The 72,089-nt window shown below is 45.5% G+C and overlaps 3 protein-coding genes and 1 pseudogene across 4 annotated transcripts; 1 reads left to right on the forward strand and 3 right to left on the reverse strand.

Moving 5' to 3' along the window:
• Window positions 1-23,503: 23,503 nt before the first annotated feature.
• On the reverse strand, window positions 23,504-28,714 carry LOC109774272 (uncharacterized; annotated as a pseudogene).
• A 1,186-nt stretch (window positions 28,715-29,900) lies between these two features.
• On the reverse strand, window positions 29,901-33,007 carry LOC109774266 (uncharacterized). The gene is made up of 10 exons (XM_045232067.2): window positions 32,490-33,007; window positions 32,362-32,382; window positions 32,225-32,286; window positions 31,982-32,036; window positions 31,862-31,901; window positions 31,429-31,757; window positions 31,210-31,344; window positions 30,891-31,039; window positions 30,677-30,745; window positions 29,901-30,248 (listed from the first exon to the last, which is right to left on the reverse strand). The coding sequence occupies exons 1-10, from the start codon at window positions 32,925-32,927 to the stop codon at window positions 30,194-30,196; spliced, it is 1,353 nt and encodes a 450-aa protein (XP_045088002.2). The 5' UTR covers window positions 32,928-33,007; the 3' UTR covers window positions 29,901-30,193.
• A 652-nt stretch (window positions 33,008-33,659) lies between these two features.
• On the reverse strand, window positions 33,660-39,078 carry LOC109774267 (disease resistance protein Pik-2). 2 transcript variants are annotated; one of them, XM_045232064.2, is made up of 3 exons: window positions 37,827-39,078; window positions 36,864-37,496; window positions 33,660-36,254 (listed from the first exon to the last, which is right to left on the reverse strand). In XM_045232064.2, the coding sequence occupies exons 1-3, from the start codon at window positions 38,892-38,894 to the stop codon at window positions 34,428-34,430; spliced, it is 3,528 nt and encodes a 1,175-aa protein (XP_045087999.1). In that variant the 5' UTR covers window positions 38,895-39,078; the 3' UTR covers window positions 33,660-34,427. The 2 variants fall into 2 exon arrangements, with proteins under 2 accessions (XP_045087999.1, XP_020188576.1); XM_020332987.4 differs by having other exon boundaries at window positions 33,661-36,254; window positions 36,864-37,505; window positions 37,827-39,077.
• Window positions 39,079-47,923: 8,845 nt separating this feature from the next.
• On the forward strand, window positions 47,924-50,600 carry LOC109774273 (uncharacterized). Its single transcript, XM_020332992.1, has 2 exons — window positions 47,924-49,586; window positions 50,524-50,600. The coding sequence occupies exons 1-2, from the start codon at window positions 47,924-47,926 to the stop codon at window positions 50,598-50,600; spliced, it is 1,740 nt and encodes a 579-aa protein (XP_020188581.1).
• Window positions 50,601-72,089: the final 21,489 nt, after the last annotated feature.

Raw genomic sequence — 72,089 nt, forward strand, 5'->3', positions numbered from 1 at the left:
CATGTCCCGCGTCGTGTAAAAAACTCATGATTTTAGTGCGCTCCGAGTATTTAATAATATTCACGCCGCATCGTGACCGCAGAACGTCTACTACCGTGTCATCGCCGTTCGTGGAGGGGGGGGCACACCCCGGAGACACGTGCCGCCTCTTCGGACATGCCACCACACCACCCCGCATGTATGGGGGCACGGTGCGACGCTCGGGTGGCATTGCTACCCCCCCAGGGCCCCCGTCCCGCCTAACCCTGTACCGTTTGACCACGGGATCTAGCCCTTTGACTTTGCACGGACGGGTTTTGAGCAGTGGACCTATCCATCCGGTTTTGTTAGGTCAGCCCATAGGAACACTTTGGAGCAACATCCGGGCCAGACCCACAGCAAGATCAACTCCGTGTAGACCCGACGCGTCCATTTCCCCCATCCAGGTGCCGGCGGCGGCGCCGTCCGTGAGGGGGGGCACACCCCGGAGACGCGTGCCGGGCGTTTGCACCCGCCACAACACTTCCAGACTTGTGAGAGGCCGCCTACGCAAGATTTGGCGGCAAGCTAGCCCCCGGAGGCCGCGGCCACAGCCGTAGACACACGAAGAGCAATCCGCATAGAGAGAATTGTTCAGATACTACTCCATCACGAACAATTATGAAAAATTACCATCAGTTGTACAGCACATGTGCCCGCGTCGTGTCAAAAACTCATGATTTTATCGCGCTCCGAGTATTTAATAATATTCATGCCGCATCGTTACCGCAGAATGTCTACTACCGTGTCATCGCCGTTCGTGAGGGGGGCACCCCCCGGAGACGCGTGCCGCCTCGTCGGACATGCCACCACACCACCCCGCATGTATGAGGGCCCGGTGCGACGCTCGGGTGGCATTGCTACCCCCCCCCCCCCAGGCCCCCCGTCCTGCCAAACCCTGTAGCGTTTGACCACGGAATCTAGCCCTTTGACTTTGCACGGAAGGGCTTTGAGGAGTGGACCTATCCACCCGGTTGTGTTAGGTAAGCCCATAGGAACACTTTGGAGCAACATCCGGGGCTGACCCACAGCAAGATCCACTCCGTGTAGACCCGACGCGTCCATTTCCCCCACCCAGGTGCCGGCGGCGGCGCCGTCCGTGAGGGGGGGCACACCCCGGAGACGCGTGCCGGGAGTTTGCACCCGCCACAACACTTCCAGACTTGTGAGAGGCCGCCTACGCAAGATTTGGCGGCATGCTAGCCCCCGGAGGCCGCCGGCCACAGTCGTAGACACGCGAAGAGCAATCCGCGTAGAGGGAATTGTTCAGATACTACTCCATCACGAACAATTAAGAAAAATTACCATCAGTCCTACAACACATGTGCCCGCGTCGTGTAAAAAACTCATGATTTTAGCGTGCTCCGAGTATTTAATAATATTCACGCTGCATCGTGACCACAGAACGTCTACTACCGTGTCATCGCCGTTCGTGAGGGGGGGTACACCCCGGAGACACGTGCCGCCTCTTCGGACATGCCACCACACCACCCTGCATGTATGGGGGCCCGGTGCGACGCTTGGGTGGCATTGCTACCCCCCAGGGCCCCCGTCCCGCCTAACCCTGTAGCATTTGACCACGGGATCTAGCCCTTTGACTTTGCACGGACGGGTTTTGAGCAGTGGACCTATCCACCCGGTTTTGTTAGGTCAGCCCATAGGAACACTTTGGAGCAACATCCGGGCCAGACCCACGGCAAGATCCACTCCGTGTAGACACGACGCGTCCATTTCCCCCCTGCAGGTGCCGGCGGCGGCGCCGTCCGTGAGGGGGGGCACAACCCGGAGACGCATGCCGGGCGTTTGCACCCGCCACAACACTTCCAGACTTGTGAGAGGCCACCTACGCAAGATTTGGCGGCATGCTAGCCCCCGGAGGCCGCCGGCCACAGTCGTAGACATGCGAAGAGCAATCCGCATAGAGGGAATTGTTCAGATACTACTCCATCACGAAAAATTATGAAAAATTACCATCAGTCGTACAACACATGTGCCCGCGTCGTGTAAAAAACTCATGATTTTATCGCGCTCCGAGTATTTAATAATATTCACGCCGCATCGTTACCGCAGAACATCTACTACCATGTCATCGCCGCTCATGAGGGGGGGCACCCCTCGGAGACGTGTGCCGCCTTTTCGGACATGCCACCACACCACCCCGCATGTATGAGGGCCCGGTGCGACGCTCGGGTGGCATTGCTACCCCCCCAGGCCCCCCGTCCCGCCAAACCCTGTAGCGTTTGACCACGGAATCTAGCCCTTTGACTTTGCACGGACGGGCTTTGAGGAGTGGACCTATCCACCCGGTTGTGTTAGGTAAGCCCATAGGAACACTTTGGAGCAACATCCGGGCCAGACCCATAGCAAGATCCCCTCCGTGTAGACCCAACGCGTCCGTTTCCCCCCTCCAGGTGCCGGCGGCGGCGCCGTCCGTGAGGGGGGCACACCCCGGAGACGCGTGCCGAGCGTTTGCACCCGCCACAACACTTCCAGACTTGTGAGAGGCCGCCTACGCAAGATTTGGCGGCATGCTAGCCCCCGGAGGCCGCCGGCCACAGTCGTAGACACGCGAAGAGCAATCCGCATAGAGGGAATTGTTCGGATACTACTCCATCACGAACAATTAGGAAAAATTACCATCAGTCGTACAGCACATGTGCCCGCGTCGTGTAAAAAACTCATGATTTTAGCGCACTCCGAGTATTTAATAATATTCACGCCGCATCGTTACCGCAGAACGTCTACTACCGTGTCATCGCCGTTCGTGAGGGGAGGCACCCCCCGAAGACGCGTGCCGCCTCTTCGGACATGCCACCACACCACCCCACATGTATGAGGGCCCGGTGCGACGCTCGGGTGGCATTGCTACCCCCCAGGCCCCCCGTCCCGCCAAACCCTGTAGCATTTGACCACGGAATCTAGCCCTTTGACTTTGCACGAACGGGCTTTGAGTAGTGGACCTATCCACCCGGTTGTGTTAGGTAAGCCCATAGGAACACTTTGGAGCAACATCCGGGCCACACCCACAACAAGATCCCCTCCGTGTAGACCCGACGCGTCCGTTTCCCCCCTCTAGGTGCCGGCGGCGGCGCCGTCCGTGAGGGGGGGCACACCCCAGAGACGCATGACGGGCGTTTGCACCCGCCACAACACTTCCAGACTTGTGAGAGGCCGCCTACGCAAGATTTGGCGGCATGGTAGCCCCCGGAGGCCGCCGGCCACAGTCGTAGACATGCGAAGAGCAATCCGCATAGAGGGAATTGTTCAGATACTACTCCATCACGAACATTTATGAAAAATTACCATCAGTCCTACAGCACACGTGCCCGCGTCGTGTAAAAAACTCATGATTTTAGCGCACTCCGAGTATTTAATAATATTCACGCCGCATCGTTACCGCAGAACGTCTACTACCGTGTCATCGCCGTTCGTGAGGGGAGGCACCCCCCGAAGACGCGTGCCGCCTCTTCGGACATGCCACCACACCACCCCACATGTATGAGGGCCCGGTGCGACGCTCGGGTGGCATTGCTACCCCCCCAGGGCCCCCGTCCCGCCAAACCCTGTAGCGTTTGACCACGGAATCTAGCCCTTTGACTTTGCACGAACGGGCGTTGAGTAGTGGACCTATCCACCCGTTGTGTTAGGTAAGCCCATAGGAACACTTTGGAGCAACATCCGGGCCACACCCACAGCAAGATCCCCTCCGTGTAGACCCGACGCGTCCGTTTCCCCCCTCCAGGTGCCGGCGGCGGCGCCGTCCGTGAGGGGGGCACACCCCGGAGACGCATGCTGGGCGTTTGCACCCGCCACAACACTTCCAGACTTGTGAGAGGCCGCCTACGCAAGATTTGGCGGCATGCTAGCCCTCGGAGGCCGCCGGCCACAGTCGTAGACATGCGAAGAGCAATCCGCATAGAGGGAATTGTTCAGATACTACTCCATCACGAACATTTATGAAAAATTACCATCAGTCCTACAGCACATGTGCCCGCGTCGTGTAAAAAACTCATGATTTTATCGCGCTCCGAGTATTTAGTAATATTCACGCCGCATCGTTACCGCAGAATGTCTACTACCGTGTCATCGCCGTTCGTGAGGGGGGGGCACACCCCGGAGACGCGTGCGCCTCTTCGGACATGCCACCACAGCACCCCGCATGTATGGGGGCCCGGTGCGACGCTCGGGTGGCATTGCTACCCCCCAGGCCCCCCGTCCCGCCTAACCCTGTAGCGTTTGACCACGGGATCTAGCCCTTTGACTTTGCACGGACGGGCTTTGAGCAGTGGACCTATCCACCCGGTTGTGGTAGGTCAGCCCATAGGAACACTTTGGAGCAACATCCGGGCCAGACCCACAGCAAGATCCCCTCCGTGTAGACCCGACGCGTCCGTTTCCCCCCTCCAGGTGCCGGGTACCGGGTCCCGTACAGACGGTAAACTAAGAATCTAAAAATGTAATAATTGAATTGATTAAAAATTCCGGTATTCATCATTGAAAATGTACAATTGCTGTGAACCTTTTAGTGCTCGGGCACCGGGCCGACTGCCCAGGCACGCCCGGTGCCCGAGCACTGAAAAGTTCACAGCAATTGTCCATTTTCTTCATATAACTCTAATGAATACCGTAGCTTATAACGTATGGATTAGTGAACTATTTAAACAGGTCAAATTGCTTTTCCCTCGGCGAGGTGGGACTATTTTTTCAAAAAAAGTAGTTGCCATCTATGCCGACGGCTGCCGACGGCATAGCCGTCGGCATAGGCCTCCTATCTATGCCGACGGCCTGGCCGTCGGCATAGAGCCACCCTTATCCACTCGATGGCCCTCTCGCTGTCAGGTGGGACCACTCCTATGCCGACGGCCTGGCCGTCGGCATAGGGCCACCTTATCCTCGACACCCCGGCCCTCCTCCTCCACTCGTTTCTCTCCTCGCACCCCGATCCAACTCCCTCTCCTCGACACCCAACCGCCGCCGCCACCCTCTCCGCGCCGTCGACGCCCCCCTAGCCGCTCGCCCCGCCACCGGCCGCCGCCATCTCCACCCACCCGCGCCGCGCCGCCGTCATCTCCGCCCTACCCGCCCCGTTTCCACCCCCCCTCCCACCACCGCTGTTGTCTCCACCCACCCGCGCCGCGCTGCCATCGTCCCCCCCCGCCGGAGTCCCCGGCCTGATCTCCGGCCGCTGCTCCACCCCCTCTGCCGAAGCCCTCCCTAAGGGGCCCCCTGCCCCGACGCCCCCTTCTCCTGGCCCGGCTCCGACCGACCTCCTCCGCCACCGCACCGACAATCGTTCGCCCGGCGCCGACCACCGTCTGCCAGGCCCCGCCCTTGCCTCGTCCCGGCCCCCTCCGACGTCGCCACCTCCCCCGCCCCTGCTGTCCTCCAGCCACTTCGGTGCTGCTTCCCCTCGGTAAGCTCCCCCCCCCCGTCACTCGCCGGAGTTGTAGCTGATGCCGCTGTTGTGTTAGCTAGATAGACAAAATTAGTGTAGTGCAATTATTTTGTATGTTTAGTGCAATTTTAGTAGATAGATAGAGAAATGTTAAAATTTGGATAGTTGAATGAAATGGATAGATAAGTAGATAAATTTCTAGGTACATCAATGTATAGATAGGTAGGTACATTTTAGTTTTGACCAAAAAAATTAATCAATGCGGTAAAAATTTAATTTGAAGTATCATGATCATCTAAGTTTTTTACTTTATGTTTTGAATAATGTAGAATATATGCATTCTGTCCTACAATTTGAGATGTTGTTGAAATGCTACATGAGATGCGAAGTTCCAAAAAATTTACTCGTTGCAATTTAAAGGGTTTGTGGCGTCGCATCTCTCGATATGATATGTAGATAGATGTTTTGTGAAGTAGATAGATAGACAGATGTTAAAATTCGGATCATGGTTAGTGGTTAGTTCATCATTATGATATTGCAAAAAAAATTGAACACAAAATTTTGATTGACTCAGATGTGATGATCTAAGTTGTTCTTTCGGTGGATTTTGAAGGCTTTGTGGTGTCGCATTTCATCGGAGTGACCGTTGTCCGACGTGTTGGTCCCCCTGGGCATCCCTCTGCTGTTCGACTACTTCCTCTACAGCCGAGGGTGAGCTACAAGTCCATCTCCTCCCTTTTTTCATATCACTAGATTTCATTCTCAAGTCACCTGGCGTAACCTAGGTCTCCCGTCCGAAAGGGTTGCATCGATAAATATGCATTCAATTGCATATTTATCACCGCAACTCTTTCGGATTGTCCAGCATTTTCCACGGACAGCCCGAGGATGTGTAGATTGATTATGTTCTCCATGTTCTACCCTGTTCCGAGACAGGATTTCGGCGGCGCCTCCCCATTGTTCTCCAGAGCACATTCTCTCGGCTATTTGCCAAGACGTGTATCTGGAGAATAGCGGGGAGGTGCTGCCGAAATTTTGTCTCGGAACGGGGTAGAATGGAGAACGTACTCAATCTACACATCCTCGGGTGGGATTAGGACCCATCTTTACCTATTAGAGATGCAGGTGGATTCAACGCGGTAGAAACTGAAAATTTAATATGATTAATTTAAGTGAATCCTTAATTATGTTGTGTGGCTTGCAAAAAAGCAGAGGATGGCAGATAATCAGTGGATGTACAGTGGTTTTATCCATCGAATCGAGTAACATCAGAGTGGATCGCGAAAACCGATGTGTATTTAAAGGAGATATTCCGTCGTCCAATGAGAATTATCCCACCATGCCCCTGTGCGAGATGTGCCAGACGTCACCGTAGAAATCAGACAGACATGAGTGAGCACCTTCGCACGCACGGATATATGCCAAACTTTGACATGCCGCCGATAAACATAGCCGAGCAGAACCATGGTAGAGAGGAGGTGATGCGACAACGCATCGATGGATATGAGGACGACGGGGTCAGGGACATGCTAGATGATGTCATTGTTGCAGAAACGGGAAATGCGACACCTTCAGAGAATGAACCGGAGGAGCCGGAGGCAACCGCAAAGGCCCTCTTGGAGGTCTTGGCCTCGTCGAAGAAACCTCGTTATGCGGGTGCGAAAATATCTCAGCTGGATGCCATCTCGCAACTGATTGCAGTCAAGGCTGAGTACGGCTGTAGCCAGAAATGCTTCGAAGCATTCTTCGGAGTATGGGCTAACAGCCTCCCTGAGGGTCATGAACTGCCGAAAAGCATGTACGATACAAAGAAAATCATGAAGGCACTCTCTATGGATTATGAGAAAATAGATGTTTGCCCGAAGAATTGCCTTTTGTTTAGGCACGAGTATGCGGATGACAAGGACTGTAGGCAGTGCGGTTCGTCTCGGTACATTGAGGTGGTCGGTGAGGATGGTGAGAAAAAGCAGCTAACCATCCCCATTAAGGTTCTTCGGTATCTTGATTTTATAAAAAGACTGCAGCGCCTTTTCATCACGAAGGAGTCTGCCAAAATGATGAAGTGGCACAAGGAAGGTATAAGGTACAATCCAAAAAAAATCGTACATCCATCGGAAGGGGAAGCATGGAAGTCGTTCGATGAAGAATACCCCGAGGAAGCAGCCGAGGCTGGGAATGTCAGAATAGCCATATCAGGTGATGGGTTGAATCCATATGGTATGTCGTCCAATCCATACAGCTGCTGGCCCGTGTTTGTAATTCCGCTCAATCTTCCTCCCGGTGCCCTAATGCAACGCAAGACCATGTTCTTGTCGCTCATCATTCCGGGGCCTGATTATCCGGGGAAGCAATTGGGTGTGTTTATGCAGCCGCTGGTGGATGCTTTGCACCATTCTTGGTACTTTCCGACGTTGACATACGACCGGGATCTGCAGAGAAATTTCTTCATGAAAGTTTGGTTGCACTATTGCATGCATGACTTTCCCGGCTATGCTCTATTCTGCGGATGGTGTACAAGTGGGAAGATGCCATGCCCAGTGTGCATGCAGGCTCTGCGAATGATTTGGCTGAGTAAGGGTGGCAAGTATGTAGCCTTTGACCTGCATCGACAGTTCCTCCCTCCAGACCATCCAGACAGGGAAGACAAGAAGAACTTCACGAAAGGCTGGGTTGTTCATGAAGTAACCGAGATTCCAACATTTTCGGGGGCAGATGTTCTTGCTCAGCTAAAAGCTCTCCAGCCTAAAGTCAAAGGCAAAGCCAAAGCCAAAGGCTTCCAGGGATATGGTGAGACGCACAACTGGACTCACATTACCCCCTTCTCACAGCTTCCCTATTTCAAGGACCTCAAACTTCCTTACAATATCGATGTGATGCACACCGAAAAGAATGTGGCAGAGTCCCTTTTCCACACGATCCTCAATATTCCTGATAAGACGAAGGATAACGTTAAAGCTAGAGCCGATCAACAGAGAATTTGTGATAGACCACGTCTGAACATGAAGCCTCCCACAGGCGGTCGAAAAAACTGGTTCAAGCCAGATGCTGACTTTGTCCTTAAACCGCCAGAAAAAAGGAAGTACTTATCTGGCTGAAACACATTTTGAAGTTCACCGATGGTTATGCATCGAATATAAGTAAGGGAGTCAATCTTTCAACGGGCAAAGTGACCGGCCTGAAGAGTCATGACTACCATGTATGGATTGAGCGGATAATGCCGGTGATGGTTCGAGGCTATGTCCCCGAGCATGTCTGGCGAGTGCTTGCCGAGCTAAGCCATTTCTTCTGCACGCTCTGTGCTAAAGAAGTAAGTAAAGACGTGATTGAAAAATTGCATAAGAAGGCACCGGAGTTGATAGTCAAGCTAGAGAAGATCTTTCCGCCAGGCTTCTTTACACCGATGACACATCTCATTCTGCACCTCGCGAACGAGGTATTGTTGGGGGGGGCCTGTGCGGAATCGCTGGCAGTACGGCCCTGAGAGACAGAACAAGCATCTCCGACAGAAATGTGGAAACAAAGCTAAGATTGAAGCTTCCATAGCTGAGGCAGTTATCCTATAGGAGGTGTCAGACCTCAGGACATCATACTATCCAGACCACGTTCCCCATCTGCATAACAAGGTGCCTCAATACAATATGAAAGAGCCGAAGTATCAACCCAAGCTCCATCTATTCAACGCGCAAGGTGGGAGGGCTGGGGCCTCGAAACCTTATAACATGCCACGACAAGAGTGGGAGGACCTCATGTTCTATATCTTGCACAACGTCAGGGAAGTTGAGGAAGTGTGGATGAGGTAATACCACTACACCATTCCTTTATGTCTTCCACATCATCATGTTTTATGTTCACTTAGTCCCGGTCTAACACCGGTTTTCTTTTTTTTAGTGATTTCGTTCAAGAGGAATGGACGGGAATGAATCCTCCTACTGAGGCGGAGGCACTTACTCTTCTCCGTCATGGAAACCCTGGACGTAAAAATTTTGTTGCTTGGTTCATGGAGAAAGTAATTTTCCACACTCCCCTATTAAATACCTAGTTCAACATTTATTAGTTAACTAATGCACGCAACAATTTCAATTATACTTGTAGGGAAAAGATCCGAACATATCTATGGATGATGAATTGAGATGGGTTTCCATGGGTTTTGACCCTGCCGTCATGACATGTAAAAAGTATGATGTGAATGGGTATCGCTTCCATACAGAGGAGCACCAGAACAGCCAGCCTGATCCCAAAACTATAAATACCGGAGTGTACACCCCCGGTCAAAATTCAGTAGACTACTACGGAAGGGTACAAAATATATACGAGATTAAATTCCACCAGGGGCGCGAGACCCTATGTCTGGCTGTGTTCGAATGTCGATGGTTCGATCCGCGGGAGGGGGTAAAACATACGCCTTCCATTGGTTTGGTCGAAGTTAAACCATCAACCGTCTATGCCGGAGCAGATCTCTTCATTGCGGCTACCCAAGCTACACAAGTATATTATCTGCCTTACCCATGCCAGAAAGAGTACCTAAAGGGTTGGGAAGTTGTGTTCAAGGTGTCGCCACATGGTAAGCTACCGAACCCGAATGAAGACGATTGCTACAACATTAACCCCATGACATACGAGAGAGTGCTCTATCAAGAGCGCCCTGATGATGATGATGATATGGTTAGAAACGATGACGCTAGACCATTGGGTGATGATGATGTGGATCCAAACGACGACGAAGCACGGAATGATGGTGAGACCATTGTCAATGAAAATGACATACTTATGCTAGAAAAGTTAAACGAAGACGCTGACGATGAGGAAGAGCCTCCACCTCCGTCAGACAACGAAGATGATATGATTGATAGTGATGATGAGACGGACCGAGAAAGAGGTTACAACAGTGACGATTCATATGGTTTCTAGCAGATGTACGTGTCAAGTCTTTTTTTCTATAGTTTAGGAATATGCCTTTTATGCATTTTTATTAATGTGTTTATTATCATGCCTTTTCCTTCATTTCATTAATTTACTAATTGCTTATTCTCTTTTCAATGCAGGTTCGTGGAACATGGGCAAGGGGAAGGCCGACGGCGTGGGTTTCCTACGCAAGGTCGTTGGCCTGCCTAGTCGGAGTGGTCGAGCACGTAATCCTCCCCCCGGCTACTTGACGATGACTCCTCACAGGGAGGTCGAGGGAGAGGTGCCCCTAGAGGAGGAGGGGACGGGGGGAGAGCCCCTAGAGGGCGAGGTGGTGGGGGGAGAGCCACTACAGGGGGTCGCGGCCAGAAAGAGCGCACCCTCACCGACTTAGGGGTGTTGTCTTCGAGGCCATCCTCTAGTGAGGTACCCTCCTCTAGTGAGGTACCCTCCTCTGGTGAGGAGGAGGAGGACGAGGCAGGCGAGGAGGAGGAGGTTCGGGATGGGGCCGAGGAGGAGGTGGAGGAGGAGGACGAGGATGAGGAGGAGGTTGGGGAGGGGGAGGCAGGCGAGGAGGAGGGTGGTAGCGGGGATGATGGTGCTGGCGGGGAGGGGGTTGACAACAAGGGGTGGCTGCGTGGTAACGCAAAGCTACCAAAGCAGGTTCCTGCTACTGAGGAGCAGAAGTGGCTCATTGAGCCCACGGGGAAAGAGTAAGTGCCACTTTATAATAATTTCATTATTTTGCTTGTCACATGCTCATTCCGGTTGTTATTTATTTTGCTTGTCACATGCTAATAGTTCATTCTTTTGCAGCAACTGGATATATTCTAAAGGGATCCGTATTCCCAACGGCCTCATCACCGTCTTGCTGAAGTTACACTGGCCGGGGTTGTACTGTCCGGATCCAGTCAGGCACCCGAACCATCGGGTCTTGGCCACGAGCTGGGAGCACTGGGAAGCGGCCCTCCAAGCGGACCATGGGACCCATGCCAAGGCCGTGATCACCACTTTCTGGGTGAGTTCTCTTCAGAAGCACAAGTCCATTCTAGTTTCATGAATGTTTTAACTCATGGCTTCTTCCATTCTTATTTCGTGCATGATTGTAGAAATTCTATCGAGTTCTCCCGGAGCACAGGGCCAAAGCGGACCAGATCGTGCTGCGCCAATGCAAGAAGAAGGCCTGCCAGATGCAGTACGAGGTGCGCTATGTGGCCATCTCGACATACCATCACGACTATCTTGGTATGAAGATGACCAAGGAAGACGCACGGAGGATGGGCATTACCTTGGAGAGGGACGAGTTCTTGAAGTTAAGTATAAAAGATTTTTCATTATGCTTTCATTACCTTGTGGTACATTTCACCGTTTCGTTTTGACATGCCATTATGCTTTCATTATGTAGGTGTTACCAAATTGGTGTTATGGAAAAGACGAGTCCTGGGCGGCATTGGTGGATCTTTGGTGTGATGAGGCTGGAGCCTGGGCGGCTATGAGAGTCAAAAACAAGGCTAACCGAGGGAAGAAGGGAGTACATGCTCAGGGAAACCGAAACCAGTATCTCCACAAGGCAGTTAATGTATGACTAACCCCATTAAACATTCATCTTCTTCTATTTACCATTACTTTCTTATGTATGACTAACCTCTGTTTGGTGGTGCAGGAGGAGAAACTAAAGCGGCCGCTCTCACACATGTAGGCGTGGGACATCGCCCATACGCGGAAGGACCCCAAGCCTGGCGAGCCCAAGTACTACGGCAAGAAGACAGCGCATAGGAAGAAGGCCTACTCCGATGGATATCTGGCGTTACATCCTCACACACCTGACCCCATTGCGGCGGATCTGGACGAAAGGGTGGTGGTGGGCATGGGGCCGAAGGAGCACGGTCGGGAGGCGGTTCTCGATGCTGTGATCACTCCTACTATCTCCTACACACAGCTCCGTCGGATCGACCCGGCCCTGAGCCAGCGCACGAGCACGCCCATGAGCAGTGCACCGTCACTGTCCCTCTTTCAGGAGCAGCAAACTGTAAGTATTTTCCCTTTTATCTTCATTGCTCCCTTTATTTTCCGCATTTAGTAGTTTTATGAGTTTCATCATGTCATACTGTAGGCCTACATGGAGCACACACGCCAGGAGACCATGGCGTGGCACGACCGCCTTCATGCATACCATCAGCAGAGGGATTGCCAGATGCAGCACGCTTTTCAGGAAATGGCGGCCGGTAGGTGTCCTCAATGGCCACCAGCAGAGGGTCCTCCAGCACAACCAACGTTGCTGACCTTTGAGGAGTTTGTGGCACAGAACGCTGGCCCCTCGCCGGTTAGTTCATCCCCAATCTATTCACTCAAAGCATATCATGCCTTTCAACACAGTCATATATCCCGTTAATATGTCTTTTCAATATCCAGGGAACCGGTGGATCAACCGTTGGCGGTGGTCTTCGCAGCACTCCCGAGTCACGGAGCCCGACCACTCCGATCCATGAGGCGGAGGCGGAGGTGGAGGCGGTCTTGGCGGTAGCGCTGCCGCTAGCACTGACGACCCGGGCTTCAGCGGTCTTGGCGGTGACGACCTCCGCGGTGCTCGACGTCCTGGCGCTTAAGCCTTTTGGTTACTTGTGTGCTTATGCTTATGTATCTTTAGATGACTTGTGTGTGGTGATGATGATAAACTTGTGGTCTTTGAGGATCCTTTAGATGACTTGCGTGCTTCTTTATATGCTTATGCTTATCTTTATGTTGATTATGATGATGCTTATGCATATATTGTTGTGATGGTGACGGATGATACTTAGATGTGTTCTATATGTCTATTTCCATCATATATATCTGCTATATATCTGCTGATATGTGATGTATATCTGAATTGAATTGATTTGAAAACAAACAGAAAAAAGAAAAAAAAATCAAATACAAACTATGCCGACGGCATAGGGCTGGCCTAAGCGCCCAGTTGGTGACGCGTGGCATCTATGCCGTCGGCATAGATTTAAACTAAGCCGACGGCTAGGCCATCGGCATAGATGCCACGTGTCAGCAACTGGGAGCTCCTCGGGCAAGTCTATGCCGACGGCCTGGCCGTCGGCATAGATTTAAACTAAGCCGACGGCCAGGCCGTCGGCATAGCCTTGCCCCAGGAGAGCCCAGTTGCTGCCATGTGGCAGGCCTATGCCGACGGCCTGGCCGTCGGCTTAGTTTAAATCTATGCCAACGGCTAGGCCGTCGGCATAGGCTTGCCACGTGGCGAGCAGGCGTTGGTCAGCACTTGACGGCGGCCGCCGTTAGGAGGTAACGTTGCGTCGGGATAGGGCCTATGCCGACGGCCTTTCTATGCCGACGGCCTCCCGGGCTACGCCGACGGATATGTTGCCGACGGCCGTATGCCGACGGACCGTCGGCATAGGCCTGTCCCGACGGCCAATCAGGGCTATGCCGACGGCCAGGGCCGTCGGCATAGGGTGCGATTCCGGTAGTGTGCTCGTCGCTGGTTCATGTGGGCGATGCTCCTTGCCTCAAAGGACGAGAGTGACAGAGTCAAGTTCCATGCTGCCGCGGAGGATGAATGCAGCCACCAAGTTGCGCATGTTGCGTACCAATTGGGCTGACGAGTTCACCACAGTCACCTTCTACTAGCATCTTAGTTCTTCATATTAGATGTAGCATAACGGCGTCGTCGAGAGGTGGAACCAAAGAGTGCTCAACATGGCGTGTTGTGTGCTCAAGGCCAAGCAAGCCCTGAACACGCGTTTTGAGGGGAGGTGGTGCTCACGGTAGTCTTCATCCTCAATTGCTCCTTCATGCAGATTTTGAGTGTTTTGAGTATCATCCGGAGACAGTTCCACATGGCATCTCTTATCGGCATCTTTTGAGGTTGATTGGAGCCATTAAAAGGCTCTATACCTGAATAAAGGAAAGATGACCCGGATTTATGGGCACATAAACACTGTGGACAAACTTGCACCATAATTGAATCGATGAACTAACCCGCATCTTCAATTGCGCAATTTGGGTTACGTATTCTGCTAAGTTGGGGTGCCTCAACCCCTGAAAGCTGTGTGAGTGGCCCTGCACTGTTGCATTAACAGTAACTTTCATACAGAAACTGATTAAGTGTACCTTGTGCAATATCTCCTATGATGGTGGATATTGATTGCATTTTATGACCAAGAGGCATTGCAACAAATCTAATTCGTGCTGCAGTTTGTCGCTTATGATACGCATCATTTCTATGCAACTAATTGGACTCATTGTCGTAGTTGGGTGACACCGGATTATCCTGTAGCTCGTGTGTGTGACACAATGTTTTTGTGATCAAGATGAATAAATCAAACATTTTTTTCTCAAATGCCCACTAGCCAAGTTATTGTGGCGTACAATACATGTTTCTTTTAATGTCTGTCCTCCTAACAACATCTCCAGTTTATTTGGGACATGGTTAAATCGGGTAGAGCCTAAGACAGCAGCACATATTTAAGTCGGAGTGTGTGCATTACTTGGGGCTATTTGGAACTGTCGGAATGACGTTATATTTAACCGAAACAACATCACATACTTTTTGCAGGTCATCGTCTGGGTGTCTAGATGAATATGTATGTGGTCCTTACTCAGCCATACGGAAGTCATAGAGCATATGGACTATGCATGGGTTCAATCGTTGGGAGAGAGTATCATGGGAACGTACAACCGGTTTGGATGGCGGTCCAATAATTGGATAGGTGTTTAGTCATCTGATCTTATTTTCACAGGTTGTGGCATTTTATTCCTTTTGTTTAAGTTTGCTTGTGAATATGTGTTAAACTTCGTACTTTGTTGCTACTTTGTTTAATAAAGTGGATGTATGCATCAAGTCATCACTTGATACGGAGGTCGGGGTAATCCTCCTTTTCGAAAAATATAAAATCACTAGGGTTGTGAGTAGTACACAATGGATGGAGCATCACGGATTCGTTATGTTAGAATTATGGCCGTGTACAGGGGTGGGTTTGAGTTTAGATTTTGTGCTCTTGGCCGTATGACTCCGGTTGCTGTGCGCTGGATATTTGTGTCATCTCTGATTGCAAGTAGAGTGTTCTGTCTATCTTTTGTGTTCATAATGCTTTGTTTCTTCGTACATAGAGTGCTCTGGTTGCATGTGTAGTAGTATACGATCGAGGGAGCATCATGGGTGTAGAAAGCAATATGCATTCGTATGTGCTGTGTCATTTTGGATTGCACAATCTCTACACAGGGAACATCTTCCATTCGGTATAGGGATGAGTTGTTGTCCTACCAAAAGATCAATATGTGTGCTCTTTTTCAAATGCACTAGCGACATGCACGCTCTGCTTTTTCAACACAATTGATCTAATTTTGTACTGCTTAGTACTATAAATAACATTGTCATTTTTGCACTCGGTCCTTTTTCAAATAGATGGACTGGCTCACTTGGATGCTTGCCGGAATGATCGTTTTCATCCTCGGATCCATGCTAGTGGCAGAGCTTGTCACTGACGTCACACCTGTGTGACCACGCTCAATCGAATTATACCGGTGCCGCGTTCGTTGCTGTCGGTGACCCCACCTCCCTCTGCCCCATTTATGTGACAGTGCGAGTAAGCTTTTATTATGTTCTATTCCAATGTGTAATAAACTGTTAATAAGACAACAACTCAATCCTCTTGCAGATTGAAGTTCAAGCCATTGTGGAAGAGAGAGGGAGTGGGAGTTGGCGCTGGACTGGCCACTGTAATGCCCGCGTTTGCCGCCTTCCTCAACTCCGGCGTTTGGGTGTGCTACATTGCGGCGGTGGAAGGCAAGAACATTTCACAATTCTATACAATTTGTTAAATTTAACAATTTTATACAATTTGTTAAATGTCTTAAATTTATACAAAACATTTATACTTCTTCATGTTAACATGTACAGTCTTAAACAATTATATAATTTTACTACTTTTTCATTTCCTTAGTTATAAATGTAATGTTTAAATTATGCTATATTTTAAAATTACTTGAAAACCAACATTTTGTAACAAATGATACACTAATTATTTTCCACGTGTAGAAATATTTCTTTGTTATGTGTGTGTGTCACAATGCACATTTTAATTTGCTTAAATATCATAGTAGAGATTTGAAACATGAGCTCAAAAAATATCGGGGTATCAGTTGTAGTTCATGATTGGCTAAGCATGTTTATCAAAACTTCTCGACAATAAGTGAAACCCTGGACATTGATTTCATGTATTTTTGTCAAATATGTCTTGCAAGTTACAACGGTTCAGTAATAAGTTGTGAAAATTAGCAAGCCAAAATAATATAGATTAATTATGTAATAATCATTGATAAACATAAATTTTTTATGTATTCTACTACGTCTGCATACATACAATTATTTCATGTGCCTAATAAACATAGGTATATCCTCTTTTCCTATTTAGTACAGATGACCAGGAAAGAGCCATGAATAATACTACTCCTTTTGCTTTTGACTCTTCGAACAGAGAAGATGCCACTGTCATTGATTCTCTCTCGAAGAATAATTAAATTGATACTTTTTTTGAATAGTGTCTTTTTATTGTTGTTCTTATCCTCCGGTCTATTGTTTGGCTCATATGTGAACCAAGAACCAACTCCACAAGCACATTAGAATCCTAGAAGAGTAAATCATGGAATAATCGCTTTGGTTCCTGGTCTCTGAGCTATTTTACGATACCCATAAATTAATATAAGCCATCTATTTTTCTCCCAATTGAACGCCCACTAGCTATGATCTAAATCTTTAGTTCCATGGAGTACCCCTGATCTAATGGGCTAAATAGTAATTGCATTAATCATTTATGATTATTTCACATGGGGGTATTCTGGTATTTAGTTATTCATTTTCCCAAATGAAACCGGACTAATAATTGATCATGTACTTAATCAGTCAACCAAACAATATTAATCAGACAACAACAAGACCAAAGGCATTTTTTAGATAAATAAACAAAGGCAGATTAATCCAACATAGAAATACATCTTCCACATAACGTACATACATGTCATAATATGACCCAGATATCCCCATGGACATGCGAGAGTTGGCATAAAAAAAAGAAAAAGAGAAGAGCCTACTAATTTTCCTGATCTCTCCCTTCGCCAGGCTCGCTCACCCGCTCGCTCACTCGTTCACCTCAGCAACCGTTAGATCAGCCGTAATCAGCGTGGCCCAGCCGCATCCTCACCATTGCAACAAAGGTAGTGTTGCAGAACCTTTTGCAACAGAGCTCATGTTGAAGAAACATTATTTGCAACACATGTTGTGTTGCAATTTTTTTATTCTTCACCTTTTTCCAACATAGATGATTTTGCGGAAGGACTTCCGCAACAAGGATTTTTTGCAATGAAGATGATGTCGCGGCAGTACCACCAATGTTGCCCCACCCGTTTACAACAAGTGTCTTGTTGCAAACCTTCGTTGCAACAGAAGCCGAGCCGGAAAACCATCTCCAGCTTGTGTCGTGCCAGTCAATGTCCGCATCAGCTCATCATTGTCTTGCAGCAGGGACAAAGCCATCGCCTTGTAGCACCGACACATCTCCAGCTGCGAAAACCAATGAGACCGCACGGGCATCATTTATCCAGAATGTAGGAGCACTTCCTCTTCTTCACGCTTGGGGTGGGGAGGGGGGAGGAGGAACACGACATCACCTGGGGAAGGAGAATCCATGGAGATCCGGCAGCGATGCAACCAAGAATCAAAAGATGGTGATTTACGAGTGACGGAGCCGGGAATAGAAAGAAGCAATGGGAAATTTGGGTGTGAGTCATGGCCATCCTTTTTGTGTGGATAAGGATAGGCTCGGACGTGTGTCTGGTGTAAGTTGCAACGTGCGTGGGCCACAACCACGTGTCGTCCGTCGGAGGTGGTGGCCAAAACATGTGAGACCGGTCAAGTGAAGGGAATCATTTCGCATCGATTTTCGCTCGTTATTTTCTTTGTCCAGTCCACTATCCACATAAAAAACAGACGGTTTTAGTTTTGTTCGAATTATTTCAGGAAGCTCAATGATTTTTTAAAATGTTTGTGAATTTTAAAAAGATTTGAAAATTTTAAACAAATTAAATGAAATATAAAAAAACGTGACTTCAAAAATTATTTGTGTATTCAGAAAATTGTTTGCAAAGACATTTTTCTCACATATTAATAAATTTTTCACGAATTCAAAAAAATGTCCACGACTATTTAAGATGTTCGCATACTAAGGAAAATATGTGAAATAAGATGTTTACTGGTTTTGGGAACCTTCTTGAACCGGTTTTTATTTTTCCTTTCTATTTTCCTTTTTTCCCGTTTATCTCTTTTCCTGTCCTTTTTCTTCTTTTGTTTTCTTTTCTTTTCATTTTTCTTTCATTTTTCCTTTCAAGTTTATTTATTTTTTCAACAAATTTTCTGGAATTTATAAAATGTTCATATTTCAAAAAAAATGTTTTTTTGTAGATTTTATTCCTGTTTTCCAAAAAAATTCAGAATTGTAAAAAGTTTTGTAATACTTAAAATTGGTTCACATATTTTGGAAAATGTTGGAAAATTCAAAAAATATTAAAATTTCTGAAAATGTTTTTTTTCCATTTTCTTCACAATTCCAGAAAATGTTCACGCATTCCATAATATGTTCCTGTTTAAAAAAAAGAAACTATTCAAATGTTCATGTTTCCAAAATTTGTTATTAAATTCAAAAATATTAGGGAAATTACATTAAATATTCGTGCTTTGGAAAAGTTTTTTCATTTTTTAGAAACATGTTTGCATTTTTTTAAATGTTCCTGTTTACAAAATGTGTTCAGAAGTTCAAAAATATTTCATGTTTTAATATTTTGTTTTGCAAATTCACAAAAACTAATTAGGAGAATTTAACTAAAATATACTTGTCTTCAAAAATATTCATAATTTCAGAAAATTTGACAGTTTTTCAATTTTGTTCCTTCTTTTTAAAAATTGTTCAAATAATTTTTGGGTAATTTCAAAAAAAGTTTAATTTTTCTTCACAAATTCAAAAAATGTTAAGGAATTTTCAAAAAAATTCTGGCTTTCCTACTTTCTTCACAACTTCAGAAAATGTCATGTTTCCAAACTTTGTTTGCAAATTCAAAATATGTTTGGGCAATTTCGAAATTGTTCATGCTTTGAAAAAATTATGCCACCTCGGGAGCTATTTTTTTTTGCAGGTCATGTTAGATAAAACGAGAAAAAACGAGACACGGGAGCACTTCAGTACCGCGCTCGTGGGCCGGCTCAGCTTGCTCGCCCTTGAGCGAGTCCGAAGCCAGGACTCGCTCAAGGCGAGACATGTTCCCGATGGCACTGGTGAGGCATGTAGTTGGTGCCTGATCAGATCACTCACCTATTGTATTGATGAATGAGATGGAAGCCTCAAATAGGATAACTGCTATCAGCAATCGTTCAAGTTATATTCAAATTATGCCTGCTCGCAAAACAAGGTATACTAGTCCAGATTGTGAGAACAGCATGTGTGTATGGACGCAGAAAATACCCGTGGAGGCATGCTGAACAATATTGTCGTGAAGGCAAAGACACGAAGCTCCAGAAATCTAACCCATCGATTGATCTACACCTCCAGATGAATTAATTTGTTGTTCTACACCTAGTTTTACCAGAAGAGCATAGGCGTTAGTTATGTTCTTGCCTGAATAAACATTGTTAGTCGATGAATAATTAGAAATACTGGTTCTTTTGGAAAGTAATGAAGCTGCAAGGAATTAAGATAAGTATAATATACATTTAGCAAAAGAATCTTCTAAAATAGTTCTGCTAGTACCTTAATTGGTAGGCTGGCACGTCTTGTGTGCTGATCTATGATGAGGTTTATGTCAGGGGAAGGAGGAACAATGGATGAATGAATGGTGGTAGTGGAGAGAAATTGTACAGGCTTTGGCTTTGGCCAAAGCAAAGCATCCATAGCTAGCTGGTTCTTTGATTGAGGCTGGAGCTACTTAAAAGAATAAAGATTGAGGTATCTGCTTCTTTACCCTTCTCTTTTTCTTTGAATAAAGCAGCCTGGATTGAGGTTGGATTCACACATATTTTCTTCTCTTCTCTTCTCCTTTTTCATGGAAAACATAAAACAATACTACCGCAAACAGCCGTTCATAGAGGAAGTATACCCAGCTCCTGGGTTGTTCAGCCGTACATAGAGGAATGCAAGCGTCAAAGTTGGTACAAAATAAAAAGGCACGGCCTAAATTCACCTGAAATACAGTTAATTGGTCAAACAACGAAATTGCAAGGCAGACTATGCTACCAAATCTCTGCAGAAACCGGAACAAAATTTTGAAACAATACACCTGGGTTGTTCAGCTGATTTCCACCGGTTCTACATTACTGAATCGCTGTAAAAACGGGGGACAAAATTTTCATATAATGAACCTGGGTTCAGCAGGTTTTCACCAGCTCTATGAATCTTGGTCTTGGTATAGTTCGATAATACCATCAATTGGTTGTATAAGTAACAAGTGTACATCAGAGTCAGAGCCTGCTAATGGAAGACTGCAAAAAAAGTGCCAAAAATTTCAAACTCTTATGTTAATGCAAGCTTGGTTGGTTGGAACTTGAACTGAACTCTAAGACTAATAAAACATAAAAGTTCTTATGGAGATGCTAAACCAACAAAGGTCACAAAGGAAATGAAAATATATACACATTCAGAGTCTACAAAGAACAGCTCCAGCATTAGTATCAGAAGACTAACCTCAACAGTCAAGATATATACTCTTCCTATGCATATCGCTCTAGAATAATACAACCTGAGGGGGCTAGAGCATGTTGCTGGTAGTTACACTTATACCTAGCTACACTCAAGCCACTGGGCCCATCTAAGTGATATGGAAATCAAAGTGGCTCGCCCTTAAAGAAGGATGACAAGCTTCAACCAGCCTTCTAGAATGTGATCAAGATCCGTGCAGTGAGCACTTTGAATGCAAACGTCGTGCTTGGTGCTGTAATACTTGGTTGCACTTTGACCGAGACGGTTTCCCAAAAATCTGAACTCTGTCTCCTCCTCATCATCAGTTCATCGCTATTCTGGTACCTCCGCCGAAGCAGAAAATAATTAAAATAGTCGGAGCTCACGAGTTCTCTCCTTGCCTTCAGATGTGATGTTATACCTTGCTGTAGAGAAGAACCTTGGCCTTCTGATGTTTACCACTGAAGATGCACCATCAAATATCAGGTGCCAAGAGATGTTCTCCAGTAACCAGGCTGGACTACCGAATGCGCCCGAAAAATCACCGCCTCCGGAATCCGCCAAGAGATGTTGACCAGGGATTTATGAGAGAACCCTACCTCATCGACACCCCAGATCCACGCCGCCTTGAAGGATTTACTGGCTCTAGACACCAATTGTATACAACTGACTGTTGCTCCCTCAAAAAAAGACACACACACTCGAATTTCAGAGATTCAGAGCAAGATTGGCTTGATTTGCTAGGGTTTATATAGCCAACAGGATCCCCTACAAGTTTAATTGCTGAGTAGATTAGTTCCAGTTTCAGGTATTTTGTGCAGACTGCTCCAGTGTGCCGCTGCATCTTTTTGAAGAAACTAGTGAGTTGCATGTGCTTTGCACGTGAGTTGTGAGATATCGTTGCAACTGACACTTGCATATTACATCATTGAAAAGGAAAACCTTAGCTGCATTGTGTTCTAATACACTAATATAACACATTATATGTATGGACCTTAAGGTTAAAGATAGTGTTGTGACATTTGGATGAAATTCTCTGAAAAGATATATGGAATGTAAGAAATGGTTCATCAGGAGTCTTTCACCATGAGTAAAATTCACAAATAATCCCATAAGTGGATACACTTTATTCAAGCGAGAACTCTAATGGAGCAAGAGCATACATGGAAGATTCTAGACTAAATCATAAATGGATACACTTTTATTTAAGCGAGAACTCTAATGGAGCAAGAGCATACATGAAAGATTCTAGACTAAAGCATAAATGGATACACTTTTATTCAGGCGAGAAACTCTAACGGAGCAAGATCATGCATGGAAGGTTCTAAAATAAATGAGAAGTGTGTAAAGATAGTATATGTGACAAGTACAAGGGTGTACTAAGTTTTTAACTATTGGAAACTTCTACATAGTACACACGGCAGAATCTGATGTAATTGATAGGAAATCGAATGGTCAGCAATGCTCGGATTTGCCACCTCTTGATCCTCAGATTGAGTTCATCCAATGATCCATATTCAAACTTATTCACACACTATATAGTGGTATAGATATAGATATAGATACAACAAACGTGACCCTCGCCCAACTCAACTCCAGTGGTAACGGGGAAATAGAGGAGAGGGGCCGGCGGCGAGGAAACTTGGAGGGGTTCTAGAATATCTTGTTTTGGTGGTTGGCTCCGCCCAACATGTCCCATCTCAATCTCACCCTAGATTCAAGATCGAATGGTACATATGGCCCGAAGGCAAGCATATCATCATCACCAACTCGCTTTTTTATAGGAGTAGAGATATAAACATGTTTATTTAAAAAGCAAAAAACAAAATTGGAACCTGCATTCCATTTACCACTCTCATACTCATACCTGAAGCGAAAATATACTAATATTTTTATCTTTAATTGAAAGCTACATATGGCCAAAGGTCAAAACTGAGCATGCATTTTTTTTTTTAAAGAAAGAAAAATTGGAACATGCATTCCTTTACCACTCTCATACTCCTACATGAAGTGAAAAGAATGATTTTTATTTTCAATTGCAAGTGCTCTGTTTTGACTTAGTTACAACATTGTCAGTGACTTGAAGATGAAGAGTTTGTACTTAACCAAACTGTTGTTTTCGTTCATCACCAAACTGTACTCCCTTGAAATCAACTATGGAAACTGAACCAGCATTACTACATACCGGATTCTGCAGCTAAGCTTAAGGATACAATATTGCCATCAAATAATTATTTGCTCAGCAGCAAATCCGAATGCTAGATGGAAATTGTCCAGAATAACACCAGGGAGGTACGTACAATTTATGGTAGTACGTTTCATCATACAGCAAGATAGATTAGTTAACCCGGCTTAACACGGAGCAGCAACACTAGACTGTCTGAAGATAGCAAATTAAGTAACAGAATGCATGCATGCATACACTAGCTGCAGTTCAGTTCAAAACGAGTTGCCGAATCATTCAGAACACCGCCTGGATCTTCAATTGCCTGTTAAACATGTAATGACCGGATTTGTGCTTGATCATACGGAGACCACACATTATCCCTTTGCCTTTGCCTTTGCCATTCTCGTCACCAGAGCTACTGCCCTCGTTGCCGGAGCCATCGGTGGCACTATTGTGGTGGCCTTTGTCTTTGCTGCCATTGCTGAACGCTAGCTCCATACCAGTGAAGAGGGTAAATTCCTTGTTGGGAACTATAGCGTTGAAGTCCTTGCCAGATGCAGATGCAGATGCAATGGTACCCAGCATGTCCATGAGGATGAACCTGCCAGAACCGAGACTCGCGACCTTGGACCTGAACAAAATGTCGGGCTGCCACTCCTCTGGCAGGTCATCACGAGCCCAGATACGCATCTTGTCCGGCGACGGCTCCTCCCCTGTGACAACAACGCCCGAGAGGTCAGCAGCGCAGGGGAGGTTGCCATGTGAAGAGATGCCAAACCAGAGGCTAAGCTCGGGGACGTAATCCGCCTTGCCATGACGGTGCTTTGGAGATGGAGTTCAAAGGCACAAGATGATGATGGCCATATCATGTCACATATTTTGATTGCATGTGATGTTTATCTTTTTATGCATCTTATTTTGCTTAGTGCGGCGGTAGCATTGTAAGATGACCCCTCACTAAATTTTAAGGTATAAGTGTTCTCCCTGAGTATGCACCGTCGGGACAGTTCGTCGTGCCGAGACACCACGTGATGATCGGGTGTGATAAGCTCTACGTTCACATATAACGGGTGCAAGACAGTTTTGCACGTGCAGAATACTCGAGTTAAACTTGATGAGCCTAGCATATGTAGATATGGCCTCGGAACACTAAGACTGAAAGGTCGAACGTGAATCATATAGTTGATATGATCAACATAGAGATGTCCACCATTAAAAACTACTCCATCTCACGTGATGATCGGACATAGTTTAGTTGATATGAATCATGTGATCATTTAGATGACTAGAGGGATGTCTATCTAAGTGGGAGTTCTTAAGTAATATGATTAATTGAACTTTAATTTATCATGAACTTAGTCCTGATAGTTTTTGCATATCTATGTTGTTGTAGATCAATGGCCGGTGCTACTGTTCCCTTGAATATTAATGTGTTCCTAGAGAAAGCTAAGTTGAAAGATGATGGTAGCAACTACACGGACTGGGTCCGTAACTTGAGGATTATCCTCATTGTTGCACAGAAGAATTACGTCCTGAAAGCACCGCTAGGTGCAAGGCCTGCTGCAGGAGCAACCCCGGACGTTATGAACGTCTGGCAAGCTAAATCTGATGACTACTCGATAGTTCAGTGTGTCATGCTTTATGGCTTAGAATCGGGACTTCAAAGATGTTTTGAACGTCATGGGGCATATGATATGTTCCAAGAGTTGAAGTTAATATTTCAAGCAAATGCCAGAGTTGAGAGATATAAAGTCTCCAACAAGTTCTATAGCTGCAAGATGGAGGAGAACAGTTCTGTCAGTGAACACATACTCAGAATGTCTGGGTACCATAACCACTTGACTCAGCTAGGAGTTAATCTTTCGGATGATAGTGTTATTGACGGAGTTCTTCAATAACTGCCATCAAGCTATAAAGGCTTCATGATGAACTATAATATGCAAGGGATGGAAAAGACAATTCCCGAGCTGTTCGCAATGCTTAAGGCTGCGGAGGTAGAAATCAAAAAGGAGCATCAAGTGTTGATGGTTAACAAGACCACTAGTTTCAAGAAAAAGGGCAAAGGGAAGAAGGAGAACTTCAGAAAGAATAGTAAGCAAGTTGCTGCTCCCGGGAAGAGGCCCAAGTCTGAACCTAAGCCTAAAACTGAGTGATTCTACTGCAAAGGGACTGGTATTGGAAGCGGAACTGGCACAAGTATTTGGCGGATAAGAAAGATGGCAAAGTAAAAAGGTATATTTGATATACATGTTATTGATGTGTACCTTACTAATGCTCGTAGTAGCGCCTGAGTATTTGATACTGGTTCTGTTGCTCACATTTGCAACTCGAAACAGGGGCTATGGATTAAACGAAGATTGACTAAGAACGAGGTGACGATGCGCGTCAGAAATGGTTCCAAGGTCGATGTGATCGCCGTCGGCATGCTACCTCTACATCTACCTTCGGGATTAGTTTTAGACCTGAATAATTGTTATTTGGTGTCAGCGTTGAGCATGAACATTATATCTGGATCTTGTTTGATGCGACGGTTATTCATTTAAATTAGAGAATAATTGTTGTTCAATTTATATGAGCAATATCTTTTATGGTCATGCACCCTTAATGAGTGGTCTATTTTTATTGAATCTCGATCGTAGTGATACATATATTCATAATCTTGATGACTGGTCTATTTTTATCAAAAGTGAAGATGGACATTTATTTTTTATAACATAAATTTTGTTTGCATGCACTATAAGGATCGCTATTTATGTACCGAGTATAGGGATACCATTACAAAGTTTTGAAAAGCAAAATAGTTCTCAAAATTAATAGCCGCTATTGTAGTCGAGCATATGCACTATTTCTGCGTTTTGTCATGTGCAGTTTTTTATTTGGTATATAGGGGTACAGATTTAACAAAACACAAGGAATGAAGTGATATCAAGTGCACTGCTAGAAAGCAAAAGCGAGTTCACGTCTCAGCTCAAGTCGTCTTTCTGCAACATGAATGAAACCCAGAACATTGTACTGATCGCAGGACGCTGCAGCTGCAAACATCTTGTTTGCCTTTGTCATCCAAAAAGCAGTAAATTGATGCTACTTTGTTGTGTTTATTTTCTTCCAGATGCCAACCATTTCATGGTATCTTCGTCGCGGTGTCATTCTTACTAAAGATAACCGTATTAAGAAAAATTGGCATGGAAGTACGCAATGTGTATTTTGCCCGCATGATGAGATAATAAAACATTTGTTCTTCCGATGTAAATTGGCTCGTTCTATATGGTCAGTCATCCAAATAGCTTCTGGCTTGTATCCTCCTTATAGTGTTGCTAGTATATTTGGCAACTGGTTACATGGGATTGATCACAGGTTTAGAATTCTTCTCAGGATGAGAGGGCTTGCCATGATTTGGCCGCTTTGACTATGTAGAAATGATAAGGTTTTTAACGATAAAAATACTTCTCTTATGTAGGTTATCTACAGATGTATCGGGACGCTTCGTTTATGGTCCTCTCTACAACGAGTGGAGAATCAAAACCTGTTTACGGAGGTGTGTACATGATTGAAGGCTACGGCGAGGGATGCTTTTACACAACATGGATGGCAGCATGATCTTAGGATTGGGCCACCGACGGTTTAGGCATTATACGGATATACATTTCCTTTGTATTTCTCCTCCTTTTATTTTGGCTTGTCGTGAGGACCTTGTTGGCTGTGTGCATCATAGCATCTGGGAGATGCATGCATCCATTTTATACCTATGTCTACAAAGAACAACTGCAACAATATTAGCTTCATCAGAAAACTAAACTCAACATACTATACCTATGTCATCACTCTTGAGAAATACAACTGTAAGTAGCCAGTTATACCGGGTGCGACTGGTATGAGACCGGTAACTTAGGTGCGATCCATTGGTCTGGTCCATGAGATACATATCCCATGGTCCAGGTTGGAGCAGCGAGACTGGTGGAGACCTTTTACACAAACCCCCATCTCGTACCCCATATTGTAGGCCACCACATCTCCCAATCCTCTTCCTCTCCAGTTTTGGTCGCCTGGTTGCGCTGCAGCTGCAAACATCTTGTCTGTCTTTGTCGAGTATACAAAAAGTAGTAAACTGGTGCTACTTTGTTGTGTTTCTTTTCTTCCAGAGGCCAACCATTTCATGGTTCTGAATGAATCACCATAATTTTCATTGTGGCACCTCGGCTTGATGATTGGATTGGAGCCTGCCCACTAGCTAGTCTAGTAAGTATTTTATTACTCGGCTGAACATAATCGCCCGCCGCGGCCGCTTGGGTAGTTCCTTCTCAACCAGATTCAGTTTTTTTTTAAGGTAAACTCACAAAGTTTTATTCAACCGTCACAATATTTACATGGACGAATAGAAGTTCTCCGGGCTGGCCTAACCAAGTATGGCGGCCAGTACCCAGCTTTAAAGCATGCTTTGCATTCAGTTGGCGCAAGTGAATGTGATGCGGAACTTAAGGTCCATAATAAGATCTTATGTACCTTAAGTTCCGAGTTGTTCCTCGGACATGTATGTACCGGTTCTGGTGGCCGGGTTAGCTAGGCCGCGGGCCTTATCCGTGGCTGGGCCGGTTAGGTGGGTGCTAATTAAGAATTGTTTGGTCTCCTGGGGGTCTAGCTAGCGTCAACACATGTCAGTTTGGATTCTGGTCGACTTTCTACTACCAACTGTTACTCCAAGATCCGTGTTCTCTTAGCGAGAGTATCCTGAAGGTGTGTCACTAGCCTCGGGGACGTAATCCGCCTTGCCATGGAAGGGCATGAGCCAGTCGCCAGCTTTGCTCCACTCACGAGTCGCCATGTGGAAGCAGTAGGTGCCGGCACCCTCGACGCCTGCAGAGTTGGAGAAGCAGATGATCCACGGCGGCAGCGGGAGGATGTCGCAGTGCCAGAACCTGTGACGTGCAGGGCGGATCCCCCTCCACACCAGGGCCTCGAACTGCAGCCGCTCCTCCGCCATGTGCGGGTAGAGGAGGCCAGCGATGATGTAGAGGTCACCGGTGTCTTCGCCGTCATGGAAGTGTACGTCCGTTGGAGGACGAAGACGGACATGGGCATCACCTTGGGTCCGTGGAGCCATGGCAGCGTATCGATGCAGCGGGTGCCGTCGACGACATCGAAGCGCAGCATGCGGTTCCCGTGGTCGGCCATGACGACCTTGCTCTCGGAGGCGGTGGGCAAGAAATGAACGGTGTGATGGTTCCCCATGGAGTAGTCGAGCTGCGGCGGCCTTATGACCAGCTCGGTTTTTGGCGCATCAATCTTGGCCGCCGCCGCCTCCGCCGCCGCCAGATTAGTGGGGCTGGAGATCCTTCTTCTTGTCGTGTTGGCCTCGGCGGGCGTCAGTACTGTTGGCAACACCTTGCCGTGCGCGGCCGCTTGTTCTGCCGTGGGGTGAAAAAAATTAATCTTGAGGAGGTCCAAGCGCCGGAGCGAATACAAGCGCCTGTGGCCGTCATACAACCCAAGGTTCAGGATCCGCCGCATGCCGCCCTTCATCCTCTCTCTCCAACGTACAATCTACACGCGGCGGCGGCGAACCTGGAGCTGAGCGGCGGCGAAGGGAGGGAGGGAATAGGAATAGGTAGGTTCATCATGGGCCTACTCCTGGCCAGCAAACCAACACTACTGTTTCATTCGTTTTTTGCACTTTGTTTCTTCTTCTTTTTTATTTTTTTTTTCTTTTGTTTATTTTCTTTTTTGTTTTTCTTCATCCTTTTCGTTATTATTCTACATTTTTTTTCATATGTCAGTGAAGTATATTTATCTTTTTTACTCCACCTAGCCGATCCCCAATTCGGTCCAATGAAGTATAATTTTATTCTTCTCCCTAAGAATTTCGCTATTTATGCACCCATATTGGTATGTGTAATTTGTTCCATTCAGCTGTTCAGGATAATATATGTACGCCCCTAGCTCTGTAGTTGTGATAGACAACATGCACTTACAGTTTCATTCAAAGTTCGATCCGTGGCGGATGAATTCCTTTCATTGCACAAGCTCGGCCTGAAGGAGGAGGTAGCTCTGCTTCACAACTCAAACGCATGCCAGCCTTGTTGCTCTGATCTAGCAGCCTGATGCCCTTATGCTGAATGAGACAGTGAAGCCACACACCTTGATTGATTTCAGGCGCATTTTGCTGCTTGCTTCAGGCAACTACAGATTTGCTAAGATTTATGTCAACTTGTCTATGGAAGTTGCCGGTCTGCCTGCTACAAGACTGATGTATGTATTCAGTCGACTTGTTTCATCACTTCCTCATCCTAGTCGCATTGTGGAACTTGCGGTACAGGATTCGACAGCGCCTTCGTGGAAGTGTCTGACGCTGGTTTGACTCGTGCTCATGCTCTGCGGAGCTTCCATTTGCTGGATGACATCAAGACCAAGCGCGAGGAAATCTGCTGGTAACGAAACCTACTCTCCATCTCTCACTAGCAGCAGCAGATAATATCAGTCATTTTCTTGTTAGATAGCATTGAGTGATGAGATTTGTAACATCTTAGTGTTCAGTATGCAATTAAAGAGATAATCCAAAGAAAAATGTCAACGATATCCAGAATGAATGAACTAATGAAATGATGGGTACAAATGCACCCGTCACCTGGCTGTGATAGGCTGGGATCATCACTGGCCCAGGCTGGATAGTCGTGCTACTTTTTAAAGTTCAGTATACCATATTTGTTTTAGTCTCTCAAAACATGGAAAAAGGTATCGCGATGCAGCAGTAGTGCTGCTAACTAAATATTTTGCTTGTAGAGTATCAGTTCTGATGTGCTTTCTACACATATTTTGCCTCTAACATATATATTGGATACATTAAAACACCCTATCAATATAACCACAACCCTGAATGCAATCAGATCTTAAGTCTTAGTCATCAATAAGCAACGTAGGCAAACAACACTTGATAAATTTGATATGCTCTTGATGTTTTCCTGTTGTGTTGCTCTGATAGCAACATAGTGTTTAAGGCAAAGAAATGTCCATCATTGCTATTCCCTGGTGACACCCGACCACGATCCTACACAAACCAATCAGTATGTCCTTCGGTTATCAATGAATTTAAACATTTTACCAAAAAAAAACTAAGACAATACAATTAATGGAGGATGATGCAAATACATGAAGGAATATCTCCGAGTGTATTGCAAATGGGTAAAGTCACTGATGCTACAAAACATAATTTATATGAAACGTAAATGTGTGTTTACTGCATCCATGTAGTTGTATGATGCACATGTTTGAAGTTCAGATACGCCATGATATTTACATACTAAATTTCTCATACATACAACTAGCTAGCAAGGAAGTAATCAGGCATGCCTACCTACCAGTTAAGTTATCTTCTCACTCACAATTTCCAGGAAAATATACAATACATAATGCATACAACTTGGTCACTGATTCCTATTAGTAAAGTAGATAAAGGACAAGAATGTTGTTTATTACCTTCTTGAGCCTTTCATACATCCAAAAGCATAAACTGCCCCGAGGTGGAAACCAATTACGTTCTCAAGCCTGTAATGGTGGGCAGGCCTCATGCAGTGTTAGTAAAGAATCTCAACATATTTTTACAAGTACTATATACACTTACACAAGGAAAATTAATGGAGCTATATACGCATTCTGGGGTGAATGTCAGAAGAACTGAAGCAGTACATACTTGTAGGTAATGGAGTTCCATATGCGTACAGTCCCATCAAATGAACCTGTGATTAATATTGGAAGTTCCGGGTGCAAATTGGCGGCACTAATAAGGTTTGTATGCGATTCTAGCTCATGTACACGCTCTTTCGTCTCCAATTTCCATATCTGATTCAACAAGACAACAAAGAAAAGGAAGACTTTTTTTAGCAATCATATATCGTGGATGGGAATTTAAGTAATAGCTAGTTAGGTAAATTAATTAATTGAGTGTATTCTTTAGTTTGTTGGGGTGCAGAAAAGTGTGTATTGTTGGGGTGCAGAAAAGTGCATGACACCTGTGCGGTCTTGTCATTACATCCCACGATCAGATGTTGTTGATTATTGCGTGTGAAGTAGTCAACACAGAGCCCATGCTCATCCAATTTCAATGTGATGATCTTACTGGGGTCATCGGAACAAATACTCCAGATCTACAAGTTTTTGGAAGTGTAAAAACATAAAACCATCAACATGTATGGCTGAAACATATATAAATAAGAAGAACTAAAGCAAACCTTGACAGTGCCATCCTTGGAAGCACTAGCAAAACTATTGGAGTCATTTGGGTTAAAGGTTACTTGCGTCACTGTGCCAACGTGTCCATGAAATTCTTTGCATTCCCAATCATTGTCCCAGTTCCAAAGCTTGATCAGGTGACCAGCATCATTAGATGAAGAAAACACAAATGGATCCGTTGGATGCACAGCCAAAGTTGTGATGCAACTACTGTGAGCACAAAAGCTCTCTACTTCTTCATTTTCTTCATAGTTGTGCACATGGATGCACCCGTTGCGATCACCAGCAACAATCCATTTCTCACGTACGACAAATTTAGCCACATTTACTGCATATTAGCTCGCATTTGTGAGCACCGAGCAGTTACTTAGTAAAATGTGTAATTGTTGACTATTGGAATAAATCATATGAATTGTGCATATGGGTGCATGCCTGGTTCATCTGTGACGTCTTGAATTGACTTCAGCATTGCCTGCAGATATAAACATGTAACTTGAATTAATATACAGGTACGTTGAGAATATATATAAGCATCACTGATTGACAATGTACCATTGTCTTGTAGTTCCAAACACGAAGGCTCCCCACGCGATGCGTTGTCATAATCCTTCATATTAGGATTATTTGAAAATTAACAAATGATTGATGAGTACTGCCTATTTATATGCATGACAGACATGGAAAAGTGTGTGTGTGTGTGTGTGTGTGTGTGTGTGTGTGTGTGTGGGAGAGAGAGAGAGAGAGAGAGAGAGAGAGAGAGAGAGAGAGAGAACATGGTCATAAGCAAACACTCACCAAGGTTCAATTGGATGCACATCCATGGACGAAACTTCCAGAGCATCTGCCTTGGTTATGATCTGATTTAAATGAAGAACGAGAACATTCAATCATTGACAGGACAGTTAAGAAAGACAAAGGGACTAGAAACTAACCTCAACTGTGGGCCCAGTTGGCTACCAACCAGATTAATTGATCACACAGTGCGCAAGCCAACAAAATAAAACAATAAATAATTATGGACAACTAAGCATACAATATCATAGCAAATTAAATTATGTACCTCAGAATCAGATGATGTCCCACAATCAGCTTGTTGTTGACAACAGATAACATTCAACGCCACCTCTTGTACCTCATGCCCGGCCTCCTCTTTGGTTTTCTTGAAAAATTCTTCGTACTCAGCAGAGATGGTATCTTTGTCGAGCTCATATTGGCCCACCACAACGCTATGCAGTGTGAAGTAGTCGGCACCGCTATCTATCGACGGCATCGACAATGCCTGCTGCTTATTATTGCACATTGTTAGAGTGAGGGTGTAGATACACCTTGGCGGCACAACGCCACAGAGTGGATCCTTTGCCAGGTACCTACTGGGGCTGTTGGCCACAAGCAGGAACACGACGCGGTCGTTTCCCTTGTTATCTAGATGCAGCGAGCAGCTAGAAGACATCGAAGCCGCCTTCTTTTTTCTCAGCACTTCCAACGATATTGACAACATGAATGTCAGCTCAAGGGGATGGACATGAAGAAGCAGCTCAGAGTCTATTTGGGGAATCAAGCTGGTTTCTGTTTCAGGAGGGAAAGTCTCAGGAGGCGTACCAAAGCGCAATGGGGGTTGGGCTATAACGGCAAACTATGTAAATGCCCACTTACCTAATGGAAATAAGAATAATGGAGGGTGGAGCGGACCTCCTATGGGATTTACAAAGCTGAATGTGGATGCTTCTTTTGATCATGATCTCTTAAAGGCAGGTTCTGACGGCGGAAGCACTAGCACTTAGGTAAGGCTTACTGTTGGCACAAAAAGGCGGGCCGCAATCGTCTTGTTATTAATTCTGACAATATGGAGGTCATTGACACAATGAAGAATGGAGGGCAATCGGCAGGAGCAGTGGCGGCAGTTTTTGATGATTGTTATTTTATGGCTTGTGATTTTCCTCTTACTAGTTTTGAATTTTGTAATAAAGAAATGAATAAAGTAGCACATGAGCTTGCTAGACTTGCAAAATATTCCATGACAAGGGATTGGATTGAGGAGCCTATGGAAAATATTGTACCCCTTCTTACAGACGACGTAACAATTATTTATAATTAATAAAGTTGATGTTTAAAAAAAAAACCTCTGCGCTCTACCGCTGCCGCCAGGATGCGGAGGACCCCCATCGCCTCACCCGCCCATTGCGGCTGCGGAGACCGGCGCCTCCGCCACCGAGTCCACCGCCGAGGTGCTCATCGTCCCCGCCGCTTCCAATACTCTGTTCCCTTCGAACCACGCGGTCGGCCCCACATGCCAGGCACACGGCCGACCCCCTTGTTGCTCTGCTCTAGCAGCCTGCCTGACGCTTGTGAAACCTTTTGGTAAGCTACGACTCCATTTATAATGTCATTATCTTTATCCTGGTTGCATTGTGGAACCTGTAGCACAGGATTGCTGGTTGATGACGCGAAAGAAAGTTTTGCTCTGTGGCTATCCTGTGATTTTGTGCATTTACATGTCATTATCTTTATCCTGATAGCACAGAGTGTCTCTGCAACTAATCATTGATCAGAAGGGAGTTAGTGAGAATATCTAAGAAAACAATATCAACGATATCCAGACTGAACTAGTGAAATGATGGGTACAGATCCACCATTTTAACAAGCACCTTTTCAAGTTCAGTACCATAATGCATTATTTTGAAAATAGCAGTTCCGATGTGATTTCTACCCATATTTTACCTCTTAACATATACTATACCGCATTGATATTGGTACATCTTGTTAATTCTCTAATCTTAAAATTATATCATCACAAGCTTACAATGCATCCATGGATTCGAAGATCCACGGCACCACTCCATCTCCCAATGTCTCAAAATAATAAAAGAGTAGGAATAATTAAGAAGTGATTTCACATGGTCCAACTCATTCGTAGCAGTACATCATGGCACTAGTACAAATACATGAAGTGCAACAAGATTAAACAAAAAAAAAGCACCTTGAAATGTAAATGGATTCATCAGGACGACGAGGGTTTTTCCTCCAGCTTCACAACAGGTTTCTTTACCTTTGGGTGGTTCTCAAGTTTTGCGTTGATTTCAGACATCAGTTGTTCGTCCCTTGCACCCTTAAGCAATACTTCCTTGAGTTCAGCCAGATACTCCAGGCCAAAGAAAGTCGACCCACTGCAGCATTCAAACTTCAGCTGCTCAAGTTTTTTCATTGTTTTCTCTCCAAAAGTAACCTTTGAGCTGAAGCTGCAAGCAATCTCGAAGATCTTCAATTTCTCAAAAGAGTCTAACTCTAGGTCATTATAAATGATAGACACATCAAGCTGATTATCCTGAAGATGATGGACACGAAGACGTAGAATACATAATCCTGGTAGCTCACTTAGGAACTTGATAACGCCACTAGTGTGCTCCCTTCTTCCTTCCGGTTGCATGGAGACATGATCTTCTGTTAATTTGGCTATTTCCAAATCCATCTTTGTGAGCTTGGTGAGCTGTGCTCTCCAGTCCGGCAACCGGTCTCCAAGCCCATAAAGTTTCAGGCTCCGCAGGCTCTCCAAAGGTAGCGCTGTACCATTCAAACAGCTTTCATTGTTGTCCTCGATCTGCACTGAAAGTGATTCCAACTGCAAAATATCTGAGATTGCAAGGAAAAACTTGTTGCTGTTATTCTTATTGATGCCAGACACTCCAAGCTTACGCAAGTGGGTGAGCTTCTTGGCATCCTCTAGGACGGCCTTTGTCCCTGAGGCACGGACATTGATAACACCAAGAGTGTGCAATGCCGTCAGTTTCCCGATCCCTGGAGGCACCACAACACCAACTGGCTGACGACCGCTGCAGTAACTGGACAGCTGGGACAGTAAATGATGTGGTGTTGGTGTTTTCCTTGAGGGCGCCTTGGTGCCTGCACGGATGTATTGCAGCTTCTGTAACTTGATGATGCTCTCTGGCAGGGTGAGTATGGAGGTGTGTCTGACATCAAGACTCTCGAGCTGCCTCAGATCACCTATTGAACTCGGCAGATGCTTGATTTCATGGTGTCCTCTCAGTGAGAGAAACTTGAGGCGACACATGAACTTCACCATCTTCTTGAGATCACTATGCTCTACTTCTGATGCATCTTCTAGATCAAGCACCCGCAGCAGCTTCATACCTTGATAAATGAAGAAGGATTTCCATTTTCCAAACACTGTTAGTGACCTGAGCCGAGAGAAGTCAATGCTCTCAAACACAATTCTATCTCTGACCCAGTTTTCAGATATAGCAAGATGGCGCCCCGTGCGTTGGGAGGTTAACACACAATTGCCCCTAAGTTCAAGCACAAGGTTCCCTTCCATTTGGTGTGAGACAATGTACTCACGAAAGAAGCCATTGACTTGGCAAAAGTCCATCCTTGTGTCATCCATACCCAACAGGGATGACTGCTGGATTATTCTCAGATCAACGAGGTCATTGAAATGCTCCTCGCCAACCATCTCTGCCGATTCTTCATGGTTATCCCTGGAGTAACCCTCAGCAATCCACCGTCTTACTAGTCTTCTCCGCCGAATTAAGTGGTTTCTGGGGAAAACTGGTAAATATAAGATACACGACTTGAGAGAATCTGCGTAATTGCGGAAGGACGAATTCATCCAATCCAGTAGACCCCTTAGACTGAGAAACTCTCCATTGTTCTCTAGCTCTAGCATAAATTTTTTATTGTTAGAAAGTGCATCTTTCCATCGATCTGTGTTTTTGGCGAATGAGCCAGCTATCTCAACTATTACTTTGGGAAGTCCTCCACATATTGAAGTAAGTTCTCCTATCTCTGCCACTTTACCCTTCTTGGATACCTGTTATCCCCCCAAAAAAAATCAATCAATCAGAGTGCAAAAAAAAAGTTACGCTAGCTGCACTTTCATTTTAATTGCTCGACAGAATGCACCAGATGTTTTAATTTTGAATGCAAGGTACAGTGCCAGGAAGTAAATAGGCAAAGGAGAATAATATAATTTTGTAGACCTACTTAAAAAAACTATAGAGCGAAAATACTTTAGGAGTAGAGACTCTTTGGAGAAACCGAGAAATCATAGATGATGCGCGCCTATGTATTGGGGATCCGAGCACATGCGTAGGCAAATAGCAAATGAAAAGTCTTAGAAATGCGGGAATCGTTGGCATGGAAGATATCTAATATTTTATTTAATTTATATCCATAATCAATCATCATATGGGTAGGCAGTAAGGAGAAATGCTACTGCGAATCATAGCAAACATAGTTCTGTCAACAACCATTCACTGTACGATTAGCCAGGGACCCTAAATTATCAGTAAAAAGACAGAAAATTTGGTACTGAAAATCAATTTATGGAGTGAGATAAAAAATCTGACATTGTGCATGATGAGTCAAATTTGTACGATGATGCATGCAAAAACTATTGACAGAAGGAAACATTATGCACCTTCTCGAAGAGTTCAACAGCTGTGTCGGCTTCTAGACCTTTGACATTAAGCACCAAGTGTCCCTTATCTCCGCGGCAATAAGTGGCGATTTCTTGTTCAGTTGTAACGATGATGATAACGTTCCGACGATTAGATCCCGACACCAACTCAGCTTTTATGAGATCCCATTCTATTGTGGACTGCAGTCCATCAATAATAACCAGGCATGTTTGCTGCGTCAGAATCTCACGACACTGTGGAATGGGATTTTGGCTTCCCATCGAATACAAGTGTGTATGCTCACTGTCTTGAAGTTTTCTAGAACCAAAACTAGAAAGTAAGGTTCGAGAGAAGTCCCATAAATTGAAAGGATGTGATACATCCACCCAAGCATACTTCTGAAAGTCGCCCTTAAGAATTTCCTTGCAGTACGTGTTCATGACGAGAGCTGATTTTCCAACCCCAGTAAATCCCCACACGGACATAACTTGGTAGCTTCTACCTCGGGTGGTAATTACATTTCTGTCAAGATCCTTCATATCTAACTCACGCCCAACAAGAGGATGCTCGTAAATCCACCTGTTGGCTGCTGCTCTTTTACAGCTGTTGCCTGCTTGCCCAGTTTGGCTGGTCATGCCTCTATCTCCATCGTACTGAGATTCCTAAAAGTAAGTAATTAGGTGAGTTTAAATTCACATGTATATATATTTCAAGAAAAGACTACACGAAATTCATATGCCTTCTCTAATTTGCACTACCTTAATTTGTTTTCTTGCTATTTTAGCGCTAAATTTATTTAGGTATTTTTTGTTGATGATAGGAATCAATATTAGATTTGGCATATGCGCGCTTAAGTGCATGTTTTGTCTCCTATGTATACACATGTGTATAGTGTATACTAGTGTAAGAAATTGCTAACTGCACAAAGTCTATTAAGGAATGAGCAATTAAATGTATATTTACCTACTAGCTAAATATTTTACCTCCGTAAAGAAGGCATAGACAGAGTGGTCAGCAGCTGACAGCTGGTTCAGATGCAATACTTGGTATGGATGTCCCACAGACAAGCTTGCCACCTCGAATTGCTGCGTGGACAAGATGATGCAGCTTCCATTCTTCTCCTTTGGAAAGAACCTCTTGATAGCAGCCCACTCTGCCACAGTGGAAAGGTCTTCCAGCACAACTAGGTACCTATTCTCCGTGAGAAGCTGCTTGAAGTCGTCCTCCATCTTCTTTCGGCCACCAGGGGATGATGCTGGTTCCTCTTTGCAAGAGTTTGCATGGAACTGAGCCGTCAAAGAATGGATGAACTCTTGGGGATCAAACGGATGCGTCAGCTTCACCCAGGCACGCCAGACGAAGTTTTTGCAGGTCTCTTTATCAGTGTAGGTGTTCCAGGCGATGGATGGCATGCCAAGATCACCAACCCCGGTACCCCAGATCGAAATCACTCCGAGGTCATGGTCTTTCTTGGGGAGTAGGCGGGTGATATTTAGCTCCTCTCGGTCAGTGTTCGCTGCCTGAATGAGCCTGTTGACTGCCATCATGCCGACGGTATCGCCGGAAGCCGGTTGAGCCGCGGTGGTGGCCGGCTTGGACACGGAGTCACTGTTGATGAGGCTGTAACGCGCGTTCCTGCTGCTGACATCCTCCACCCTAGCCTTGAGCTGTTCAAGCTCGACGACTGCCAAGTCGAGTGATAGCAGCCGACTCAGATCCACGCAGGGCCTGAGGAACCAGCTCGCAGGTTTGAGGACGCGGAGCCACCAGCGGTTCTTCTTGTCGAGGTGGACGACGAACTCGATGCAGTCCTCCACGTCGTAGGCCAGCTCGCGGATCTGCAACACCCACGTCCTCACCACCGGATTTTTCAGGCGCTCGCTGTCAGCGATGTTGAGAAATGATTTCATCATCTGGAACTCGCCAGTGATGAACACCAGGTTACGCTGGGCGCTCTGCCGCAGCTTTGTATCCTCCTCGATCGCCGCCTGGGCCTTGGTCAGCGCCCCATCCACCACCGACTTAGCCATGCCAACCACAAGGTCCGCCATGGCTCACTTGATCTTACTAGCTAAGCTAGATCTCTCTCCAAACTAGCTTGCGCTCAATATGTGTTTTCTTCTTGGCTAAGTTAGTAGCTTAGTGTGTGCTAGTACCAATCCTATATACACCGCTTGCGGCTTTGTCTGAAACCTTCTTCTTAATCAATGAAATGGCAAATCTTTTGCCTCGTTTCAAAAAAAAAAAAGTTCTTGAAGGTGACAGACACCATTGACAGCAAATTGCACATTTTTTATTTAAGATTAGGAGAGTGTGATAACAGTACTTAAATTGCACATTTTTAATTTAACATAGTTAGTCTTGCGCTGGCACGAATATCCTACTCACTCACTCATTGGTGTGCATGGTTGCATACACACGTACTGGTGGCAGTTTGACCAGAAGTCTGTAAAAAGAATCGACAGCGTTCTAATTGTAGACTTCAAAAGATTTAATTACCTAACCTGATCAACTAACCTTTTAGGATCCAACCAATGTGGTTCCCTGCTGGTTGCCACACTAATATCTTATGCTTAATCAATCTAATCTCATGGTTTAATGTATTGCAAATTTATTTCAGGGAAATTAATCCACGTCACCTGCAACTTCTTTTCCGACAGCAAAATAGTGAAAAGAAAACGATTGCATTTTTTCAACAGTTTGCGCTCTACCAGGAATTGGTTTTTAACGGCCAGGAAAATATGGTCCCGCAAGTGCATCACCACAGCTCGTGCTAGGGTAATTTTGAGCCGCTGTAAATATCTTCAGGTTTATTTAAACAGGGTGTATAGCTAACAATCAATATCATCACCACAAGTGTACTACTTCTCACATTGCTAACACAAACCATCTCTTTTGCTTTATTCTTAAGCCACCAACTGAAAAGTTTAACGGAAAAGCTATTTTCCTGCCGACTGGCAGTTAGCGATAGGCACGGACGATTTCATTTGATCCCTAGTTCCCTAATTTTTCGGCCACGATCGATATCTTCCCTCTCTCTTCCGCTAGTTGCCCGATTTTTCTGCGATTTTTTTACTGCCTAGATCTTCTCTCTCTCCTAATTTATTTCTTGTTAGTAATCTGGATGGGAACAAAAACAAAGTGCAGGAACGGTTACTCGAACCCAGGAAGTGGTGATAAGTGAATGACCCGTTTCACCAACTCAACTAAAGCATGTCGTTGTTAAAGTACAAAAGCTACGTATTTGACCTTGTATTAATAACATAGCGCTCAAAATTATGTGTTTTTCTTGTTCCTTTCTTGGATTATCTCTAGCGCATAATGTGTGGATTTTTCTCATTAACTTCTACCTAGAAAAAGTTATTGAAACATACCGTGATAAATTATATGTAAGTATTGAGACAGACTGGAGACCTGAAAACTTAGCTACAGACACCATGACAACTTTCATTCGGGAAAATAGTTGTTATGAAACATACATGGTAACTTCTGTGTTAATTACATGATAATATAGGCAAATTATACGATGATAACTTACATGCAAACATCACGGTAGTTTTTTTACCCTGGATTTTTTTTTACCCAACACACCCCAATAATTTCTATGTACATAACATGGTAAATATGCACTGTAGACCTGATAACTTATGTACATACACCGTGGTAAGTTTTTACCTGAATTTTGTTGTTGAAAACATACCCTTGATAACTTTGTCTAAATAGCATGGTAACATACACACCACGGACCTGAAAACTTAGGTATAAAGACCCGACAACTTATCCTTAATAACATGATAATATACACACCGTAGACTGGATAACTTATGTACAAACACCATAGTAACATTTGACTGGGCGGGAAAGGGAGGGAGTTGTTGAAAAACAGACTTCCGATAACTTATGTGTAAAGAAAGCTAATTTCCGATTGGTCGCGTGTTTGCTTCAGATCCGAACGAGTCCCAGGTCATCAGATAGGAAATGAGCGGCTCGTGATCCACCTTATCCCTTCCTCCTTTCTCTCCCCCGACGGCGCCCACTCTCCTTCCTCCTGTGCCAGGTGGCCAAGGAGAGCTACCAGGCGCGAGACCAAGTGTAGCAGTAGCTCCTTGTGGTGGCCAAGCATGCGGCGGCGCTAGCGGCAACGTTGATGTGAATAGCATGGTAACCCACACATCGAAAACCTGATAACTTATGCACCATGGTCCTGGTACTTTCGCAAGGAGGGGTGATGAAATATACCCCCGAAAACTTTTATGTGAATAGCACAGTAACTCACACATCGCAGACCTGATAACTTATGTACGCCGGTGTTAGTAAATTTGGCGACCGGATGGGGGTGGGGGGGGGGGGGGGTGGGCTGTTGGTGAAATATATATCCAGTAACTTTTTGTGTGAATAGCATGATAACTCACACATCACAGACCCGATAACTTGTGTACCCCGGTCCTATTAACTTACATAACTCAGTCCTGATAACTTGGCGTATGGGTGGGTGTTGATGAAACACCCCCCCGATAACTTTGGTGTGAATATCATGGTAACTCATACATCGAAGACCTGATAACTTATGCAACCCGGTCCTGGTAACTTTGGCGAATAGAGGTGATGAAATATACCCCCAATAACTTTCATGTGAATATCATGCTAACTCACACATCGCTGACCTTATAACTTATGTTCCTAGGTCTTGGTAAATTTGGCGACCGGGTGGAGGGAGGCACGTTGCTGAAATACCCTCGGTTATTTTTTGTGCGAATGGCTGGATAACTCACACATCGCGGGCCTGATAATTTTTGGGAGAAAAAGATGTTGGAAACAAATCTTGATGTCCCAGTAACTATTTTTTTGTCGAAACATACCCCAGTGTGAAGTTACCACTACCCCATGCTAAATTTATCATGCTTCTCATGGTATAGTCATTAACCTTCTCATATTATAGTTATGAGGCTTATCATAGTATAGGTATCATGTTGCTCAAGTCATAGTTATCACGCTGGTCATGCCAAAGTTACCAAGAAAAAAAATATCGCTGATATGACAGAAAAAAGAGAAAGGTTCAAATAACCTTGTTTATATACAATAGACAACAACTAAATGTGGCTTAGTTCGTTATTGGGCTCAAAGTCTAATGAATAGACCTGGGTTCAAGTCCCCTTACTAGCACTTTTATTTTCTTTTTATATTGTGCAGCAAAAAACCAAAAAAACCACTAGCGATTTACTATTGGCGTATACGGTTTTCGAGAGAAGAAAAAAATCGGTGGAATCAAGCGTGCGGGTCACGAGAGGAAGATGGGTTATGATCGTGCGGATCTGTTGCTTAACGTCCAGTCGACTGGACGTTAGCACAGTCCAAAGTTTAAACATGATAAAATCACGTGGTACTTCTATTAAAAGGTTCCACAAACGATAGCAAACTCCATGAGATGATCAAATAGATTGATTTGGATTCTCCTTTTCTTCTGCAAAAGTTTGTTATTGAACCATATGAATAAGATCAACGACCTATTGACAATTAACCCCACATGCTCAAGGAGACAAAAATTATTTCTACTTATTGACACAAGGGCATGGTAAGCCATGAAACGGCTCATTTGGACAACAATGGATGATTAGTTAGCCAAGAACAATAATTTAGCTGAGTCATCATGTTAACCGAACATGGATCCTCATCAGTTTGTCTGCTGAACCGATTTTGATCTTGAGAAAAGTCGCGTTGCGATTGGCTAATTCAAATATGGCATGTGACATTGCCATATGAGCTGTTGCTTATGCAGAGTGCCTGAATATGTGGATTATATTACTGATAAGGGCCATATTGTTTTGCGAAAAGGACCTCGATCTGTTAAGAAAGATCAACAGCAGTACAGAGCAACCCAAAGAAACCAGAAATTACAACAGGGTCCAAAGGGCACCCAGCGACCTCATCTAACAGTGTGAGATGCTGGCGTGCCGTCGCCGCTGCCACATCCTCGAAGCCGCCCGGACCTTGAATCGAAGGGCACATCATGTGAACAGGAAGTCTACGATCCTCAGTCCAGTTGGACCAGCACACTCGAAGAAACGTCGCCACTGCCGTTGAGGAGAAGAACCTGCAAAGATCCAGAGACCACAAACCTGCACCGGCTAATCCAGCGGTTTGCTCGGAGCACCAAAGCTCACCAGATCGAAGGATCCGAGAGCACCTAAAGCCGGCAGTCCGCCGGTTCCATGAAAGGCCTCGCCGGGATGAGGGAGAACCACCAACACCTTTATTCCACACCGACACCACCACCCCCACCATGACGGCAACTCCGGGAACCACTAACCTACTATCTACATACCGGAAGCACAAGACCAGGGTTCCTGCGCTCTCCCGTCGCCAGAGCAGCGGACGGAGAGGGAAGGAACCACCGGCCTGGCGGGCGGCAGATGGAGGGGACAAAGTCGCCTTCCCAGGGGAAAGGAAAGGAAATCTAGAAGGGCCATATTACACAAAGGGACATTTTCTTGTTTTGCCTGGCATTTAGGTGCACAAAGTAGAATGAGCTAATCTCTAAGAGCTTCACTGATTTGATATTAACATGGTACTTCGGAGAGATTATTTAACATGATGCTCCTTGTAATATATAGATGGTTGTTCTAACTTCTAAGAAACTACATGCAAGTGTCAGGGTAAAACTTTGGTTGATTAAATGATTGATAGTTAGTTATTTATCCTAGCTCGGAAAAGCGTCTTCTGGACTTGTAGACCATTTCCAACATAACATGTTAATTGTAAAACGAAGGAAAGATCTTCCGCCACGACTTAGAGGACAATAAGCGGTAACTAGCCGAGGGATTGCGATGGGTGAACCGTTGCATGTACGGACGGGCAATTCCAATGGCGATTCGACTTGCGACAAGCAGGCAACAACGACGTCTGTGTACATTGTGTGCATCGTGAAGACGTTATGGTCTTTGTGTGCATCTCTTCCCATGCATACTCGGAGGGAAACCTTAGATCGAGGCTGCTGGATGGCACAATGGTTGCGCCTCTTGCGTTGTTCCCCTTGTTGGAGGCTTCTTCTTTGGAGCTGACCGGCTAAGGAGACTAGTGATTGGCTGCTTGTACACGTGGTGGCATCGCGATTTATATGAAGCTATAATATTTACATGAATTTATAATACTACAGATGAATATACGTAAAAAAATCAACAGATATAATGTCGGAGCCAAATATGGCAGATCTCTCAGTAGGGTATCCTAAGTTAGGAGTCTTGGCACGAAGGTAACAGGGACACAGGTTACCCACGGTCGGACTCTCCGAAAAGATAATACCCTACGTCCTGCTTCTATGTTATTGCGTTGGGATATGTATAAAGTACAAAGTACTAAGAGATTGTTGGATGACTGTCTATGAGCTAGACCCTCAGTTTATATAATTTACCATGGACCCTAGGTTACAAGGATCCTAGTCGACTACGTATTAGGAGGCAGAACTCTCCACGAATCCAGCATCTTGTCGCACACAAATCTTCTACTTATGCAGCATGTGCCGCCCGAAATGGCCAAGACGGAACCGAAAACGGGTCCTTAGCCCGGCGTACCAAATCAGCAGTCGGTGCTGTAAGAGGCCCCTCGACTGGGACAGTGTTAGTAGCCCCTGAATCGGTCTTCAAGTTTGGCTCCACCTCGGTAATCCCGAACTGCACATCATCTTCGATTGCCGGTCTTGAAACTGGTTCAACGAAAGCGCCCCTCGACAATTTCTTCACACATCCGAGCAATAATGTCGCACCACGTTCGAGGTGTCATAAACCACCTCGATCTTCAAAAGGTTGAAGGAGTTCTAGCTAAGCTTTTTAGGAGAAAAACTTTCAATCTATTCATCTTCAATCATGTTAGTACAACAAACACTAGAAAAAATAAAAATTACACCCAGATCCGTAAACCACCTAGCGACGACTACAAGCACTGAAGCGAGCCGAAGGCGCGCCGCTGTCATTGCCCCTCCATCGCCGGAACCGGGCAAACCTTGTTGTATTAGACAGTCGGGAAGTCGTCGTGCTAAGACCCCATAAAACCAACGCACCAGAACAGTAACCGCCGCCGATGAAGAGTGTAAATCAGAAGGATCCAACCTGAAGACAGAGGAACACAGACGAACGATGAACAAATCCGAGCAAATCCACCAAAGACAGATCTGTCGGAGACACACCTCCACACGCCAACCGGACGAAGCTAGACGCATCACCGGAACGGAGGCTAGGTCGGGAGACCTTTATTCCATCTTTAGGGAGTCGCCGTCGTCTCGCCTTCCTGAGTAGGACAGAAACCCTAACAAAACTAGAAAAAAAAAATCTTAAAACGAAGCCCTCCCACCGGTAAGAGCCGAGATCCTGTCCGCCTCCATGGCCCTAAAGACACCAGAGACGGGGCGGACTGGTGCCGGAGCGAGAAACCCTAACTTTTTGGAAAAGAAAGAAGAAAAAGGAGTTCTAGCTAAGTTGCACGTCGAAAAAGGCTTTCCGCGCAAATGGCCTATTGGCGTGAACCATTCCTGTGCACTAGCTAGCGTAGTGGTTATCCGGCTTGGTTCTGACATGCCAGGAGGGACAGAGGAAAGGAACGAGTGTACGAGAGGGTGGAAAGAGTGCACGAGGGGGGTGGGCGGTGCGTGGGCCCAGGCGACGACGCACGCCCTGTGTGAAGCTTCACGTGGTCGTTCAATCAAAAATGATCCAACGGCGAGCGTGTGATTCGCTCGGCCGGTCGGCCGATTGGAGACGCTTTCCTTATACAAAGGGACGTTCTCCTGTTTTGCCTTGCATTTAGGTGCACAAAGTAGAATGAGCTGATCTCTAAGCGCTTCACTGATTTAATATTTACATGGTACTTTGGAGAGATTATAGAACGTAGTATGTTTCATGCGCAAAATATATCTGTTTGGTTGATTTTTGTGTATGCTTGTGATTGAAGGTTATTAAAACAAAAGGGCAAGTTAACTAGAATGGTTTGCTTGTTAACTTTGTGTCAGGTTCATTGGTGCAGTACATATCACATTCACGGCAGGCAGACATCTATCTTTTGTGTCGTGGCCGGCTTAAATGCATACTTTTAAGCTAGCAGATGTCTAGCTGGCTAGAGACACCGTTGTTCATAAAATAATGATAAATAAAAAGGGCCTTGCTTCTGTGCATCCCCACAAACCTTATAAGAGCAGTATCGTCATTTGATCATATATGGTATGTATAAGTACCTCAACCTCTGGTTATATTCCACACGCGTTAACCAACTGGAACAACTTACTTGTTGTGCGTTGGTGCTCCCAACGATCATAGTATTTAGTTCATGCATACAAGTGAGGCCAATTTTTGATTTATTTTGGACTGTTATATGCCGCTGTGCTGGATGGATTTGCAAAGGTCATGGGAGGACAGGGATTGGTTGCATGCCAAACAGCGAGAGGCGGGCTTTCTCTCTCTCTCTCTCTCCTTATATATATACAAGGAGAGGCTAATTTTTTTAAATAATACATTTTTTTATTAATTTTCAGAAGTAATACACCGAAATTTTATTTTCCAAAAATAATACGGCCTCGTCCCGCTAGAGGACGACTGCAGCCTCTCGTCCTACTGCTGGACGATTGAGTCCAGTCGGCCTATAGGAGGACGACAGGTGGCCCGTAATCCACGTGGCAGCCGGCGATTGGCCCGGCCACGTCGCAGCGCTCCCACTCGTGCCTGCATGGGCCGTCGGTGGCTGGGGCCCAGACGACAGGGCTCAGTCGTCCTGCTGCAGGACGATCGTCCACTAGGAGGACGACAGGGTCCCCAGCCCCGGGTCGCCCGGCTCCTTCTGCCTCGCGCGACCTTATCCCCTCGCTCTTCTGTGTTCTTCTTTCTGTTCTTCTTTCTTCTCTCTTCCGACTAAAAAGTAACCCATTTATACTCCAAGTGAGCCATTTTCTTCCTGATTTGCCACCGTAGATACATTGTAGATAGTTGGGGGAGGCAAGGGAGACCTCGATCTACTGATGGGGTAGCTCGTGGTGGTCGTGGTGAGCATTTTTGTGGAGGTGGTGGAGATGGTGGTGAGCAATTTTGTGGAGGTGGTGGAGGTGAAGATGAACTGATGAAGCTGCGGCAGTGTGGTGGATGTGAAGCTCCGGCTCCGGTGATTGAAGGCCGCTGTTTGTCGGCGTTGCTTCGCACGCTTCAAGGGTATAATTTTACAGACATTTTCTCCGGTAGATGTTGTGCGAATATTGTAGATGTTATTTGCTCCACTAATATTTTGTATTAGGTGTGCGAATATTGGTATTTGCTCCAGTAGTAACCGTTATATTTTTGGATGTCTAATATTTAGTTGTGTGAATATATTCAGTTGCTCCAATAATATGGCGTATTATATGTGGATGTGGATGTCAGTTTTCCCGCAAAAAAAGGATGTCCGTTTATTTTAGTTGGTGCGGTACTATATGTACTATATATAGATGTCAAACATGTTGTTGTATCAATTTTTGAAGTTGTTCCGGTAATATCCTAAAAATATTTAGTACTTAAATATTTTTAGGTGTGTGAATAATTTTAGTTGATCCATTAATATTACGTAATAATTTTAGGTGTGTCAATTAGGACTGTGAATATGTTTAGTTTGTCATGATGTTTAACAGTTGTCTGTCCATGTTAAATAATTTTATAGGTGAGCCGAGATGTCTGATGTAGTGACGTTCATATTTTTCTATGGTCCTGGTACTCTCCAAACAAATGAGATTGGGGTTGATCTGAGTGAATTTGAGAACATAGAGGTGCCACTGACCGCACCTCAAACATGGTCTCTTAGTCAGTTGAAAGAATGGGTGACATCAAGTTTAGGGCTGAATACTGAAACTCACACCGTGGGTGTTCATGCATTGTGGACCCGGTCAAGTACAAACGTTTTATTCTATTTGAGGCCAATAGAGCGGGACTCTCAGTGGGTGCGGTGGTTACAAGGTTGCGAAACCAGGGGATGCAATCCTTGTGCCTTAGTGCTTCCCGTTGTGAAGGGGATAATTTCACCTGAAGGCGAGGGTGGTTACAATCCTGGGCAAAGCAGTGATGTGATGCAGCACTCAATGTCAAATGCTGGAGATGATGGTTATGAACAAGCACAGAGTAGTCAGGTACATGGAGGAAATGCTGATGATTATTACAGTGGGGAGGTGGACGTTGACGAGGTAGATGGGCACATGCAGAACCAGATGGAAGATGAGAATACTGATGTTGACATTGGTCATGCCGATGATTCCGACGAGTCTGATGAAGAAGAGAACCTAGAGGATGTGCCAAATCCTGCATCATGGAATCATGACTTCTCATCAGCAATGATCGTGCATGATGGGCATGATTCTGCCTGGCAATATCACCAGAATAACATTGCGACGGGTTCTATGTATCCGAACAAGAACGCTCTGAAGGACGCAATCATTCAATGGGCAATGTCCACACAAAGGGTTTTCACAGCTGAGGTGTCAAGTCAGAAATACTTGACAATGGTATGCAAGAACGAAGATTGCCCCGCCAGGGTGCATGGCTATCTCCCTAAGTATGGCACAAGTTGGGTGATTAGTGACCTAGTTCATCACACATGTCTTATTCCCTGCATCCCTCAAGATCATGCCAACCTTTCGTCCACGCTTATTGCTTGGTTGCTTTACAGTGAGATAGTGGAGTGCAAAGCGATGGAAGTTAAGGCTCTCCAGACAAAAGTATTCGTCAGGTTCAAATACAAAATTTCTTATGGCAAGGCTTGGAGGGCTAAGCATAGGGCGCTTGAGACCAGATTTGGTTCTTTTTTCGATGCATATGACTCTGTTGTCCGACTCCTCCAGACGCTGCAGGCCCGCAATCCTGGCACCTATGTCAACATCCAAGACCTCTTCATGCCAGAGTTTCCAACTGTGAGGGTGCTGCATCGACTGTTCTTCTCTTTCGGTGTATGCATCGAAGCCTTCAGGCATTGCCGACCGGTCATATGTGTAGATGGCACTTTTCTCACTGGCAAGTATAAGGGTCAGATCCTGACAGCCATTGGTCAAGACGGACAAAATCAAGTAGTACCACTCGCTTTTGCATTTGTGGAGAGTGAGAACATTGAAAGTTGGACATGGTTCTTCAGGCAATTGAAAGTAGCAGTCGTGAAGGATAAGCCCAATGTCTGCATCCTTCATGACAGGCATGCAGGTATACTCAGTGCGATAAAGACACTGACAAACCCTAGGCCTGAAGAACAAACTCCATGGCAGGACTTGCAGAGCCGTTGGTGCATGCGCCATCTGGGGGCTAATTTCTTCTCGCAGTTCAGAAATAAGAACCTGATGAATTTGTTCAAAAAATTCTGTAAACAGAACCAACTATGGAAGTACAATTTGATACGTGACAGACTTAATGTATGCACGCAGAGACACGTTAGGGACAGGAAAGCTGCAAGAGATGCAGCTGTCAGAGCACATGTGGAAGCAGTAGCAGCACAATTAGCAACTGGAACTGCGGCTGTGGAGGAGGAGCCTGTTGGGCTTTGTGACTTGCCAGGATTTGACCCACCTGGTACTAGGAGAAGGCTCGGGAGGTCCATTAAAACCTTCGAGCAGTGGATAGAGCATGAGCCTCTGGAGAGGTGGTCTTTGTTGCATGACACACATGGAGCAAGGTATGGTGTCATGACTACCAATCTCGTAGAAACATACAACTTTGTCCTCAGAGGAAACAGGGCATTGCCACTTACAGCCATCGTTGAGGGTATTTTTCTATGGCACCGTGAAGTATTTCAGAGATAGACGTCAAAAAGCAGAGCAGCATATCTTGAACAACCCAGGTACACGTTACTGTGAAAGAATTATGAAGTACATGGAAGAAAAGATGCAAAAGGCTAGGTCACACACTGTAGTCCCCATTGGTAATCAAGAAAGAAGGTTTGAGGTCCGCTTATCTAACAACAAATTCGGTTGTGCAAATGAGCTGAGGACACATGAGGTCAAAATTGGAAATGAAGTATGGCCAACGTATGAGTGCACATGCAACAAACCAAAGTTGCTTCACCTACCATGCTCCCATGTACTTGCTGCTTGCGGGCAGCTCGGAATGGATGCAATATCGTTCGTGTCTCCATATTTTCTAAAAGAGTCCATCCTCAATACCTGGACAGGTGAGTTGCTGGGATTTCGCTCAATGGGTAACTTCAACACCGTTAATCCTGTTGAAAGGCGGTACATTCCAGACCCAGAGAATATGCGTACAAGTAGAGGTAGGCGACAATGCTGACGCATCCGGAATGATATGGATGAATCTGAAGAGGGAGGTGCCACTATGCAATGTATTTTATGCAATGAATTTGGCCATAGGGACACTAATTGTCCCACTTTCGTCACTGGGCATGGACGAGGGAACCAGGGACGAGGAGCAAGAGCAAGAGGAGGAAGAGGTCGAGGCGGAAGCTAGGCACTAAGTTATAAATTTGTATTAAGTGTGGCACTATATTTGCAATTTGTATTAATTCTGGCACTACGTTTGAAATTTGTATTAAGTCTGGCACTACGTTTGAAATTTGTATTAAGTCTGGCACTACGTTTGAAATTTGTATTAAGTCTGGCACTACGTTTGAAATTTGTATTATGTCTGGCACTACGTTTGAAATTTGTATTAAGTCTGACACTATGTTTGAAATTTGTATATGCAGGAATGGCGGGAATGGGGTTGCTTAGTGCCGAAATTGATAGAAAGCATCGTGCTGCGATAGGTTCTGAGCGCAAGTAGTCCATACATACTTTGCCGTGCGCATGTAATAATCGTCCTCACAATTTTAGGCTGAGTTGACTCGCGGACATGGCGAGGAGGTGTCCACCTTTCAGCGTTCACTGTCGTCTGCACCTCTAATGCTTCCTCGGGCTCAGGTCCAGACCTCGATGTCGCGCATTGAGGAGAAAGTACGATCTGTGTATCGAGCTATTACGTGCACACGCACTTCGGACGTACTTCATCAGCATCCCCCCCGCCACTACATGCACCAGCAGCCGCCGCGTCACTCGACTGGTCAGCTCGAACTCACGCATCACCGACATGATCCGCGTCCACGTCTAGCAGAGCAGTGGACGGCCAGGACACCACCTCCTGACCAGGCCGGTAGTTCGGCGTGGCAGCACCAACCGGATCCCACGTCTGCCTACGTGTTTCGGCCACGGCCTCCGCCTATAGGTATGTTTCTTCATATTTATTCTTGTGAATATCAATTGGGCCTATGTATTTCATCATTACTTATGTTCGTCCATCCAACAGGGTCCTACGGATATCAGTCGTATGGACATGACGCGTCTATGTCCAGATCCGGGTGGGATAGTGACCATGAAGGTGGGCATAATAGACAGGATTTCTTGTCGCAGCACAACGAGTGGATGGACATATATACGACTCCTGCACCACCTCCCACAGAGGAAACACAGCATGACCAGGCATGGTCTGAGCTTCCTCCCCGTAACGTTCGGGCACCCCACAGGTATCTGTGGCCGACGCCGCCTACACCACCTCCACGACGTGCCGGACGACGTGGCTGATGCTTGTCTACCACTATATCTATCTATGTACGCAAGGGACGTACGTATGTTAGCTATGTATGCGGTTGGAACTAATCATTTTCCTGGTGGACGACTGGAACTAATTATCTTTCTGCTGGACGATTAGTTGTAATAATCTTTCTTCTGGACGATTGCAACTAGTAATCTTCCTACAAGACGACTGCAACTTATCATCTTCCTGCAAGACGACTGGTGGCCAACCCTATAGACGATTGCCCAGTCGGCTTGCTGGTAGACGACTGGACCCGAATCGTCCACCAGGAAGACGATTAGGTCCAATTGTCTTCCAGGAAGATGATGCCGTATTATTTGTGAAAAATATCAAAACGGCGTATTATTTCTGAAAATTAATAAAAAATGTATTATTTAAAAAAATTTAGCCAAGGAGAGGCGGGCGTGCACATGCAAGATGGATTAACAGGAGTAGTTCTGGAAAAGATCGCTAGAAAATGGGAAGGCGCAGAGTAATACGGGAAAAAACAAAAAACAAAGTTATGCGCAAACTAAATAGAATCGGAGGAAGTACCTTTTTTTATTTTTCTTGTTGTGCATCTTCTCAGTCTAGTTTTTTTTGCCTTTTTTTCTTCGGTTTATTTTTATTTTTTGTTTCTTCTTCTTTTTCATTTTCTTAAATTCATGAATATTTTATTAAATTTGTGAACTTTTTCAAAATCCATTAACTTTTCTCAAATGAATGAATGTTTTTAAGTTTCGCAAAAATTTATCAATTTCATGTTTTTTGTCAAATTCGAGGACACGATGAACTTTTCCAAATTCGTTACTTTTTTTGTCAAACTCGTGAATTTTTTTTTTGCAAGTGATCAGCTTGGTCCATGGAATTAATGTCCCTGCTGCATGCGCACCGGTCGCTACATGTGGCAAAAATTTTAGAACACCATCACAAAAAATAATTTTTTTTTAGTTTTTCGGGATTGCTCTTGGGTTTGTCGGTTTTTATACCCACCCATGGCTCCAGGGACGAAAAAAGTTCACGAAATTGAAAAAAGTTCATTGATTTGACCAAAAACGTGAAATTAAAAAAATCTTCAATTTGGAAAAAGGTTTAAAAATTAAATATGTTTTCATAGAAGACCCCAGAGGGAGCGGGTCCATTGTCGCGCGCAAAATAGCAAAAAAATAAAAATAACAGTTCTAAGTACCTGTTTTAATTATGATTTTAAATATTTTCCTATCAAACCTGGCATGGATGTCTACCTTGGGCATGCCCACCTGCTGGCAAAAGTTGAGGTCATTTCATGAATGTTCGAAAACACCATGTTCAACGGAGGGTGCTCGGTCTCACATCAATTCCCTCATCACTATCAAGCAACACCCAATAGCAGATTTTGTGAAAGGCAAACAGATAATTAATTTTTCAGGATATGAGCCCCATAGTCTCACATGAAGTATTGCCGAAGCCGCGTTGGGAAGCCCCTGCGAGAGACCATGCCAAGCTGAATATTGATGGTTCATTCGTAAAGGAGGACGGTACGGCTGGGGCCGGGATGATTTTGCGTGATCAGGATGGTGCAGTCATCTTTGCCGCCATACGGGTTCTATTTAATTGTGTTGATGCTCTTGAAGCTGAGTTGGCTGCCATGAAGGAAGGTCTGCAGCTTGCCCTTCACTGGTCGGAGCTGCCGCTGATTGTGGAGACAGACTGCGTCGAAATGCTGCACATGATCCACGCAAGAGGAGTTGATAGATCCAGGTATACACATCACATTAGTGAGATCAGAAGGATTCTGTCTCATGAAAAGAACATAAGTCTAGCTAAAATAAGCCGCCATGCTAATGTGGCGAGCCATACCCTAGCAAGCATGGGGCGTTCGCAGCAACGAACCGCCTGTTAGCTTCGGAACTCGCCTGATGAGATAGATAGCATAGTAAAGTCTGAATGTAATTGTTATGGTTGATTAATGAAAGTTCCTTTCCCGCAAAAAAAAACGGAGGGTGCTTGGTTAGATCAGAAGAATCCGTCTGAGAGCATATTATTTTGGCATCAGTGGAATGATCCCAATTTCTTTTCATGAGATTATATGACGAATTAAAGCCAAGTTCTTTTGGTTTTCAACAAATTATGCATTTTCTGGAGTTTTCTTGGTCAAAAAATGCCGATAAATGGCTGGACATGTCACAACTTGCATACGGTGTCGAAAATGATTCATAGCTGACATGGATGCCTACCTTGGGCATGCCCACCTGCTGGCAAAAGTTGAGGTTATTTAAAGGACGTTCATACATAGATCAGGTTCAACGGAGAGTGTTCGGGTAGTCTAGAAGGCTCCATCTGAGAGCACATTGTTTCCCGATATCCTAGAAATGGCTCCAATTTTCTCAATGGCCTTGTATAACCAATTCAAGGTACTATGCCAAATTGTTTTGGTTTTCTATAAATTTTGCATTTTCTAGAGTTTTCTTGGTCAAAAAAGTTTGATAAATGGCCGGACTTGTCGCAACTTGCATACAGTGTCGAAAATCGTTCATATCTGGCATGGACACCTACCATGGATATGCCCACCTTCTTGCAAAAGTTGGCGTCATTTAAATAATGCACAAAACTAGACCATGTTCAACAAAGTGTGTCCAAGTAGGCCAGAAGGCTTCATCTGAGAGCACATTGTTTCTCGACATTCTTTAAATTGCCCCATTTTTTATGGTCTTGGATTATCAATTCAAGGCATTAAGCCAAGTTGTTTGGGTTTTCGATAAATTTTGCATTTTTGGAGCTTTTTCTATCAAAAAAGACCGATAAATGTCCGGGCGTGTCACAACTTGCGTATGGTGTCGAAAATCGTTTAAACGTGGCATGAATGCCTAACCACTACTAGGGAAAATCCTAGCAGTAGCGCGGGTATTTGGCCTATCAGTAGAGCGTGTACCTGCGCTACTGATAAGGCGCTACAGGTAACGTTTAGCAATAGCGCATGTTGACACTCGCTACTGCTATATCTACTTAGTAGTAGCGTGTTTTGCAGAAAGCGCTACTGGTAAGTACTAGCAGCGCGCCTTTGTGCCCGCGCTACTACTATTATTGCGTATTCTATTTCTTTTTCTTTTTATGTCGTATTCATACACCATTATATAAGTTTTCATACATTAACAATTTAGAGATTGTTTTTACATCATAATCATCATATCATCATCATCATCATCATATCATTAACAACTTATGATCATAATACACCATTGTCATATAACAAGTCCTCATGATCATCACTGTCGTAAAACAACTCCTCATTGTCATATAACAACTCCTCATGATGATGATCATCAACTCTACCTAACACATTGTAGCACATAATAACACATTATACCTAGGACCTACTCCTCTTTTATAGGACCTACTACCTTCTCTTAGGTAAAATAGCATAAAAAAAGATAGGCCCCGACTCTCCATTACGGAGAATGGAGATTATCCTGTCTCCAATACTTGCGTTTCACAAAATGTTGCTTCCAAGTAGCTCCCCACGAGTGACCATACATTTTTCCAATCTTTGATTGTCATGTGTTCATCGGTTTTAGAAATCCGGCATGAACAGCTGTGATGCGTAGGATGATGACTTGGCCGTAAGTTCATAACATCAAGGTGAAATTTCGAAAACATCAGATGAGGCACACAATCATTCGGGATTTTCTGTTAAAAAACATAGTAATAACTCCGTAGTTAGCAATGTAGGTGAGTCTTAGAAGAATTTATGCAAAAGATGCACGGATTGAAGGAAATATGCCCTAGAGGCAATAATAAAGTTGTTATTTATATTTCCTTATTCATGATAAATGTCTATTATTCATGCTAGAATTGTATTAACCGGAAACTTGATACATGTGTGGATACATAGACAAAACACTGTGTCCCTAGTAAGCCTCTACTAGACTAGCTCGTTAATCGAAGTTGGTTGAGTTTCCTAGCCATGGACATGTGTTGTCATTTGATGAACGAGATCACATCATTAGGAGAATGATGTGATGGACATGGCCCATCTGTTAGCTTAGCATAATGATCGTTTCAGTTTTATTGCTACTGCTTTCCTCATGAAAAATACATGTTCCTCCGACTATGAGATTATGCAACTCCCGGACACCGGAGGAATGCCTTGTGTGCTATCAAACGTCACAACGTAACTGGGTGATTATAAAGATGCTCTACAGGTATCTCCGAAGGTTTCTGTTGGGTTGGCATAGATCGAGATTAGGATTTGTCACTCCGAGTATCGGAGAGGTATCTCTGGGCCCTCTCGGTAATACACATCATATGAAGCCTTGCAAGCAAAGTGACAAATGAGTTAGTTGCGGGATGTTGTATTATGGAACGAGTAAAGAGACTTGTTGGTAACGAGATTGAACTAGGTATGAAGATACCGACGATCGAATCTCGGGCAAGTAACATACCGATGACAAAGGGAACAACGTATGTTGTCATTACAGTTTGACCGATAAAGATCTTCGTAGAATATGTAGGAACCAATATGATCGTCCAGGTTTCGCTGTTGATTATTGACCGGAGATATGTCTCGGTCATGTCTACATAGTTCTCGAACCCGTAGGGTCCGCACCACTAGTAGAAAAAGGGTCAAATGTCAAGCACATTAGTGCCGGTTTGCTTTTGAGCCGACACTAATGTGTGCATTAGTGCCGGTTCCAACGGCTAGCCGGCCGCTTTCATTAGTACCGGTTCGTGGCCGACCTTTAGCACCGGTTCGTGCCACGGACCGGTACTAAAGTGAGTCGTGGTAGGATGTTGTCAGTCCGGGGCCCCTCCAGCTCCTTTAGTACCGGTTCGTGGCACGAACCGGTGCTAAAGGTCGTCCTACATAAACCCTTCGTCCACCCGAGCTCGCTCTGTTCTTCCCCTTTCCCCTCTCCTCTCTGTTCTTCCCCTCTTCCTCTCGAGCTCATCACACATTTTGCCCAAAATTTGTCAAGATTTGAAGGCCCCCATCCATTCAAATGATCACAAAGGTTAGTAACTTTGTCCTTTCATCTCTCATTGCTAGATTAGCTCTTGCAATGCTTTGTATAGTGATTAATTTATGAGTTTAGTAATTTGGGAGGAAATATATGTGCTAGTATTTGATTTATATGCAATTTGAGGTCAAAAATAACACTTAGTTTGCATATGTAGGTGTGGTTTACTTAGTTCCTTCTAAATCTCCGTCGTAACCACAGTCGATCGCCCGCACCGTTCCGTCGCCGGCACCACCTTGTGATGAGCCTCTTGTTCATGAATGTTTTACATTACCAAATCGATGTTTGTGTGATTTGCATATATAGTTACTCGTATAATTATCTTACCCGTACGTTGTTTGTTATACATAGTGCCATGGTTTTGATATCCGTCCCCGTCGGCCCTCGTCCTTGTTATGATTCGGATGTGGTATATTCTCTTTTAAAACTAGTTGTTGCATTTCGTGTTTATGAAAAATTATGCCCATCAAGTTGACAGAGATATTTTTGTCTAGGAGGTCTGTGAACCGGAAATTCCAACCGACCCTATTGTCGAGAGGTTAAATTTAGTTGAAAGAAAAAACGAGTATTTGAAAGAAAAAATGAAAAGAATTGAGGGGAAGAAGATGGAATTGGAGTTGCATGTTGCCAATGTCGTCGATGATCACAATATCAAGATGGAGAAAATGCGCTTGAACATTAGAAAGATTAGAAAATATGCCACTGATAGTGAGGCTTGGTATCATTATGCTGTTGGATCAATTGTTACCTTAGTTGCGATCTTGATCGCATTTGTTGTTGCATTTAAATGCTTTAGTTAGAGAGTTATTTGTTTGTTGCATTTAAGTCTTGTATGAACTTTATGTATGAACTTTTATTAATTTGGTCTTTTCGGTGTTGTGTAATGAAGATGAACCGACAATGGATGTACGATGACCAATGCTCTCCCGAGTTCATTAATGGCGTGCAAACTTTTCTGCTTGCGGCTGAGGCAGACAAGCGGGCGGATGGTTTTATGCCTTGTCCATGTTTAGTCTGTAAGAATGATCACAATTACTCTACGTCAAGAACCATTCACGTCCACCTGTTTAAGTCCGGTTTCATGCCCCACTATAATGTTTGGACCAAGCACGGAGAAAGAGGGATTATGATGGAAGACAATGAAGAAAAAGGGGACGACGACAGCTATCCTGGCCATGGGTTCCCTGAATATGATGATACAACAATGGGGGAAGAAGCTGAGCCGGCAATGCGGGAAGAAGCTGAAGAAGAGGCATCAGATGAGCCCGCTGATGATCTAGGTCGGGCCATTGCCGATGCAAAGAGAAACTGCGCAAGTGATTTGGAGAAGAAGAAGTTGCAGCGCATGTTAGAGGATCACAAGAAATTGTTGTACCCGAATTGCGAAGCTGACAAGAAAAAGTTGGGCACCACACTGGAATTGCTGCAATGGAAGGCAGAGAATGGTGTATCTGACAAGGGATTTGGAAAGTTGCTGGTAATGATAAAGAATATGCTTCCAAAGGACAACGAATTGCCCGAGAGTACGTATGAAGCAAAGAAGGTTGTCTACCCTCTAGGGTTAGAGGTGCAGAAGATACATGCATGCCCTAATGACTGCATCCTCTACCGCGGTGAGTATGAGGATTTGAACGCTTGGCCGTTATGCGGTGCATTGCGCTATAAGATCAGGCGCGATGACCCTGGTGATGTCGAGGGCGAGCGCCCTAGGAAGAAGATTCCTGCCAAGGTGATGTGGTATGCTCCTATAATACCACGGTTGAAACGTTTGTTCCAAAACAAAGAGCATGCCAAGGCGATGCGATGGCACAGAGAAGACCGTAAGAAAGATGGAAAGTTGAGAGTACCCGCTGACGGGTCGCAGTGGAGAAAAATCGAGAGAAAGTACGGGAAGGAGTTTGCAGATGACGCAAGGAACGTATGGTTTGGTCTAAGCGCAGATGGCATTAATCCTTTTGGGGAGCAGAGCAGCAACCATAGCACCTGGCCTGTGACTCTATGTTTCTATAACCTTCCTCCTTGGTTGTGCATGAAGCGGAAGTTCATTATGATGCCAGTGCTCATCCAAGGCCCTAAGCAACCCGGCAACGACATTGATGTGTACCTAAGGCCATTAGTTGAAGAACTCTTATAGCTGTGGAATGGAACAGGTGTACGTGCGTGGGATGAGCACATGGGGGAAGAATTTGACCTAAAGGCCTTGCTGTTCGTGACCATCAATGATTGGCCTGCTCTCAGTAACCTTTCAGGACAGACAAACAAGGGATATCGCACATGCACGCACTGTTTGGATGATACCGACAGTATATATTTGGACAATTGTAAGAAGAATGTGTACCTGGGACATCCTCGATTTCTTCCGAGCAGGCATCCCGTAAGAAAGAAAGGCAAGCATTTCAAAGGTGAGGCAGATCACCGGACGAAGCCTCGCCACCGTACTGGTGCTGATGTACATGATATGGTCAAGGATTTGAAGGTAGTCTTTGGAAAGGGTCCTGGCGGACAACCTGTTTCGAATGACGTTGACAGACGTGCACCCATGTGGAAGAAGAAATCTATATTTTTGGACCTGCCCTATTGGAAAGACCTAGAGGTCCTCTGTGCAATCGACGTGATGCATGTGGCGAAGAATCTTTGCGTGACCCTGCTTGGCTTCTTGGGCGTGTATGGGAAGACAAAATATACACCTGAGGCACGGGAGGACCAGCAACGTATGCATGGAAAAGACGGCATACATCAGGGTCATGCCAGCTACGCTCTTACCAAAGAAGAGAAGGAAATCTTCTTTGAATGCCTGCTCAGTATTAAGGTACCGTCTGGCTTCTCGTCGAATATAAAGGGAATAATAAACATGGCAGAGAAAAAGTTCCATAACCTAAAGTCTCATGACCGCCACGTGATTATGACGCAACTGCTTCCGGTTGCATTGAGGGGGTTCTACCGGATAACGTTCGATTAGCCATTGTGAAGCTATGTGCATTCCTCAATGCAATCTCTAAGACGGTAATTGATCCAGAAATCATACCAAGGTTAGAGAATGATTTGGTGCAATGTCTTGTCAGTTTCGAGTTGGTGTTCCCATCATCCTTCTTCAACATCATGACGCACGTCCTAGTTCACCTATGCGAAGAGATTAACGTTTTGGGTCCTGTATTTCTACACAATATGTTCCCCTTTGAGAGGTTCATGGGAGTCTTAAAGAAATATGTTCATAACCGTGCTAGGCCAGAAGGAAGCATCTCCAAGGGCCATGAAAATGAGGAGGTCATTGAGTTTTGTATTGACTTTATTCCTGACCTTAAGCCGATTGGTGTTCCTGAATCGCGGCATAAGGGAAGACTGGATGGAAAAGGCACGCTAGGAGGGAATCAAAAAATATGTATGGACGGACATTCTCTCACTGAAGCACACTACACAGTTCTACAGAACTCCGCCTTGGTGGCTCCGTATATGGACGAACACAAGAATTTTCTACGCTCCAAACACCCGGAGCGGTCTGATGACTGGATTACACGTGAACAAACCAGGAGTTTCTCCGGCTGGTTGCAGACACGTACCATGCATGACGCCTCTATTGAAGATGACCTGTACTCGTTGTCCCAGTTACCATCTTCGAATATAATGACTTTCAAAGGGTACGAGATAAATGATAATACATTTTACACGATCGCCCAAGATAAGAAGAGCACCAACCAAAACAGTGGTATCCGCTTTGATGCAACAACCAAGACGGGAAAGGAAACATATTATGGTTACATAGAGGAGATATGGGAACTTGACTATGGACGTGGTTTGCAGGTCCCTTTGTTTCGGTGCAAATGGGTCAATATGACATGAGGCGGGGTAACGGAAGACCCGCAGTATGGAATGACAACAGTGGATCTCAACAATCTTGCGTATGCAGACGAACCATTCGTCCTAGCTAATGATGTGGCACAGGTTTTCTATGTGAAGGATATGTCTACCAAGCCGAGAAAAAGAAAAGATAAGGACGCGAATGCATCATACGATGAGCCAAAGCGCCACATAGTTCTTTCTGGGAAGAGAAACATCGTGGGAGTGGATGACAAGACAGACATGTCACAAGATCATGAAAAGTTTGATGAAATTGCTCCATTCATAGTGAATATTGACCCAAGCATCCAGTTAAATGATGAAGATTTTCCATGACTACGGCGCAAAGGGACACACGCGAAGAAAAAGTTTCACACCCAAAGATCTGGGATGTGATCGGCTTCACTATCATCACTTTCTTCTGTGTTTCACACCCAGGAGGGAATCTCTGTAATAGTTAGGGTAGTTATGTGTTTTGGCATTTGAAACGCGAAGAAATTTTATGTGCAAACAAATTCTTTCATGCATTTACTGATTTTTAAGCTAAATGACCCTGAAATTGAAAAGCATTTCAAATGAACTCAGAAAAGGTTGAAAGTTGGCATGGTATCATAATTTCACCCACATAGTATGTGCAAAAAAAGTAGAGAGGGTTACCGCAAAAACTGGATGCACTTCGTGTACAAAATGGACAATCTCTTTCGAAGTATCAGGGTTTCGGACGAAAACTCATCCGTTACAAAGGCATTTCATTTTTTAAATAACCTAAGCATTACCAAATTGAATATAATTATAAAACACACTAATATTAAACATAAGAAAAAATAATCACTGAAAAATCTATTTTCATAGTTAAGTTATTCACAAACTAGTGATTCACACAAATTTCAAATAATTGAAAGTGTCAACTATTCAAATTTGTAAACTACCGGCACTAATAGAAAGTTTGTAATTTTTTGTACCTAAAGCAAAAATATTCACAAAGAAACTCTAAATACAACAAAAAACAACTCAAAATAAATAAAACAAAAATAAATAAAGCAAAAAAAAGAAAATAAAAATGCCCGCCTACTGCGCCACAGCGGCCTGCATACGACTAGAAACCCAACCTGTTGTTGGGCCAGGATGCAGGCCCGCAAAGGCTCAGTAGGCCCACAGGGCAGCACAAAACATTTAGGCCCAGTAGGCCTGCTTTGGAGAGGAGCTCGAGAGAGCTACCGCACTGGGGCTTATAAACCAGTGCGGACGCCCCTCGGCTAGCGAGGTGGTACTAAACAGGACGCACCGCACCTGCGCCAGCGCACCCCCTTTAGTACCGGGTGGTGGCTCAAACCGGTACTAAAGCGGGGGTCTTTAGTACCGGTTGGAGCCACCACCCTGTACTAAAGAGTGTGCGCTTCCCGCCGCTTGGCGTGGCCAAAACAGACCTTTAGTACCGGTTGGTGGCTCCAACCGGTACTAAAGGGGTGTTCTATATAAGAAAGCACTTCAAAAAAATTCAGTTTCTCATCTCTCCCTCTGCTTCTTTCTCCTCTGCCCCGTCGCCGCCACCCCTCGTCGCCGCCCCCGTCGCCGTCCCCGTCGCCGTCCCCGTCGCCGTCCCCGTCGGCTTTCGTCGCCCCGGTCGTCCCCGTCCCCGTCGTCCCCGTCGCCGCGCACCGCCCCGTCGTCCCGTCGTCCCCGCCCGGCCCGTCCCCGTCCCCGTCGTCGCCGCCCCGTCCCCATCCCCGTCGTCACCGCCCGTCTCCGTCCCCGTCGCCGCGCCTCGCCGGTGAGCTCCTGCCCCGGCCGCCATGTCCACACACACACACATACACACACACATTAGTTTTTTAGTTATAAATTTTAGTTATAGAAATTTTTTCTATTTTTTAGTTATAGAAATATTAGAAATGTTATAGAAATGTTAGTTACATAGAAATGTTATAAATATTTTCTGTTTTTTAGTTATAGAAATTTTTATAGAAATGTTAGCAATTTTTCTGTTTTTTAGTTATAGAAATATTAGAAATGTAAGTTATATATATATAGAAATGTTAGAAATTTTAGAATTAGTTTTAATTAGATGAATTAGATTAATGTCAAATTGTTAGAATTTGCATACAGAATTTTAGTTATCACAATCCAATCATTTAAAAAATGTTACTTTTTGCGGGCATATAGTATTTTTTCTCGACGATGCCCGGCCCACATCCTCGCCGTCGACCCGTTCGCGACGACGTCCGGCTGACCCATGTCCGGGATTGGGCTCCGCCGGGCTGGCACTGGGAGGTGCTACCTGGAGGGGCGCGCCGCTTGGTGAGGAACCCGGCCTCGGGTCCCGTCGTCGACCCTGATCTCCTTTGGTGGCGTTCGCGTGGGCCACATTCAGTGCAGAGGGAGCCGGCCCCGCCGGAGGTGGTGCGTCATCGTGTCAGGGAGGAGGACGAGCACGTCCATCGCTACATGGCTGCTATGGACGTCAGGTTCTCCAATACCTGGCAGGTTCTTTGGGCAGATGACCGGAGATATGATCCTGTGATGGTTCCTTGTCTTTGGGTGTCCACCGCCCGCGCCCCAGGAACCGCGAGTGGCCTAGATTCTTCTATAGTATTCGATCTTTATTAGCTACCTAGCTAGTGATGTATTCGAGATTATATATTATTCAAGACGATGTATTCGAGATTATATATTATTCGAGATGATGCATATTATGTACTATATGATTCAGTTTTTCCTTATTGATTGCATCCATGCATTGTAATTTGAATACTAAATTGTTTTATATTTTTTCTGTATTAGTTAAATAAAAGCTATGGCGAACAATACCGGCAGAGAGGGAGAAGAGGCCCTGTTCGAGATCATACGCAGCCCTAACAGGCCAGATGATCTGAATGAAGCAAATGACGGCTCCCAATATCTGAACAATACCGGGGAGGGTGACGATAAGATATTCGATCTCGACGACCGAGCTGATGAAGTCATGAACTATGATTATGATTATGATGACGCAGACAATGATTATGATGACGAATACAATGTTGATCTTGAAATAACAAAGACTACCGGCGAGGTATATTTATATAAGCAGGCATCTAGTGATCATCACATGTTTTTTTATTTGAAGATATATTAATGAATCGATCTTTCTTCTTTCAGCCCTCCGAATCGAGCAAATCTGCTTCTACAGACAGCAGGACAAAGCGCGGCCCGGGGAAAAAGTTGAAGGAGGGTGTAAAGTACAACATCGATTCCATCAAAGCTAGTGGCGAACCCCTCACGCCTAAGAACATTGCGAACAAGTTCGTTCGTCAGTGCGGAGTTCTTGTGAAGGACCAACTCCCGATCTCCATTCAAGAATGGAAAGAGCCAAAAACTAAATGCCCAGATGTTACTTGGGTCGACGACAGAGCAAAACAAAAGCTTTGGGAATCTCTGATGGAACATTTCACCCTACCAGATTATTTCACTGATGCAGATGTGTAGAAAGTCAAGGACGCTGCTCTTAAGAAGATGGCAATTGCATTCAACACCCACAAGAAAACTGTATGGGCCAACTACCTCGCTGCAGAAAGGAAGACTCCAGAATTCAAGGGAACAGTGGAGAAGCAAAGAGAACATTGGCCCGCTTTCGTGAAATTCAAGGAATCAGAATTATCTAAGGAACGGTCGAGAAAAAACAAGGCCAATGCCGCAAAAAAGACGCAATTCCATAGGCTGGGTCCAGGTGGCTACGCGGTGGCAATGCCTAAGTGGGATAAGTCTGAGCAAGAGATGGAGGATGTAGGGGTCACTCCGGTTACTAGGAGCTGGTCCCCCAGGTGCAGAACTTGGTTCTATGCGCATGGGGGGCGTTGGACTCGAAGACAGGCCTGGTTTCGAAGAAGGCAATTCTAAAAGGAGCAGAACAAAAGTTACTTGACGCAATAGAAGATGCTCGAAAGGGGGTGTTCACGCCCAACAGAGAGAACGACGAGCTTACGCGCGCCCTGGGAAATCCTGAACACCCGGGAAGAACACGAGGCAATGGCGTTATTCCCTGGTATGAGGGCTTTTCGGAATGGAACGACGACTATAGGACCCGTGCAAGAAAGAAGATGGAGGAGGAGAAGAAGAGGAAGCTGGAGGAGGAGCAGAGGAAGCAGGACGCGGAACTCCTTCAAGGCCTAGAAGCAAGGCACGCGGACTTGGCACTCAAATTCCAGCAGCAGCAGCAGCAGATCGAGTCACTTAGCCAGGAAAGGGGGTCTCAGCAGCGGCAGCAGCAAGCGGATGATCATCCAGCATTGGATAGCACTGTCCCATCCATGCTGAGAAGTAGCGTTGGTTCCGCCCCGGGCGACGCACTGCTGGATACATACCCTGTGGATGACATCATAGAGAACACTAACTGTGAGCTACACATCAAATTGAAGAACATATCCATGAAGGTGGCGGACGCCGTTGCTTTTACAATTACCCCCGAAGCAACCTTCCATTGCGCCCCGATTCCAGCGGGCTATGCTCGTGTCTTGGTTGATGAGGTGGTGGACACATATTCGGGGCTACATCTTGACATTCCTGGAGGTGACGACGAGCACACACTAGGAGAGGCCATAAATCCTATGGAGAAAGGATTGCATCATCTTTCGAAGTCCACCGACACCGCGTCTGCTGACTCCTCCTCGAAGTCCACGAACACCGGCACAGCGTCAGGCCACTCCTCCTGTTTCAAGTCTGACACCGTGTCAGGCCACACCTCCTGCTTCAAGTCCGGCACAGCGTCAGGCCACACCTCCTGCTTCAAGTCCGACACCGTGTCAGGCCACACCTCCTGCTTCAAGTCCGGCACAGCGTCAGGCCACTCCTCCTGCTCCAACTATGCCACGTCAGCCGTCTCCGCCGCCTAAGCAATCGCAGAAGAGACACGCCGCAGCTATGGTGCGTAGCGGTACGAGTCGAGGTAGTACAGGAAGTACAGGCGGAGACAAGCGATATAAATATGGTCCAAGCAGCCTCGCTCCTCTTCCTCAGAGGCCTTACGACATGACCGAGGAGCAAAACGATGCAATAGTGCGGGCCGAAGTGGACGCCCATTTTGGACCGAAACCGGCACCGCCGCCGAGGGAGAAAGTGCCTGAGGAAAAGATTGACCACTTCATTCGTATGGCTAGACCACCAGCTCCTAAGCCTGTTGACTCAGACTATGAGCGCCAAATCAGGAAGGCACATCGAGCACGACTACAGAAAGAAGCGAGCTCGAGCTCGAGCCAACATGCAGCTGTCAAAAAATGCGGGAAAACCGTTCCCCAGCTGGGAGAACAGGCGGCGCAATCGATCCCCCCGCTTGTTGTGCCCACAACACATGAGAGTACGTGCGACCAATATTATTGTGGGCAAACCGTTTACGTTCCCGAGCTGGGCGATGTGGTAATAACAGAGGAGCATATAATGCAGGCTGAAATGCTCAAGATCACTGTTGGACAAGTCCTCGATATCGAGCCCATGTCTCCGCTTAGAGAGGAGGAAATAAAACGGAAATATGTCCGGGGCCAACCTTTGGTCGAGCCCGAGGAGGTCAAGAACCTCCCAACGAGAATGTATGAATTGCATGATTGGTACATGAAAATTACCAAAATTTCCAATCGAGAGTCCCTCATGGTGCAAGTCGAGGAAGATCATTACTTCAATAAGAAATCTCTGTCTGTTGAGTATTCAGAACTATTTCAGTTATTCAATCAAGATGCACTCGACAAATCTATCGTCAGTTGATATTGTCTGTAAGTGGTTTCTTTCTGTAATTTAAGTCTCAAGCTAGCTCTAGTGCTCATTGATTGATCATTAATTACCTATAATTATATATCCTCACTATATATTCTTTTCTGTGGTATTATGCAGGATGAAGATGTATGAAATGAAAAAAGCTGTACACTATGGCATTGGGTTCATTGACCCAAATACCGTTAATGAATACACATGGAAATTGGAATGGTGTAGACAAGATGTAGAGAAAAACATGCTAGAGTTCTTGAAGCGCCTCAATAGCAATGAAGATATACTACTTCCTTACAACTTCGAGTGAGTCACACTGTCTTGTACTACAAATTCTGTTTTTGCTTACTAGCTAGATGTTAATAAGTGTATAGGGTTTAGGGTTATAGTTGATTAGTGTTATGCACATGCCCGCTTAATTTATACATGCAAACGCATGCGCATGCAGGTTCCACTGGATCTTGTTAGACATTAAAGTTGACGAAGGAAAAGTTGAAGTACTGGACTCCCTACTTAAAAAAGATAGTGACTACAGCATCGTGAAGGGGTAGTCGACAGGTTATTTCAATCATTATTAACTATATCTCGGCCTATTTAGTTCGTCATTTCCTGATATGAACTATTTTTAATAACCCCTTTATTAATTTTCTTTGCCGGCTGGCAGGGCTTGGGAAAAGTACATCAAGGTGACTCCAGGAAAATGGCGACAAAAGCCATGTTGGTATCGACCCAAGGTAAGTAATTAAGTAGTACTAGCTAGCTAGCTACCATCTCTTTAATTCTTGTTTCAATACCATTAATTAATTAACATGCTTGATTAATTATTATCTGATTAAATTATATTCTCGTAAAGGCCCTGAAGCAGGCGCCGGGGACTGAAGTGTGTGCATACTACGTTTGCGAGAACATTCGCATGATGGCGTCCGAAAGGAGCAGATCTGATAGACAGGACTGGGTACGTTTGCCAGAACACTATTCACAAATCTTACATGATTGTCGATATCTAGTCACACAACTAATACACATGCATATTGATCTCCTTCTTAACAGTTCAAAGAGGTGCGGGACCAACTCCTACCAATAGAGCGCATACGAGCACTTCAAGAGGAAATAGCGGGATTTTTGCTCGACCAGGTCATAGATCCCAAAGGAGAATACTATTACCCGCGCTACCGCCCCCATGAACCACTTGTCACCATGCTCCGAAGGCACCAAGGCAACATGTAGGAGAAATTGTATATATATACATGTGTATGTGTGAATAATTAATGGTGGTTGTGAGACATTCGATTATATATATATATGATCGGTTCTACGAGAAAATCTATTTATATATATGCATAACATGTACAATATGTAGTATCGTAAAATACCAGCAAACAAAAAAGAATTAAATGGAAAACACAAAATTAATGCAAAAATAAAAATTAAAACCCAAAACCCCCCAAACATTTAGTACCGGTTGGTGCTACCAACCGGTACTAATGGTCTACCAGCACCCGGGCCTGGCTCGTGCCACGTGGTGCCACTTTAGCGCCGGTTCGTGCCGAACCAGTAGTAAAGGGGGGGGATTTAGTCTCCACTCTTTAGTGCCGGTTGCAGAACCGGCACTAAAGGCCCTTACGAACCGGCGCTAAAGCCCGGTTCTGCACTAGTGGTGTGATGACGATTTGTATTATGAGTTATGTGTTTTTGGTGACCGAAGATTGTTTGGAGTCCCGGATGAGATCACGGACATGACGAGGATTCTCGAAATGGTCGAGAGGTAAAGATTGATATATTGGAAGGTTATATACGGACACCGGAATGGTTCCGGAAAGATTCGGGAATTTTTCGGAGTACAGGGAGGTTACCGGAACCCCTCGGGAAAGTTAATGGGCCTCATGGGCCATAGTGGAGAGGAGGAGGCAGCCCCCCCATAGCAGTCTGAATTGGACAAGGAGTGGGGGGTGCGGCCCCCCTTTCCTTCTCACTCTCCCTCTTTTTCCCCTTTCCACTCTCCGTTGGAAGGAAAGGGGAGTCCAGCTAGGATTGGTAATCCTAGTTGGACTCTCCCTCATGGCGCACCCCTAGGGCAGGCGGCTTCCTCCCTCTCCTCCTTTATATACGGGGGCAAGGGGGCACCCCAGAGCACATCAATTGTTCTCTTAGCCGTGTGTGGTGCCCCCCTCCATAGTTTACTCCTCCGGTCATAGCGTCGTAGTGCTTAGGCGAAGCCCTGCACGGATCACATCACCATCACCGTCGCCACGCTGTCGTGCTGAAGAAACTCTCCCGCGACACTTTTCTGGATCAAGAGTTCGAGGGACGTCATCGAGCTAAACGTGTGCAGAACTCAGAGGTGCCGTACGTTCGGTGCTTGATCGGTTGGATCGAGAAGCCGTTCGACTACATCAACCGCGTTAAGCTAACGCTTCCGCTTTCGGTCTATGAGGGTACGTAGACACACTCTCCCCTCTCGTTGATATGCATCTCCTAGATAGATCTTGCGTGATCGTAGAACTTGTTTGAAATTGCATGCTACGTTCCCAACTGTGGCATTATGAGCCAGGTCTATGTGTAGATGATATGAACGAGTACAACACAAAGAGTTGTGGGCGGTGATAGTCATACTGCTTACCACCAACGTCTTATTTTTATTCAGTGGTATTGTTAGATGAAGCGGCCTGGACCAACATTACATGACCACGTTCATGAGACCGGTTCTACCGTCGTGCTTTGCACAAAGGTGGCTGGCGGGTGTCTGTTTCTCCAACTTTATTAGTTGAATGGAATTTGACTGTGGCCGGTCCTTGTTGAAGGTTAAAACAACAAACTTGACGAAACACCATTGTGGTTTTGTGCGTAGTTAAGAACGGTTCTTGCTAGAAACCCTAACAGCCACGTAAAACTTGCAACAACAAAGTAGAGGACGTCTAACTTGTTTTTGCAGGGTATGCTGTGATGTGATATGGTCAAGACATGATGTGATATATGTAATTGTATGAGATGATCATGTTTTGTAAGTTATCGGCAATCGGCAGGAGCCATATGGTTGTCTTCTTATTGTATGAATTGTGATCGCCATGTAATTGCTTTACTTTATCACTATGCGTTAGAGATAGTGGTAGAAGCAATAGTTGCACTACTAGAAAAAGGCTTACTAGTGGCGCACCAGTTTTGCCTACTAATGGCGCACTACTGGTGTGCCACTAGCACCACGCCACTAGTATTTTTTACTAATGGCGCACCACTGGTGCGCCATTAGTATAGGCCACGGTGCGCCATTAGTATGCCTCCCAGGGGGCCATATTTACCCATGTGCTTTGCCATACTAATGGCGCACTGCGGGGTGATGCGCCATTAGTATCCTTTGGCATACTAATGGCGCACGTTGGAGTGATGCGCCATTAGTATCCTTTGACATACTAATGGCGCACGTGGGAGTGATGCGCCATTAGTATGTATATTAGGGATTATTTTTTTCTTTTCTGATATTTGCATAGATTACAAAATATATTATTGGACAGAATATAAACAGCACCACACAGCAACAGCAGATTCATCGAATACAATAGAAGATTAGTCTCCGAATACAATTCATCATATTAGTCTCCGAATACAAAAGACCGAACAAAGATAGAACATTACAAGTCTCGAGACCGCGAGTAGCGAGTTTGTCTTCACATTACAAGTCGATATTGATCATCTAAACTACCATCACATAGAAGAGAGCTGCGGTCATCACGATGAGCATCATCGCGATGAAACTGGTCTTCATCCGGTTCCTCCAACGCTCCCTCCTCTCTCCCGCTAGATAGCGCGCGTATCTAGATTCCGCCTCCGCCCTAGTGGTGTACCCTTTGTAACTGTTACCGCTGAAATGGTGAACCTGTCTCCGACACTCCTCCCAGTTTTCGTAGACTCCGGGAACCTTACCCTTGTACACGACATACGACGGCATCTCTATGCACTAGCCAAACAACAGACAATACATAAGCAATATATAAGTATGTAACAAAAGGATCGGAAGAGAAAAGCAAGACATTAATAGCACGATTCATGGTCCTACTAATAAATAGCATCGATTACATCTAAGTTGAACGACTGACCAAACCAAAGAGACATACAAGTTCATTAAAGTTTAATTACAACATGAGCTAATCAATGTTTCAGAACTACACATAGCATCACTACTTTCGACTCGACTCATGGGACCGGAGCATGGATGAAGCCGCCGTCTGTCGTGATGGTCATGAAGTCGCGGGCGTTGTCAGCCTGCATTTGTAGCGTTGTGTCTATCTCACTGTTGGACGGTTGAAATTTGAGGTAGAACTGCCCCGAGGTACGAAGGACATCTTGATGGATGATTTCTGCAAACTCCGACTGGATGCAAAAGAATTCTTGTCGGATTTCCGCGTCCTGGATTGGCGCCAAGCTTGCGGCCCAATCTTTGAGATTATTTGGTAGCAGAAGGTGATTATGGTCCCGTATGATCGCCCGCATGTGATGGAGGGCATAGTAGGCATCCTTCTGACCGCCAGGCGGCTGCTTGACGCAGGGGAACGTCGTATTGTGGGTGAACACGTGCCTGCCGTACCTACGAGCTGGCCTCTTAAAGGTGCCTCCAGATGCGGCGTAGCCGGGGAGAGCATCATCAAGAACTTTCTTGATATTTGTGTAGTCTATCTTGGAGTCACGGTCCGGGTCGAAATACGTGGCCATGGAATATTTCGGGCTTAAGAGGATGAGTGTGCAATGTGTGTCACTGCACAGAACACGGAATGTTAGAAAAAAAAGAACGATTGAAATCTAAGAAATCATATGTTACGGGGCGGTTAGGGGATGACTTACTCGGGAAAGTAAGGCACGAGGAAGTTATCCTTATCTGGGTTTGCCAGAATGACGCCTTCGAGGTGTGAACTCGCGACTTGCCAGTCCCCAGCGCTACCCAAGATCTTGGCACGCATGTAGAAGGGGTCGACTATCACAATGTCCGGGGTCTTGTCTCTAATGATCCGCATCTCCATACTCAGCGAAAACAGCCGAACGAAGGTGTAGTGCAGCGGATGAAGGTTAAGCTAGCAAAGATGTCATCAAACCGCAGGACGATCGTACCCCCGACGGCGCTATCCACAAAGCCCTTGCCCTCTGGCACCTTGGCCACGAAAACCGAGTATGCCACATCATTCTCTCTAAGACGCCGCTTCTCCAAAGAAAGAACACTGTCATGTAGACTCCGCATAGCACCGGTTGCAGCATTGAGCATATTTGTCGGTAGCATCGCCCTACCCGCCACATGCACCCTCCTCGAGATATCCTTAGGTGAAGGTGGCCCGTCCTGAGCACGGATCATACTCGGTGCCGGCTGGCTCGCACTGGCGCCCTTGTTAGTCTTTCGTTTCCGTCCCTTCTTCCTGATCTGCTGTAATGGGATCGAGTTCTACTCACAGACCGCCTTCTGGAGTGTGTTCGGGCTGATAATATTTCGCACCTCAGCTATCTGAGGCTCGGTGAAGGCGGCAGCTGGAGGCGTCTCCTGAGAACTGAACGCCAGACGACGCCTGTTGCAATTGGGTTTCTCCGCCGTACCAGCTAGATCGCGGTCGTCTTTTTCAGGGTTGGGTTCTTGAGAAGGAGGCCCACAGAACTCGTCATCGTACCCATGTTCGGCAAAGTACTTATCGACGTTGGAAAATGTACCGCCGTCGTTGTCGTCGTCGTCGTCCGGATCCTGTGCCATATGCATGTCCGGATCCTGTGCCATAGGGATGTCCGGCATGTCCGGTAGCATTGCGGCGTTCTTGCCATGGCTTGGCGCTGGCACGACTGGCGGTCTTGTCTGTGGGGTGGTGTCCCCCGCCCCCAAACGAATCTGGCTCTTCGGCCAAAGCAGGGGCCAGCTTACGCAGGCGCTGAGGGTCATCACATCATCTTCGTCGGCCCCAGCGGGTCAAATCGGAGGTAACAACTCGTCGCAGCCTGGCAGCACCCGAACCAGTTCAACCCTATACAAGCTGGGTGGCATCGGATTACCGTGGAACACGCGGTTGCCCGGTTGAACGATTCTTGCCCGGCCCCCATGGAAGACTTCATAGTCATCTTCATCACCTTGCCACCGATAACCATCCATGAAACCACGCAAGAGCAGGTGGTCCCGCAC

This window comes from Aegilops tauschii, chromosome 2 (genome assembly GCF_002575655.3).
Source record: "Aegilops tauschii subsp. strangulata cultivar AL8/78 chromosome 2, Aet v6.0, whole genome shotgun sequence".
Lineage (NCBI taxonomy): Eukaryota > Viridiplantae > Streptophyta > Magnoliopsida > Poales > Poaceae > Aegilops > Aegilops tauschii.

Bases quoted from the DNA above. Each gene is read 5' to 3' on its own strand.
- LOC109774267 (XM_020332987.4), bottom strand. From the start codon at position 38,894: ATGGCGGACCTTGTGGTTGGCATGGCTAAGTCGGTGGTGGATGGGGCG. The intron at 37,506-37,826 runs GTAAAATATTTA...ACTTACTTTTAG, and splicing joins TCTATGCCTTCTTTACGGAG to GAATCTCAGTACGATGGAGA. The intron at 36,255-36,863 runs GTGCATAATGTT...GGGGGATAACAG, and splicing joins CTGTTGAACTCTTCGAGAAG to GTATCCAAGAAGGGTAAAGT.
- LOC109774266 (XM_045232067.2), bottom strand. From the start codon at position 32,927: ATGTTGTCAATATCGTTGGAAGTGCTGAGAAAAAAGAAGGCGGCTTCG. The intron at 32,287-32,361 runs GTTAGTTTCTAG...CATTTAAATCAG, and splicing joins CAACTGGGCCCACAGTTGAG to ATCATAACCAAGGCAGATGC. The intron at 31,345-31,428 runs GTTTGCTTTAGT...AAAAACTTGTAG, and splicing joins CCAAGGATGGCACTGTCAAG to ATCTGGAGTATTTGTTCCGA.
- LOC109774273 (XM_020332992.1), top strand. From the start codon at position 47,924: ATGTCAAATGCTGGAGATGATGGTTATGAACAAGCACAGAGTAGTCAG. The intron at 49,587-50,523 runs GTATTTTTCTAT...TTGTATATGCAG, and splicing joins ACTTACAGCCATCGTTGAGG to GAATGGCGGGAATGGGGTTG.